At 43.0% G+C, this 60,541-nt stretch overlaps 3 protein-coding genes across 4 annotated transcripts in view; 1 reads left to right on the top strand and 2 right to left on the bottom strand.

The window, feature by feature from the left end:
* Nucleotides 1–4,595: 4,595 nt before the first annotated feature.
* LOC118774918 (intermediate filament family orphan 2-like) lies at nucleotides 4,596–29,637 on the bottom strand. The gene is made up of 9 exons (XM_036524514.1): nucleotides 28,611–29,637; nucleotides 12,334–12,394; nucleotides 11,697–11,792; nucleotides 8,811–8,981; nucleotides 7,567–7,712; nucleotides 6,535–6,694; nucleotides 5,457–5,555; nucleotides 5,083–5,207; nucleotides 4,596–4,841 (listed from the first exon to the last, which is right to left on the bottom strand). The coding sequence occupies exons 1-9, from the start codon at nucleotides 29,129–29,131 to the stop codon at nucleotides 4,736–4,738; spliced, it is 1,485 nt and encodes a 494-aa protein (XP_036380407.1). The 5' UTR covers nucleotides 29,132–29,637; the 3' UTR covers nucleotides 4,596–4,735.
* Nucleotides 29,638–36,922: 7,285 nt separating this feature from the next.
* On the bottom strand, nucleotides 36,923–44,318 carry LOC118775303 (potassium channel subfamily K member 4). 2 transcript variants are annotated; one of them, XM_036525140.1, is made up of 8 exons: nucleotides 44,241–44,318; nucleotides 41,716–41,845; nucleotides 40,892–41,150; nucleotides 40,431–40,548; nucleotides 40,059–40,219; nucleotides 39,374–39,560; nucleotides 38,704–38,846; nucleotides 36,923–38,187 (listed from the first exon to the last, which is right to left on the bottom strand). In XM_036525140.1, the coding sequence occupies exons 3-8, from the start codon at nucleotides 41,078–41,080 to the stop codon at nucleotides 37,519–37,521; spliced, it is 1,467 nt and encodes a 488-aa protein (XP_036381033.1). In that variant the 5' UTR covers nucleotides 41,081–41,150; nucleotides 41,716–41,845; nucleotides 44,241–44,318; the 3' UTR covers nucleotides 36,923–37,518. The 2 variants fall into 2 exon arrangements, with proteins under 2 accessions (XP_036381033.1, XP_036381034.1); XM_036525141.1 differs by lacking the exon at nucleotides 44,241–44,318 and adding an exon at nucleotides 44,213–44,224.
* Nucleotides 44,319–59,307: 14,989 nt separating this feature from the next.
* The window catches only part of LOC118774017 (protein RD3-like), a 1,591-nt gene continuing 357 nt past the window's right edge, over nucleotides 59,308–60,541 (top strand). The window contains exon 1 of the mRNA XM_036523101.1: nucleotides 59,308–59,603. Coding sequence (XP_036378994.1) covers nucleotides 59,308–59,603 — 296 coding nt within the window. The remainder of the gene's footprint in view (nucleotides 59,604–60,541) is intronic.

Below are 60,541 nucleotides of genomic sequence, written 5' to 3'. Positions count from 1 at the left end.
TGAATGAATAGCAAGATTAGGATGAAACCTCAACAAGTCATTTTTTATTTAAAAAACAATGGAGTGAAATGTTTTTTATGATTAAGCTTAACTTCAGGTGTCTGAGGATACTAACCTAGGAAGTTTAGCTAATATTACTCATAGCTCTCTATACGAGTTAACGTTATTACAGTTTATATATTAAATGTTTTGCACTGATTCCTCCCGCATTCATGATGTAGCAAAATGACAAGCCAGCTAGTTAGGATCCCATACAATAGTCCTCGCTTCTCTTCCTCGTTTCCTCGGTGACGCTCAAGATGCGAGGATAGAAGAACGTACCTAACCGTGAAGGCAATGCAACGTTGTTGTGCAAATGAACTTCGTATTTGGAATTGCCCTTCGCAATTTCGGATTATGTTTAGCAGGAATCCCTTCCCTCTCCAGGACAGGTGTTTATTAATGTGTGATTAATTTGACTTCAATGTCTTTTTTCTGTTATAAGATATAGCTAATTTCCATTCATCAACATCAAATACAGTATAGATACATCACTGATAAGGTGGATATATCATATTTTGCTTATACATGACCAATTTTGCAATTTCACATCCGGCACTTATTTCTATATTACTTTTAGGATGCATTGCAGCTGGTACTGGGGTTATATTGGGCATGTGCACAGAAAGTCTTCTTTGAGAGCCTTTGCAGTAATAACTAAAAAAAGGCCACAGTAAATTGACCCATGTAGTATTTAGAAAAGGTGAGACCTTACCCTTAACCAAAACTAATCAGACAATCAGAATTAGAAACAAAGAATTCACTCACAGTATTACTGATCCACCAACATTTTATTAAATTTTTATTTTCAGTCTGACACCTCTGACATTCATGATTTTTAAATAAAACTGTCTGAATAATTAAAATAATTAAAGCAACTATTTCTAAAAAACATCCGTGTATACTGTAGAATAGGAGAATCAAGAAACCATTCAAAAAACAAATCAAATAATCATTTTCTTTGGGAAACAAAAATACCAAGGGGAACAGTGGTAGACTAATGAACAATAAGGCAAATTATGTTCAGAAATATAGTCATCCAAATTATTCCAGATGCATGGCAAATAGACCTATTACACAATATGTATCTTATTGGGCTTCATTATGAAGGAAATGATCATCAAACTATATTTTAACAGAAGGTTCCTTCTCTGAGAACACATGACTTTTCATACAGGATTTGGTTCAAGACTACTGAAAATATCCTACTTACGGACACACGATACATTCAGCAGTAGTTAAAGTCAAAACATTCTGTAAGAGTCAACTCTGAACAATGAGACACCACACAGACAAGTTCAGGGTGGCCTGACTGCTGAGGGGGTCTCCAGTCCTTCTGGAGAAGTAATACCATTCCAAAATGGCAAAGAAGAAAATATGAGCAAACACTGAAATGGAAATATCTGGGCTTAGACCCTTGAATTAGGGTACATACTTCCACAGGGATTCTCAACCCTGGTCTTAGAGCATTGCAGTGGATGCAGCCTTTTGTACACTTAACCAAGTGAATGAACTACAGCTCCAACTTGGATTGGAACCATATCATTATTCCCCTTCTCAGTTCTGAGAGCAGCCATGTTTCAAAGAGTATTTGAAAACCTCCTAACCCATGGCCTTCCTGGTGTGGAGCTGCCGAGGAGCCCAGTGCTTGAATAACACTGTCTAACAGTAGAATAAGTCATTGCGTTTTCCCTGTGCACTGTTTCTAAATAGATGTCTCTGCCTACAGGGAATTTGGTTGGCACTTAGAAAATGCACTTGAAAAAAAAATTCATTTCTGTTTCCGAAGTTATGCTGCTGTAATCTCCACTAGTGGTGGAGTGGTGGAGTGTTAAAAATGTCAGTGGCTGAGGTTCCATAACTGGTTTTCAGCCACAGTCACTGCACATGACGGGTTACAAAGTAAAACACGGACCATTGGAGAGGTGCCAGCATAAATCCTGGTTAAATATTTCCCCTAAAACATTGTGACTTCATCTGAAAAAGTCAATAGAAACTGGTGGAACGTTACAACAGAAGGAGAGATGGCTCTTTCCCTCACCATCTATGAATTATGCTTGAAGAACAACCAAAAACAGTGAATATATACTGGTGAAAGATAGGCCTGTGGATGGTTCAGAGAAAACAGAATAAATTCACCCCAGCTCCTGAGTCATCCAGCAAGAGCTTCATACCTATGGAGGGGTCAAAGCGCTAGACCCATCCTTAAAGTTTTTTTCAAATGATTTTTTTTAGCAAAAAGATCACAGACAGATGTTCTTTGCTTCTTGAACACCTTTGACACATCTGGGCCTTTTGGGACCAGATCTTTGTGCATACAGTGTATAAAGAATACTTCCAGCACATATCCAACGTGCCTTGTACTCGCACCATTTTTTTTTTTTCAAAGCCATTCTCATCTTAAGCGTTTTATTCAACTTCTGTACATTGTGTTTGTCAAATAGATCTGATGGCTGCTCTTAAATTCTATAAAGATTAAAAGAAAAGATTAAAATGCCACCATCATGCAATAACCCGCCTTCAACTGTGCATTTTGTTTCACTGCAGAAACGTTCAGAGGAAGCACTGTGCAAACTATAGCCCTCATAAAGAGTATTATACCATTAAAAACTTTGAGATGCAGCACTTTTGCTTAGATCCAGTTGCACTTTGCAAATGTATATTAAAAAAACTAACTTGCAGGCAAATGCTTCCCCCTCCCTACATTAACTCTCTCCTCAATTTGGTTAAATTAGTCTAATTAAAATCTTTGAGATTAAACATATGGCTTACATAAAATGCATAAATATAATTTAAAACTATAATAAAACTATAATAAAAATTTAAAAATAAAATAAAACCCATATACAACAAGCATCAGAAATTTCACGTAACATTTTGAACAAAAGGCCACTGAGGTTTTGTCAATTACGAACACACCTCATAGATGACAGTTTCTGGAGTATAGCAGAAAGGAACGAGGACACCAGAGGGAACAGCACACTCTGTTCATCAGACCAAAGGGAAACGGTGGGGAGTAAGAGAAGGCAGAGGTGGTCAGGTATGTCAGAGAGGGCCTACAGAGTGGGTGACACATTTGAGAAATGTTTTGTCCTAAAAATACAAGCATAACAGCTAGGCAGTTGTATGTGCTCCTAAGTTTGACAGTTGGAGGTACACTGCCCGTCCAGAAAAGCACTTGTGCTGCCCTTGAATTGTGGCAATGATTCCGACAATGTTCAGACAGGCCAATATAAAATGTATGGGTTTCTTTTAAATATATTCATAAATATCAAATTGGACATAAAATGTTCTGGAGTGATGATTCTCCATTTTCACCCTAAATAAAAAACTTTAAGGCTATAGTTTATGTATTTCAGATTTTGAAAGGCAGCATACTATAGCAAAATGCAAAAATAACAGCGTTATAAGGCAATCAATATACATTCACAACATATCAATAGGCAGGCACATGGTTCTGTACTGTTTCAGACGAGGCCTTTCCCCACAGCCTTGTGGGTAATGTAGTGCAGCACAGCGGACTGTTCTCCCCTGCACTCCAATCACTATGCCACCACATGAATGCCTGTTATTTCTGCACCACATATGAAGAGCGCACTCGTTCTGCTGCTAAGGGCTGGTCTCCCCTCAGTACCGAAGGCAGGGGGCGCTGTTCCCTCTGTTCTGTTTCGAGGAAGTAAACATTGCGCACACATCGCTTTCTCTCTTCAGATGCAAAAATGCGTACAGGCATTCCTAAGGGTGCACAGCTGTCACCCAGTAAATAACGAAATATTTAATAACTAAAGTAAAGATCAGTCCAGACACAAGGGGATTGTACCTCATAGCACCTGAGCTGAGAGGACCAGGAGGCCATGCTGAGATCCGGAGGCCCTACGTCTGGGCCCCCCGCTTCACAATGGGTGAGTTGGGGGGGGGGGGGGGTGGCATTGTATGTGGGCTCTGATGTTGTGCCAGTGTTACACAGAGACTCTGCCCTCTGCTTTGAGCTCACATTTTACACCCCCCCCCTTTGCCTCAGCTCATGCCCTGTTATCCTCTAGAATAGTTTTCTTTTTGTGAGACACAAAATCTGAGACACAAAATCTGAAACTTCAGATTCAATTTTCAAACCTGTCCAGATGTTTTTGCTAATTATTTTAAGTCAGTCAAGGGCTCAACGTGTGAATGGATTGCAGCATTTGTTTGACGCAGCCTGGCTATTCCCCGTGTCACTTTGCGAAGCGGGGGGTAATGCTTAGATATGAAAGGGGCGAGGGCTGTTGGAAAAGATGATGAAACACAGTGTTTTCCTACTATGGAAAGCTGGTGTGGAGCTATAGGGAGGCACAGTGTGCAAGAAAAGAGCACACCTGCGATGCTGTGTGTTTCTGCCCACTTTACGCTCCTAAAACAGTTTTTTACAGAAGCGGTTTCCTCATGCCCATGAAGCATTTTTACACTCATGAAGCGGTATGTTCACACCCCTGAAGCAGTTTTATGCTCATGAAGCAGTTTTCGTTCTATACCCATGAATCAGTTTTTACGCTTGTAACCCCCCCGTTTCTATGGGAGGAGGGACGCTAAACGGTCCTCATGTCGTGGGAGTGGCCTGCCCCTCGGCGTCAGGGGCGTGCTCCTCCATGTTCTTCGGGATGTGAGAAGCGCTCTGTCAGGAGCTGGCGGTTGGGAGGGCGTGGCCTGGCGGGCGTGGCCATCAGCTGACTGGCCCCTCCGCGTCTCCGTCCTTGTCCAGCTCGTCTTGGATCTCGTCAGTGTTCCCTGAGTCACTGCTGGCCACCGAACTGAAGGATGGAGAGTTTCTGCAGTCAGAGGGAACGAAGGACAAGCTAATTCCACAAGGTAACCCAAGGGCAATCCAGCCATGCCATCGCACAATTCTGCTCCATACAAAGTCTCTCAGTATTGACCTGCCTATATTCAGCACTAAAGTGTGTGTTTTTGGCACTACTCTGTACGTACTCTGTCCTGCTGTGTAAAGACTCGGTATTATGCTGTTCTATACAGACTCAGAGCCGCAGTGTGGATGCAGCACTCTCCCACCTGCCTCCCTTGATCATTCTCCTGCATGTCTCCATCTGCACATCAAGGCCTCTCTTCATGCTGCATATCTCCATATACTCCTGCAGGTGTCTGTTCATGTCACTCTTTGCCGTAGCCAGCTCCATCTGAGAGAGAAGGGGAGAGCAGGAGATCAGGGGATGGAGGAGAGAGGAGAGAGGAGAGAGGAGAGAGGAGAGAGGGATTTCAGGGAGGGGAGCAGAGAGTGGGGAGAGGAACCAACACTGCTGTCTTGGCACATCTTCCTCTGACTCATTGATCATTCACAACTGCAGGAGAGGGCAAAAATCTCCCGCAGTTGTGGACACACACACACACACACACACACACACACGCACACACACACACACACACACCTCAATCAGCCCAATGGTCTCCTGGTACTCCTGCTCTCTCGTCTTGAAGAGCGACTCTGTCTCATCGATGAGGCTGCCCAGGCTGCCATCCTGGGAGCCCTTGAAGGGGAGGAGAGGAGAAGACAATTGTCACACACAAAAAATTTAATTACGTACATTACATTATTGTCATTTAGCAGATGCTCTCATCCAGAGCAACTTACACAGGTTACAGGTTTTACATGCTATCCATTTAAACAGCTGGATATTTACTGAGGCAATTCTGGGATAAGTACCTTGCCCAAGAGTACGGCAGCAGTGCCCCAGCGGGGAATTGAATCAGCAGCCTTTCGGTTACAAGCTCTGATCCTTACCACTGTGCCACACTGCTGCCACAATGCATACTACTGTAAGCACAGAGAAGTGTTGTCCGTGGGCGGAGGGTAAGCACAGTGGAAAAAGACTCAGTATTCAGCATTGCGGACATACATTCAGCATTATGAATGTACATATTCGCTGCCTAATGAAGACGTTGCTGAACAGCCTTTTATGAAGAGATATATCCCTTTATTATTTAATACAGTCTTTGCTGCAGACCTTTTGCCATTGTGAAATATTCTGAATTATTCCTTTGTAAAAAGTTTCTGTGGAGGTGTAAGCCGATGGGAAAACGACCAATAGCACTGTTTTCTTCTAGCGCAAGGTTTTAGAGAACCAGCATGCTGAAGTGAGAGGTGCTGGAATGTAGACATCCAAGTGTGTAGGTGAGTGCTGGTGTGTCATGCAGGTGTGTAAGGGGGTGGTGGTGTGTAGACGTGCAGGTGTGTAAGGGGGTGGTGGTGTGTAGACATGCAGGTGTGTAAGGGGGTGGTGCTGTGTAGACATGCAGGTGTGTAAGGGGGTGGTGGTGTGTAGACATGCAGGTGTGTAAGGGGGTGGTGCTGTGTAGACATGCAGGTGTGTAAGGGGGTGGTGCTGTGTAGACATGCATGTGTGTAGGTGAGTGCTGGTGTGTAGACATGCAGGTGTGTAAGGGGGTGGTGGTGTGTAGACATGCAGCTGTGCAGGTGAGTACTGGAGCGCTGATGTGTGGACTCACATGATCCAAGCCGTCCCCGTGGCAGTCGGCCATGCAAGAGGCCGTGCAGATGGCCGACGGGGTGTTGAAGTTGGTGAAGTCCTCCCACAGCAGCAGAGTGTCATCGTTCTCCTCCCAGCTCAGGCTGTCACAGTCATCATCGATGTCAAACGTCTCCCTCCTGGCAACAAAGCAATTATCTGAGCAAGTTCTGCGCCGGAGCAAGAAAGGAGGGAGAGAGGGAGGGAGGGAGGCAAGGAGAGAGGGAGAGGGAGGGAGAGAGCTAGAACAAATGAAGAAAGAAGGCGGAGATGGAGAGGAAGAGGGAGACAGGCACAGGAGAGATGATAGAGAGGCAGAGAAAGAAAACAAAGAAAGAAACGGGACAGACACAGAAATATGGCAGGAGAAAGCAACAACAAGCAGCCACACTTTCAACAACCCCACAAAGAGAACGATGACAACAGAAGAAAGATAGTAGACAGGGAAAAATAGCACCGGTACAAAAGGGCACAGACACAACAGGGGAAAATAGATGAACAACACCACACAGATCATCAGCAGAGTTACACTCGTGAAGTTACTGACTCACAAATTACTCATTTTATACTGATGTATGGTCAACAGCTCAAGATGAAGACTTAAAAATGGATAGGTACGTACAGAAATAACAGTATCACTGCATGTGATGCTACTTCAAAAAATGGTAGGGCCAAGGGTCCTCTTGTATTGCAATCACTTGGCGAGCATGCAAGTATGTGCTGTTTTTTTAAGAAATGAAAATGCATGCAGTTCTCGGATGCAGTTCTGCGCACTGCCGATAAGTGGCACTGCAGGACTAAACCAGTAAAACTACATTAAACCAGGCTGAAGCCAGGACCACGCACACAACACAGAGAAATGCTTCACTGTCGCTTGAGGGAGTGAACAGCTGGTGTTCATAAAAGGAGCACACAGACACGCAGCATGAACACAGCCATCACAGTGTGAGCGGTTCCTCTTTGAAACTGGGTAAAGTGACATGGACTTAAGTGTCCAGTAGGGGGCACTCACAGGTGGTTCAGCATGCGCTTCATCTCGTCTGTGATGTTGAGCGATCCCGTAACCTCTTCCTCCGAGGTGCTGGGGTCGGCGTCCATCTCCGAGCTCTCCTCGTCTGACACAACTTTACGCTCTTTCCTTCTGCAGGCCATCGCCCCCTGTAGAACAGAGACAGCCAGCATTCAGTTATCCCCTGCAGATCTCACATGCCTATCAACACCATCTATTGTCTTGTTACTGTCTATTTATTGTCTTGTGTATTTATTCAGTTGATTGAAATGTAGCACATGGGTCCCAGGGAAACGTTATTTCAACCCTACTGTGTACTGCATATGGATGGGCTGACAATAAAATCTCTCTGACTCTGACTCTGAACACCCTGTGCACAGTTACCAGCACAGTCAAAACTGTCGAGCTAAAATAAACAAGTCACAAGTAAAAGTAATGCTCCTTTGATTTTTTTTATTGTTTTTTAGGCAATGACATTATGAAGATTATTACTAAACATAATAATCTCAAGAGTACAACTGGTAACTGAGTACAAGATAACTTGTACTCAGTTACCAGCACAGTCAAAACCGTCAAGCTAAAATAAACAAGCTAGAACGAAAAGTAATACTCCCTTTAATTGTCATTGTTTTGTAGGTAACTCCATTATATCCCTTCATATTACTAAACATTATTCACATACATAACTAACATGCAGAGAAATTTCTAAACCACTCCTCTTTGATCATAAAAACAATAGTGCAGTGCAGACTGTTTTCAGTTTGCTTGAATCAGTGTCTTCAGAACGTATCAGTGTCCTCTGACTGTGGCCGACACCCGGCATCCAGCCAGCTGTGTCACTGCAATGTGATAACTCTGTGCATAGAGGGGAATATTACAGTATCAGTACGGATAGGGGAAATGGTCCACCGTGTCTTGTGGTGTGTATCTACCCTGTCTTCAACAGGATTTGGTCTGCCTGTGGTGTGTATATACCCGATCTGGGACGGAGTTAGGCTTGCCCTGTGGTGTTTGTATACCCTATCTGAGACAGGTTTCGGCCTGCCCTGCCTGTGGTGTGTATATACCCGATCTGGGACGGAGTTAGACTTGCCCTGTGGTGTGTATATACCCTATCAGGGACAGAGTTAGGCTTGCCCTGTGGTGTTTATACACCCTATCTGAGACAGGATTCGGCCTGCCCTGCGTGTGGTGTGTATATACCCCTGTGTGGGGAAAGGGTCGGGCCTGCCCCGTGGGGTACACACCCTGTCTGTGAGGGCCCTGGACGGGCTGACGTGGAACATCTTGGACATGTCCTCGGAGTTCCGCTGCTGGGCCACGTCGCACAGCCTGGCCGTGATGTCGATCCGCCGGCAGATGTCCATGTCCACCTTCATGGCCTTCTCCTGGATCTGCGTGTCCAGGTCTGACATTTGCTGCGGAGGGAGGAGTTGTTGGTGAGAGCTACGGAAACCACTCAGCAACCGAATGTCTTGCCTTTCACTGTCATGCCCAGTCATCTACCCGGCAAACTGTTCAGCTCACAGGCCCAAACTGACCACAAGGGCATGTATGTGATTGGTGCCAATTCTTAGCAAGCATCTTATCAAAAATATGGGGATTTTGCACAAGAGCTCAGGAGATTTCCCCTTTACACTGCGGCACTAAGGCAGAAATGCCCACCTTTAACATTGGAGACCTTGTTAGGATTGGGCCCATGTGGTTCTGAATGTACCGAACACTGGGTAACCAATGCAATATGTTCACAGTGGAAGAAAGGTAACCAAGGAGGTCAGCCCCTACTCAACATACACATGGACGTATATGTACAGACACACACACACACACACAATTTTGACCTAACTGCACTCCATGTTTCTAGTGAAAAAGACCAATCAATAACATCATTCCGAGGCCTAGACTAACCAGTGGTCTAAAGAAGAACTGCCTTTATCGTATCTCTGTGTGAGTGAGTTGGCCATGTCTCACTGCATGCTGTTGTTTACAGAGCACAAAGAATCGAGAAACAGCATCATGTCGCACCAGGCCCAATGTTTCACAGAGGGATATAATAACACCATGACTGGCACACACAGGTGAGGCGAGGGTCTGCTGTGTAACAGACAGGTACACTGTGCGCCAGTGTACAGATCCACTGTACGGGGCAGCACGGGGCCCTAAAAATAACAGGGCATCATTCTCCAGAGGATGCACTAGGACACAGCTAGCCTTCCCCCTGAAGCTGAAAGCACCGTGGGCCATGGCTTGGACCAGCCATTAGAACAAACTGTGGACCTCAGCGGAGCTGGCTCAAATCCCAGGATGGACATTGTTTTGCCCCTTAGCCAGAAAATTTAATTCTGCTGCTCTAACAAAAACCCAGCTGTGTGACATGCGTGAGTAATGAGTAAAAAAGAAAAAAAGAGAACTGGAATAAATATAAATATACATATTAAACCTATCAATTTATAATGAAAATAAAAATAGATTATTTAATGTAAAATATTAATATATTTAATATATTTATATTTACAATGGAATATTTAATATAAAATATAAGATAAGATTTGATGTAAAATATTTTTGGTTACTTTGAAGAATCTATACTATAAGATTTAATTTTTTTAAAATTTGTGTTATGTCATAGTTCTGATGTCTAAAATGTAAACAAAAAAAAAGTAAAAATAAAGAATACAAGTTGTGTCCAAACTTTTGACCGGTACTGTATATACAAATAAAAACTAGATAAAAAAGATAATTTGAATGTAAAGTTAAAATAAGTAATGTAAATATAATATGTGGTGTGGGCCTGGTGTAAAGTACTCAGGCTGGATCTGAGTAATGGGAGAGGCAGAGGGTGTCGTTGGGCAGTGCATGGGTGGTGGACAGGGTCTGTATCTTACTTTCAGGTTGAGGTTCCCCTTTAGGGTTTCTACCGGGTCAAAAAGGGGGCTTCTGTCAGCCCAGGCCTGTTGCCAGGCACCCTTTATCGGGAGCAGCAACAGAGCAGACCACCTCTGAGGAAATTACTGCACTGCACCATGGGAGTCAGTGAGATTAGCACTAAACTGAGTACATGACGAATGAGCGCATGCATCCCTTATAAAGATAATGAGTCAACAGTGACATGAAATCCCCTGGGAACCGAGTAACAGAGACCGGGCTGTTAAACAGAGCTATGACGCGCCAAAACGTCTCAGCGGAAGTGCGGGCTGCTCCTTGCTAATTCTGTCTATTCTTTCCAGACCAAATCTAGGGAGAGCCGGCCAGCGGCAGTCAGCTGGGTGCCTGGACTGAGTTCCCGGGGCATAACATAATGAATGCCACAGAAGTTACGTAGCACAGAAGGTCCCTGATCTATCTGTTTTACAGATCCAGTTGTAATCGCTGAGGCACTTGTGTTGATTTTGCCCTAGAATATTTTTCCACTGCAGCAAAAAAAATCCCAATAAGGAAGAGACAGCAGCTTCTGCATCTCACTGCTGGTTCTCCTCAGAGCTGACATTCACACAAAGTGAATCAGATACTAGTCTGGACAGCTGTAATAGCAGGGCTATGCACAGACTTTCTGGAGGGCAGGGGCTCATATTCTTAAAAAGAGCATGGCTTAGCAATGGTCGATCTGACAGGAAAAGGCACTTTCGATTTTAGGGCCAAAAGGGCAGAAGCTCAAGTAAAATACACTGTCACTGAGGACAGTACACTGGTCAGACTGTGAAGAAAGAATAATGTGTGGCCTCTAAAAAGAGTATAGTGGTTGATGTCTGTAGACCGCACAATGATCAAACCCTGAGGGTGAGTATAGTGGTTGGTTTCTGTAGACAGCACGGTGATCAAGGAGAGTATAGTGGTTGATTTCTGTAGACAGCACAATGATCAAACCCTGACGACAGTATAGTGGTTAGTTTCTGTAGGCAGTACAGTGACCAGACCCTAGGGAGAGTATAGTGGTTGGTTTCTGTAGACAGCATGGTGATCAAGGAGAGTATAGTGGTTGGTCTCAGTAGACAGCATGGTGATTGAACTCTGAGGTGAGTATAGTGATTGATTTATGTAGACAGCACAGTGAATAAACTGTGAGAAGAGTATAGTAGTTGGTCTCTAAGGACTATGCGGCGAGAAATAGGGCAGAAAATACAGACGACACTCACTTCACTCATAAGGCTCTTGAAGACCACCAGCTCAGCCTTCAGTCTGTCCACCTTCTCGCTCAGCTCCTCCTGAATGAGCTCAGACTCCTGGGCACTCTGAGGAAACATTACATTACATTACATTACATTACATTACGTTACAATCTTTTAGCAGATGTTCTTATCCAGAGCGACTTTCAGCATAGTAGAACATTAGTGTACCCATTCAAATTATGCATTATGCTCTGTATACCACACAAACAGACATAACACCACACACACACTCCACAAAGCACATACAGACACACTGCACACACACACACACACACACACACACACTCAACACCTTACACAGTGCAACACACACAGACTCAATATTCTAACACACAGACACTCCACACAGAACACAGTGAAAGGGTTGAGCTGGTTTAGGTGAAAGTCGCTATACATAGCAGACAGTGATGGGTGAGCTGATTTAGGTGAAGGGTGCTATACATAGCAGACAGTGATGGGTGAGCTGGCCTAGCTGAAAGGCCCTGTACATAGCGGACAGCGATAGGGTCAGCCGGTTTAAGCTGAAAGGCGCTATATGTAGCAGACAGTGATCGGGTATGGGTGAAAGGCGCTATATGGACCAGAGATGGAGTCACCCTCTCACCTCTTGGAGAGCCTGCACCATCGCCTCCATCTGCTGTCTTCTGGATAGCTCTTCCTCCCACCTGCAACAGGAAAGACGTGTTTGTGGTCAGCCAAATGAAACCCTCGTTCTGAGTCTGAGGAGGCTGATCATCCTCGATGTTACCCAGTGCAGTCATATATCCCCTCACCACCATCTCCCAGTCTTTAGGACCAAAATTAGACAAAATTTTGCAGCACAAGAACGTTTCAGTCAATATAAATAAATTAAAATGAGAGCAAAAGACATTGATCCAGTCAATGCGACTGAAATGAAATTATTAATGAAATTAGCATCATCCTGATTTTTTAAAAATTTATTAATTGCTTCTTCAAAGAAGATTTGTTGTCTTAAATTGGGACTTAATTACAGTCTATGTTCTTGAAAGATATAGTATACTTGGATTCCAAATGTACACACACAACATGAGAGAACAATAAACATAACTTGCTTAGGAAAACTAAAATGTTTACAGGACAGATTTTGGAAACCTGAGTTGTGAAGAGAATGGATTTTAAACAGCTTTGTTTGAGATGTTCCCATGAGAACTGCAACTCAGAAGCCCCGATGTATTCCAGCTAACCTCCCTAAAGCACGTAGCAGCCAGACACTCGTTATCGCACATACACAAACTGAGGAAAAAATTTTTCCATTTGGATCAGTAGTGTCAAACACAAGGAGATGGAAACCACCAAACAACCACAAAGCTTTCAATGGAATTCCTCTGGCAGGAATTCAGTGGGCAGATCACATGCAACATTCCGTCGATAGAGGACGATACACCAGGGCTACTCAAAGGAGCTAAGGAAACATAGATAACATTTACTACTAACCACAATCAATAATCAGTAAACATACCATCAGTTTTTTGATTGATGGTAATTACCTGACTTTTTTTTTTTGCTTGAGGGACTTTATGGCTGTCATAATTCTTCAACACAAATAATTTTGGTCTTGATGGGTCATTTGTAGTCACTATGGCAACCCTGAAATAATCTCTCACAGCATGTTACCACAATGCATACTTTCTGTCTCCAGCATGTTTACAGACCTCGGATAGCGTTGATGGAAAACACCTGACATGATTCTTTCTGTTAGCAACGAAAACAAAATTAGAATCATTTCCACATTTGTGTCTGTCATTTCAAAGATGCTTATCTGTGACGTTACTGAAAGGGTAAATGATATATCCCACAACATAAGACAGGTAAAATCCCCTCTGTTTAAAAGTGCAGTGCAATATATGTAACAGCTTCCTTTCTTCAGTTCATAAATATATTACGACAGAAGACACAAAAGGAAGTGCTCAATGTAACAAATGTGTTTGTGTGTGGGACCTCAGGCAGACAGTTAAACTGTTCCCCTCCAGTTCTGAACCAATCACAGAGCTCGCTGGCCGTTTATGCACATGCCTTCCTCGCCATCACCATGGCAGCGCAAGCAGACACCAAGTCATGCCAATGACATCATGAACCTGGAAAAGGACGCCGAGTTCATTCAGTCCTCTTGCCTCTTGCTTTCTTTCTTTTCTGTTAATGTTCTAAAGCTCCTAATTTGCTATACACTCTACACCGGTAAGAGTAAAGGGAACAGTGTTTTCGTGCCTGATTGCACTGGTTCTTACTGACACTTGGATTGTCACTTTGTGAGTAGCTTTGTCTCAGCCTCCCCTGGCTGGGCTTCAGTAGTTACTCAGCCACACACTGTTCCCAAAGAGCTGGCCTTCCTCTCTGCTGGAATGAAAACTCTTCACTGCAATGATAGTGAAGGCACTGGCCTCTGCAGTTAGAACATGTTATTCCCTCTGAATGTACAACATGTCACCTCCTTGGCAGGTACAACAGAGCAGCACTTCCTTCTCAGACACAGCGCATCATATCCTGCGCATCATATCCTGTGCACTTCAGCGCATCACTTCCTCCATAGGTAAAGCGCATCACTTCCTCATAAGGGATCGAGCAGTGTGACGGACAGCACCTTCCTTCCTGTCCTCAACAATCACCAAAGACCGTTTCACTCACTGCAATCAGTTTACCCAATCATCACAAACCATTCGGTGCTGCGCAGATTGGCTTATCCAAACACAACAGACGATTTCACACCCAGTGAACCCAGCAGATAAGCATAATCCCATTCCCATGACCCCTAGCCACTACCAATACCCACTGATGCCAGGGCTGTAACAATACACTGATTTGTATCAATGTATTGATGCAAAAGCAGCGGTACAGCCGTATTGATGTTGCATTTGAGAATTGATCCGTACCACTGATTATTTATTTATTTATCTAAATTCATATTAGCGCAGCAATCTGGATGAAACTGCACCACTTTCAGCAATCCTAGTTACCTTTGAACACTGAGTGTTACTTCAATGGCATATTTTGAACTAATGTTTATATTCACTACAGTTCTTCAAGAGCATGCAATAATTTTAAGGGTTATGTTGAATTATATTGTATTGAAATAGATCGTATGAAAACATATCGCATTGTATGTAAGTGAACTCTTAGATACATTCTGGTAAATCTTATCAATATCTTCGGTATTGATATTGCATCGTATTGTTGTTAAGACAGAGATTAACACCTCTACTTGATGCCCATAATGGGAGACCTCCCAAATGTGTCCCACTTTTCCCACTGGGATTCACATGACGGGGTTTTTGGGCCCTTATCCCCAGCATTAGCTGGTCTCAGCGCAGTCCGTGGCAGCAGAGACAGGCCGGGTCGTGTCCCGGTTACTATGAGTTCACAGCAGTCATGTGGCAAAGGCATGCAGCTCATTCTAAGAAGCAGGTTAATAAGCCTTGCACAGCATGGCCCGAAGTCTTGGATTATTGTTCGCAACAACAGCCAAAACACATATCCAGGCACTTACAGACGCTATTCCATCCTGCGCACTGACCCTGCCAAGAAAGGACTGCTCCTCTTTGTCTGACTTAGTCTGGGTGACAGCGAAGCAGAAGGTCACCTTACAAGGGCAGGGTAAGCCAGCCATGACCTGCCAGTTTCGTGTCTGTGTCTCCACTCTCTCCGCTAGCCAGATCTCTGCTTGGCATTCCTGGTAGAGCAGCACTACCAGGCCTGTGACTGGGCTTAAAGCGGACGCACACACGCAGACCGCGTGACCCTGATCTCACCTCCTACATCGAGCTCCTCTTTTTTTGCAGTGTCAGGGGCTACAAACAATGTCCCATGCTGTTTTAAAGGAAAGGTTTCTGTATAAGGGTTGCAAAGCACAGGCACTTCACTGTTGCTGTTACACCCCAAGTAAGAGCAGACAGAGGGACAGAAACAGATTTCAAATTTAGCTTAGAGGAAGAATGGCACTTATAAGGCCAACAGTCAAAGGCAAAACCATTCAAATGTTCTCTAATTTCCATTGATAATATTTAATATGTATGTATAATTGACCAACCACTTTTATACTTAACCATAATTGTTGCTTTAATTAGCACACTTTCGAATCCAACACTGAGAAATATCACCACACACTGAGAAAACAGTTTTAAGTCAAATGTAAATAAGACACCAAAAACAAAGAGTTGGGGGGGGGGGGGGGGGTCCTTGTAACCATGGAAACAGGTATAGTCTATTTTGAAAACTATCAGGCCCCTTGTGAAATAACACCACTCAGAGGAAGAGGTGAGACTCTGGGAATCCACAAAAATACAACCATGCACACACATACACACACACACACACACAAACACACACACACACACACACAAACACACACACTCACACACACACACACACGATGAATTCACTTTATCTGTCTCTGTTACTATCTGCAAGTTTGTCTGAGCCGAGGAATGTCTGGAGAGATTCAGTGACACTCCCTGTGGTGAGAATGGATTCCTACAGGGGCTGTCTGACGACACGCTGAAAACCGCACTGTCCCACAGCACACACAACTGCAATCTCAACTTCACATCTACAGTCACTTCGGGGCAATTGTGTTCACATTTGTCTTGAATGCATCGCATCTGAATCATGGTCTGCCCTGTACAAGATGTTCAGATGATTAATCTTTAGTATCCACAAGCAGTTTTTTCCACAATCACATGTCTCTGTGGTGGGTACCGCTTCATTGTCTTCTGTTTCTGAATGTCAGACATTCTACTAATACAGTTTGACTTGAATGTTAGACGATGTCTACCATTTCCCAAACACCATGCTTACATATGGCTGGGGAATCCTGGAGATAACAGGAACACAGACAATAACAAGAGCCACCATGCCACCCCCAAAGCTATTGATGCCACCCAGAGAAACAGGCCAAGACACAAATGACTGGCTCCTGTTCTGTAATCAAGTCTTTTAAGCTACTGCATGATTTATGACAGCATGTACATTTACTTCCTGTAAAACTGTGTGGCACTGTGTGTGTGTGTGTGTGTGTGTGTGTCTGTGTGTGTGTGTGTGCGTGTCTGTGTGTGTGTGTATGTGTGTCCTTGTCTGTGCGGCTACCAAATCATTTGTTACGATAACCTGTGACTGTGAGAAAGGGATGTTTGTACTGGTACAGATGAGCAAGCATGAGGAATTATGTCAGTGGGTTAATCACCATATGAGGGGGGGAACTGTAAAGATGGCTATTGATTTTGGTGCCTCTTGTGATCTACGATGCCCTCCCACCCACATCCGTCTCCACGCAATATTCCCTCTCCTGTGCTTCTCCTCCACGCCCCTTCTCTCTCGTCCTTCTCTCTCCCTTATTCCTCTTTTCTCTCACTGGCTGTACCTGACGCACAGCGTGAAAAAGATCTTTCAGTCCCTTTCCACCACCTGCATCACCTCCCTCTCTGCATTCCACATGTTCTGATTAAATATAGCACCTCACCCGAGACACGCCAAGGCCACAGGCAGCCCCGAAAACATTTCAGTTGCTCGGTGACCCCATGCGAATACAGTATCAAAACACATGTAATAATTCCTCGTTGACACGTGAGTGATGCATGGGTACTGCCTAAATGTGGAGCAGGTGTTACTAAGCGAGGGTGGGGGCGATGGCAATGAAATGGGAGACCACAGAGTTTCAAGGTAAAGCTCTGTTGTGACCAGCATAACAGACTCAGCCACACCCTGATGAAAAGTATAGGATCCATGTGCACATGTACTGTAAAGAAGAGGTAGCAGTTTGCCCCATTCTCCGTCAATACACGCTTACACAGACATACACACACACACACACACACACACACATACACACAAACACAGGTAGGCCATGTAAGATAACTGAAGACACAAATAATCTTCAACAGGGGGAAAAACAGTCACATTTATTTACACTAATATGCCCCTGACTGGGTTTCTAACATGGGTGCTTTTGAGACCAGCATTGTGATGATGGTGGGTGAGGGGGGACAGGATGGAGTGAATGACTCAGCAAAGTCAGAAATACGGCACTTCAAATAGACCCCTCTTAAATAACCTCAACCTCAAACCCTCTCTGGACGTGTCGCTAACGTTGAGCACTTACATGAAGAGGACAGCTGGGAGGGGTGAGGTGGACAACGCTACCACAGAAACATATGGGGAGTAGAAACCTCCATGTACTGTGCCAGCAACAGCAATGAAGTGTGGACCACATCCTCTGCAAACCAGTGACAACACTCATTCATCAGGAATAAATGACAAAATAAAATACTGTATTCGATAAAATACAGAAACGCTGAGTTAATAAAGTAAATGAACAAATATAAATATGTAAATAAAGCCACAAAGAGGAGAAACACTCAAAGTCATTGCATCCATCACACATGAAATAATGCAAAATTAAGGTTAGTTCAACACAAACTAATGACCACAATTTACTACACTACATGTTAGCATATATATTTGACAAAAATAGCTGCTATACCACTTATTAAAATGTGCAATGAAAACTTACTCCTTTTCACATGCTTTTGGAGAGTATTTCAAAATGAATACATCATGGATAAAAATGAACTTGAATTCTGGCTGCCTCCACAGTCAGGAAAAAATATCACTTAAACTACCAACATCTGTTTATTTAAAGATACAGGACATTCATCACTGAAGTGCCCAGCTTGACGGATTGCCTTGCTCTCTTTCCTTGTCCTAAATATTCCTTAAGCGATATTGGTTATCCAATTCACCTGAAAACCAAATAAAACCCAAATCTAATCCAAGACCTCGATTTTGGCGAGACACATAAAGACAAGGACTTTAGTGATTATGTTGTGTCTGTATAGCTATTGAGTGGATGGATTGCCCTATAAAATATTAATCTCATTATGACACATTTAACCACTCTATTCCTGCACTCACTGCTCTCTATATGTTCTCTAATGAAGGTTTTTTTGATCAGCTGGCACTGAACCTCTGCTCGCTGACCCTGATCTGCATTAATGCATTTTAAATGTATTTGCCATGTATTTGTCTGTTGGTCATCACAGACTCAGAACTGTGACAGCACCCCCATGGTATGATGTGTAAGACTTTTTCGGGGATTATTAGTGGTCTATTGGGAATTGGGGAGCCTAGCTGGTCTAAGCAGTAACAGTGGCTGTAGAGCACAACTCCAGGCTCTGGTGATGAGAACAGCCAAGGTCTGGAATACTGTAAATTCTACCTTTTCAGGAGAGTGCGCTCCAGTTAGGGTTTGCCAGAACAAGGCCTGACTGACAGTTTTCTGAAGGAGAAAGTCAAATGACTACATGTTAGGGGCCTTGATGCATCAACAAGGGGTCCCTCTCACTGATCAGCAGAGTCAGCTTACTGTGAGGCCTCCCAAAACACACCTTTCCAGCAGGTGCCAATTTACTGTACATTGTTTTGATACGTGAGAGGCCTTTAAAACACTCTGAAACACTGTCACGCTCTGGATCCCAGCTCTGAGAGAAGGTCTTGTAAGCCTAATCAGGAGGAGAGCTTTTTCTTCATATAAATTGCATCACGTATCCTCTAACCCAATTTGACTCAATAAGATAACATGTATGGTGGATTTTTTTTTCTCCTTACAGAGCCTTATCGAAACAGGGTGAAACAACCACTCTAAGCAAAGATGTCAAACTCAGTTCCTGAAGGTCCAGGAATACGCTGGCCTAAATATTACATGTCTTATTCCCTCGGTTTGACAACGTCAATGTTACCATGGAGACCGTCTCTGCTCCACCTCGCCTGGCAGGAAGATGTACTGCAGAGAGCTTTAATTTCCCAGTAAATGGTCATTCGTAACTATAGACGGGAAAACTGCCCACCCCCTGCCTCTCTCTCCTCTCCATTTCTGCTCCATAAAGAATACATGGAGGCCCCCTGGTATTAAAGTTAATGAGGCTGCTGGTCTTATGCTCCCCTGAGCCTTTCAGTGGATAGGTCGTTACAGCCTGATTTCCTCAGTCTCTGGAAACCCAGCAGTCAGAAAGCAAGAGAGTGGCTCAGTAGTTTGTTGCCACACGGCCTGTCAGCCATCTGGAGTGAACCTCACGCAGCAATGGGTGAGGGGGATGTGCAACACAGCTTAACACTCTGGGCGTGTCCAATCTACTGCAGCTACTGGGCTTGAGACACACCCTTGTCTGATGCCACTTCTTGTATTCACAGGTGTGCTAGTGCCTTAAGTGGAACATTAAGAGGGGCATTGTGGCCATACCAGTGATTCCACCGCTCTGATTAATGAAAATTGCACATAATTCAATGGCCTACATGATAACATCTACTATGTTGTCAACCATTGATGTTGCGCAGCTTAAAACCTGCTCCTCCTATTTACTTTCTATGAGCCTTCACCCTCCTCACTGGACTCCGAGTTCTTGCTGTAGTCCAATTAGAGGTTACCTCTAAGAAATTCTCTTCCAAGATGAGAGCTTCCGAAAGTGTCCCTTCAGGATTCTGTTCCATTGATCCACAGGGCAATGGAGCTAAATTCAGCTGCCCCTCAATAATTCATACACGGGGGGCTGTCCTGTGGATCGATGCCCCCCCGGGGGTGATGAAGGCTCTGCTCTGCCTACATCTGGGCAGGAGGCCCGGCTCCTGAGTCAGCCAGCTTCTACCAGGCTGAGAGCGGAGATCGATACCGAGACGTGTCAGTGTCATGCCTGCCGCATTTCACACGCAGACAGGGCCCGGATACGGCTCTGTCTGGGCTGTAAACCCCCCCCCCCCACCTCTCCCCCCAAATGGCGCCTGTGTACCAAGAGATCAAAGAGGAGAAAAGGAGTCATATCTATCAGATTGGTGAGATAACTGGCAGCCGGGTGGAGGACATGGCTGTGTCAAACCGACCTTGTGAGGATGAGTAATTGTGTATCCTGCCAGGCCCGCTCCCAGCCCTTCCCCCAAATGCGCATACACACACACACACACACACACACACACACACACACACACACACACACACACATACACAGTACCCTCTGTTATTTTATGTTGTTAACATACAGACCGACCCCTGTTCCCACTTAACCATTCATTCTCTCCTGCTTTTGACTAACACACACGTCTCTTTTCTGTTGGTATTTGTCATCCTCCTCTTCGTCTTAACATGGTAACCCTCACAGAACAGATATATTTAAGCAGAAAATATAAATTTTAATTTATGTAGGAATATCTGACAAAATGTTTTAATGAATAACTGATATTTAACCAGAGAGAGCAGTGAAGAATAAATTTAATATCAAAAATACATTGTGGTAAGCATATTGCTTCACAGAAGACACTGATTTAAAGCGGTGGGGAACACCAGATTCAAGACCAAATCCACAAGTTCCCTTTTCTGGGCTGGCACTAATATCTAAGCCTCACAAAACAAAACAGAACTTATTGTTATGGCTTACACAATAAATCAGTCAGAGACTTAGCTAGAGCCGATCCAATACACTGAAATGAGGAAAATGCTAAGAGTTATAGAGTATAACACTAACACAATGTCTTATTGTTTCCTCACCTCTTTCCATCATGCATCGTTTCTGTAAGAGGAACGTCTGAGAGGAAACAAAGCTAAGATGCTTCATAATCAGCAACAGACTGGTTTACAAAATGGCCACTATGAACTGATTTCAGTTATTTTAACAGCCAGCACCTGCAGATAATTTAAATTGGGAATGTCATCATCAGGTCATTGAGTAACCAGGTACAATGGATTACTCAACAGAATGCAAAAGAAAGAGAGCTCAAATTTAAACACATCTAAAGATTTATGGTAACAAAGTGTTACTGGAGGTTTCTGTAAGGTACTGTACCATAATGCGTACAGAACGTCCATAAAGCTGGGACAACCAACCATTGCCTTCATTTTCTCATACACGGGTTTGAAGAGGGGTGCTCAAACCTCAAAAAATACAATAAATGCTTTTCATGAAAGTGTGTCATGGGTAACCCATTTCACATTCATTTCCACTCCTTCAGCCTGTATCCGCTTAGAATGAAATTGTCAAGCCAGCAATGTGAATTATGACTGAATGAATGTTCTGAAGTCGTAAGTTTTGTAAAGTTACTGCCATGCGTGCATCGGGTTCATGTTAATTTGAGCATGCTGATAGTAACATTACGATTCCCTCAGGGTTACAGACATAAAACTCACTCAGAAAAGACAGAACGTCCCCACCCTTCACTGCCCTGGTGGTGACGCAGCAATTCATAATACCATCATCTATTCATCACCCAGACAGTGTCTGCACCCATAAAGGTTTAATACATCAGCACACAGAACTGTGGGCCTCAAATCCCCCTGCTGGGGCTTTTCTGATAATGAATACCAAAGGAGAGAAGGAAGAGAGTGAAACGTACAGAGAGGAAGGAAAGAGTGGAGCAGGAGAGGAGAGTAACTAGGTAGAGAGAATTGGTGCTAGGCCCTAAAGAGTTTGGGCTTTTTAACATTCCCATAATGCACTGCTACAGAGATGCTACAGACCACTGTAATAATATCAAAAGATTTACATACAAGTACATATTCCTATTTCAGTAGAAAGGAAAAACAGCACTTCAGCCTTCATCAGAGAACTGGAGTGCTCAGTGAAAACATGAGGATACGGTGGTTGTGTAGACACACAGAATATGATATCAACGCAGGGTAACAAATTCTCACTACATTACCAGGAGCTCTCCATTACACAGAGTCTGAATGGACATGCTTTTAGAATGCCATTAGTCTAACTGTTTCTATGAAGAGCATTTAATTGTGTCTGAGGTCTAGCACTAAACTAAACACAATGCCCACAGCTACTGTTCAGACTGTACTATATTTGTTATATCTCCTCTCTAAACATGTCAGCTCTGTATTTACACAGTGCAAGGATAAGGAGAACGGGGACAGCTGGTGATTACCCTTCAAATGCTGTGGTCTTTCCTGAGCTTGAAAATGACACACTATTACTGTACAGTCTAATCACAGTTTCTATATGAGTTTTGTAAGGGATGACTACATCGCTCAATTACAGACCACACAGCGAAGTTTACATGATTTAGAGTTTCTGAGAATTCATAAGTAACCCAAAGAACGTAGGATAAAGGCACTACTGGGACATCCCAATCCAATACACCACCTCTCTCTCTAAAATTAAATACCCAAACAAACAAAATATTTTTGACAGTGTCCCTTCCTATTTCAACCTCTCATAAATGCTTTTTCTCACATAATGCATCAATCCATCCTCTCAGTTTCTTATGATTCTCTTCTGAAGTTATGCTACACTATATTACCTGCATGCATAAAAGTATACTGTGCCAATAGATCTGTGGTGTAAGGTGCAAACAATGGGGGAAAGAGTGACCCCCCCCCCCCCAGAACCAGCAATTTTTGTCATTAAAAACTGTGTAAGATAATGAAACAGACATCCACTGTCCTTTTCAGTGTTTCAGAGTTACAAAGAGCATCGTACTCATCGTATCCTCATCAACCTGCAAGTAACCTTTTCAATACAACAACACAAGCTGGGCAACCAAACCCTGGGTGAATAGAACTACTTGGCTGGTGAGAAGTGACAAATGGTTGATATCTGCATCTCTCTTTTCTCTATATCTGTCTTGTAGGTATATGATCTGTACACATCAGGTTTACCATATATTACCATGCAGATATATGATACATATCTATATGTATGTGTGTGTCTGTTTGTGTATGTACAAAAGCAAACATAGGCTCAAGCTATAGAATTCAGAGTTTATGGTCGGTCTGTTCCCCGTGTGGCTTTGCGCTTGTGTTGTCCAAACAATAAATCATGCTCTATTTTTGACGGGTAACAACACCCTCAGCCCAGCCCCCCTCTAACCTCACTGGTCACATTCTTCACTGGTGCTTAGGCCCAGTTATCTATGATATCAGTATCAGTGCCTGAGTCAACAGAGAAGCAATAAAGAAGTTAAATGTATTAAATGAATTCTCTGTTGTCCCAGAGTGAATGTAGAATGGAAAGTTTACCCACAACATTTGAACAGTGAGAACGAGAAACAGTCAGTTTAAAGGTCCAAACATGTTCAGCTACAGCCTGATTTCAGCAATATGCAGCCAAGGTAAGAATAACTCATTACCATGTTAAATGAATACCGATCAACCAATTCAGAAATACAGAAATCAGTATGAGGAAAAAAAAATCAGGGTGAAGTGCAGCCAAGCAAAAACAAATCTCATGTTACCTTAAAAAATGAGAACCCTGCCCCATCCAATGGACAAGAGGACATCAGATCATGTGACACTGGGCACAGCTGTGTGTCTGTCTCTATGTCTTGCTGTTTAAAATGACATTGGAAATGACATTGAAAAGCATCTCAATTGAGTCTCTCTTCTCTGACAAGAGGAAATATGACGTTGGAGATCAATTAAGCCTTCCAAACATGGTAAAACACAGGGAAGGGAAAACCATTTCATTCATCTATGCGAACTTTATCTAGCCAAATATTTGTCCTCAGAAGTAGTGTGTCAACTAAGTTTTGATTCCTTTTTGGGAAATGTATATCTCATATTTGTGACGATTAATTATATCCTGGAAATTCAAAACAATTCTTCAATGTGTGGCGCTTAGGATTTTTGAAATGCTTTCCAAAAAGCCAGTCAGCCCTGAAATACACACCATTTCTTGTTCAGAAGACAATACAGTGTTTGTGTCTCACAGGGTCTCTAGGTCTTCCTACCTCAGTGGCAGAAATTATTTAAGAAGTTATGCCATTCTTTATGCTTACGGTGCCAGCTGAAAAACTGCTGGAGACTGTCATGGGCTTCCTTCCTGTAGAAAGCCTGTTCTACAGGAAACAACATGACTATGAGGCTCCAGTGAGACTGTTCCTGGATGTGATGCATAACAGCGCAGGAATCTAGGGTTTTGTTCCCACTCTTCCTAACCATTGCTTACAAGCTCTTTGTTATAATTACAACTGTGTTAGTCAGTGCAGCCAGCACATACACATAGGCATGCAGAGACACACAAACAAACACACACACACACACACACACACACACACACACACAGACACACACACACACACACACACACACACACACACACACACACACACACACACACAAACACACACACACACAAACAACTGCCTCTAGAGTGGTTTCCAAGAATCAGACCGAGGCATCCGCACATCTGACTCAGCTCAGCTTGAAGGCACTGCTACAGAAGTTCGTTTTAGGACATCCACGGTTTCACTGCGCGAGTGACAAATTGGAATTTGGCCTCTCGAAACAAAACCCCAGCATCACGGTCAGAGCACCCTGCCACAGAGAGACAGCATGTTCCACAGCCAAAGCTCTGAGCGTAGCGATGTGCAGCACAGGCGTAAACCCTTGCCTCCTGTGGGGCTCACACTAACTCATGCAGGGCATCTGTGAATGCAGAACTGCGTGTCCCTGAAGAGAGAGAGAGAGAGACTGAGCCTCTTTGAGGGATCCTGTTATCATCCCTTTGTAAAAACCCTACCACAGGTCAAAGCACAGAAATACAAATGGGACTACTCTGCTGCCAGTGCCAGTTCATTTTCAGAAGACAAACACCTCACTAAGAATGGACGTTTTATTCATAACTTGCTTTCCTTCACTGAAATCACCATGGCACTGCACAAAACCCAGCACTGGGTGATTGACTGATATCTAAGTGCTTTGCTCAGCCCTCTGTGATGGAGAAAGGTGTGCTGTTCTGATGACCATCTGTTCAGGAGCGACATTTTCAAGAAACACCTGAAGACACAGCTCTTCTGCACTCACCTGATTACCTGAATCACTACTACCTAAAACTATTTCTAATGTCTTAATTTTTGTTTTCCATTACTAAAAAATGGTTTAATGCACTCATATCTCCAGCAGCTAGCCTGTACCTTGCCTGACCAACTACTGAAACCCAGGCATGCAGCACTTCTAATATTGTTAACTCCTTATATGGCTTTTTGCTTGTGTTGTACTCTGCCTCACCTGCTTTGGATGAAGGGATGTGCCAAATGAATAAATGTGATGTAAGTGTACATTTTGAGTAATGCCGCACGGCAGAAAATGCTTCAGTCTGACAATACAGGCTGTTTTCTGTATCCTTCACCTACATGGCATAAAACTGGGGTGACTCCAAAGATCACATCAGCTTCACAGGAACCAGGACTGCTTTGATCACAGGCCCAATCAATACAGGAACTTTTAAAAGGCAAGTTGAAAACAAAAATAACAGGGTCCAGATTAAAGCAGGTTCTCTGAAGCAGGGGTACACAAGTTCCTCTTAAGCGTTCCTATCAGTGTGTTCTGGAGTGCTTCTGCTGAACTGAGACCACGACCCTGGTTCACTGAGGGTTGACAGAGTGTCTACTCCAGAGCTGCTGACAACACTCACTGTTACTGCATATGTTATATAACTGCAGCCTTTTATGTCCATGAATGATACATAGGTAGGAAATGCATGCTTTCAAAATTGTTGTAGACTCTTCTTTACTCTGTTGCCCCAAAACAACCCCTGGAGATGCCGCTCTGGCATCTCAGCTGAAGAGATTCTCCTTTGGGTCCTTTGTGTCAGGCTTATCTTTGGGTGGACATTTCTGAAACTGCACCACAAATCTGAATATAAGATCTGAATGTAAGATAAAGATACAAGGTAAAATCTTCCTACTGTCTCTGTTTCGTTTGATCTCACAGTGCCTGTGTGTCCGTGACAACCATCCACAACAAATAAATACTCTCAGTTCTGCATCATCAGACTGAAAAACTACATGAAACTACATATGGTACGCTCCAGTCATTTCTGCTGATACACGAAGTTTAAATCCGGAAAAAGCGAACTGCATTTGAAGGTTGCAACACTGCTGACTTTCATAATATCGTCACGCTCGCCTTGGAGATTCTATATATGCAGAAAAACATTGGGTTTCTCGGGCTATATTATAGCAAGGGCGTGCCATGTGGTCATGAGCTGGGTTGCACAGTATGTCACACAGTTGTACTTGGCAAAACACATGCGTGCAGGCTGTACATTACTTTATTGGCATTTAGCAGACACTCTTATCCAGAGTGACTTCCAACAGTTACAGTTTTTTTTACAATGTTATCTATTTATACAGCTAGGTATTTACTGAGGCATTTGTGGGTTAAGTACCTTGTCCAAGGATACAGTAGCAGTACCCCAGTGGGGAATTGAACTGGCAACCTTTTGGTTACAAATCAGGCTCCTTAACCACTATGTTACACACACCTGTAAGGGTGAGAGGTGTTTTAAAGGCACTGCAGAGCTTGTTATTTCATGCTATCTTCATCCGGCGCTATGGAGGTGCTTAGGGGTGCACTGCACCTCCAGACGGACCCCCAGTGCACCCCCAGTTGTCTCCTTATATCCCGATGTCTACATAGGATTTATGACTTTTTGTGCACCCTTCTGTATTTTCCCCTGGTGTGGAGTCTGCTACTAACACCCTTTAGGGTGGACCTAGGCCATTTCTCCTTCTCCATGTGACAATGTGAGGTTCACTCTGGACCATCCTTCCAAGCATGAATAAAGTTTCTGTCAGCTTGTAAGCAGGTTAAATCTATTTGGTTTCTGCCATTACTGGATAAATATGTACATCAACCAGTTAATTTGGGTCATTCTTTCTATGAAGGGTCCTTCAGTACCTACAAACTACACAACTTCATAGGCACAAATGTTGTGCCAAGCGACAGACTGTCTTGGTGCACTATGTCTCCACGTCATACATGACATTACTTTGAAATGCCAAATTGGGGATATGACATGCCATATTTTGAAGTGGATAGTGACGTAGCACACCCTATAACAGTCTGGTTGGCATAAGTATTTATGGCTATACAGAGCATATGAAGGCATTATATTTTTTCTTGGAGAAAGTGTTGCCTACTTGTTTCTGAGGTTAAATATCTCACTTCCTTAAAGTGAAAAGACATTTCAGTATTTAGTTTCGTGCAGTGGCATGGAAATTCTCCAACCACTGCGTGTGTAACTTTACCACTTAACGACTCTGCACTTAATATTAGTGCAAGCACTGCCATCAATTCTCGGCAACAAGAAGTCGTCAAGGAAACGATCTAGTAAAGGAAAACAAAATGAAAACATGCTCTGGTGATTTTTTTCAATAGAAACAAATGATAAAAATAGAGGAAGAGAAAGAAAGCGGGAACCTTCCAATCGCTTGTTAATACTACCTGCTCTGGCGCTAGACCAGTTTGAGCCTTCATCACAAAACAATTGGGATTAGGCATAGTTTTGGAGAAACCTACGATCACTTTTTGACATAACGTATCCAGCTCAACCAGTTTTCGAAACGTATCGCGTATCCATAAACACGTATCACCCGAATTAACTGTAGGAGGTGATAATGTTACGCTCTGTGTTAAGACATACTACATGTCTTACTGTCTTACTGTCTCCATGCATGAACTTCAATCGCGTGGAAAAATTCCACTTTGGAGGGAGACTTTTGAGAGAGGGTTTGGAATTCAAATTACCAGAAGCGATTATTAATTGCTGCATAACGTCAATAATTATACCCAATGGTTTGGATTTCAGTTTCGCTGAATTCACAAAACGTTATGGCTTAGAAAGCGCATATTGGCATGTTTTCAAAAAAAAAAGGAATTTAATTGATTAGTTAGGAATTTAGAACGCCATACTATGTCTGCAAGAATGAAATATTCCTACTGGTTTCTTTTTAGCAGCCAACATTTTTATGCAATGGATAAAAGTCCATGTTTCCCCAAAATGCTGTGTTTTTCAAGTTTGAACAGAACCACTGCTCAAAATAGTATAGAAATTTTATATCTGTATTTAATTTTACGGAACGATGACAGGATATGCCACTTACTCTTTCTTGTATTCGTCTCTTTCTCGCTTGACTTTGGCGAGTACATTGTAGAGTGCTCGTATTTCTGGGGTGATGGTATCGATTTGAACCCCAACACCGTCTGGATGTGTCCAGGTAACACCGGGACCCTGAAGAGTTTCAAACCGTTCCCCTTGTTTCCTCACATGGGTGAAACTCCAGATAGTTCCAGGTAACCGGGAATGATATCCCGGTATCCGTGGTTCAGAGGTGACATCCGTTTGGACCGCTGTCTCACGCGCATAGAGGGATCGGTAACGCGTCTGGTCCAAGGCTCGCTGCAGCTGGGTCTCTAATAACTTGTTTCTTCGCTCCAGTTCGTGGACCTTAGCCAGGAAGCAGCGGAATCGCAGGTTCAGGGTCTTCAAGACATGAATGTTGGAACCCAAATCGTTCCGCAGAGCACTGGGTACCGCACCCGAACCAGTGGGCGAGACTCTGCTAACTGGAACCAAGGCGACTCCATTCATTGGTGAAACCTCGGTAAAAAGTAACGAGCTCATAATTGTATCCAAAACAAAAACAAAATATGAAACGATTGTCAAAATTCAAACGGAAGGTTACGGCCCCGTTTACCCCTATGAATTAAGAGGTGAGGCAGTAGCTGCGATTTCCTCAAGAAAAGGCCAGTGTTCAACGGAGTTTCCTACTGTATGAATCCTTAGAGTGAGGCAGACGATGCGGCTGGACGTGGCGCAAACATCACCGTCAATATTCCATAATCACAGTTTCCCCATCAGGCTCCGCAAATTTAAAAACACCTTTATATTGTCCCCCAAAACAGCCGTCAGCTCATTTTGACACGCAAAGGGGCGGTGGCATATTCCTCCTTTCACTTCCCCTATTCAACGTGCTGTACCGTAAGGCAGGGAAAACACCGTGCGTTTGCCGTTCCTCCTTCGATAGGTGCTGATGCAGTGCAGGCTCTCCGTTACAAACCCACGTTTCTCTCTGCTGCTGTTCTCGCCTCTGTCATTTGGCTGGCGGTCACTGGGATTTTTAGCTGGAAAGCTTCATGTCTCCGCTCTGCCTCTGAGTGGCGCTGGACCGTGTTACAGGCTGCTGAATTTGTAGTTCCAGCTGCTAAAGGCGGAACATGGTACAAAATCACTCTCGTCCGCCCCCGCTCTTTCTTATATCGTACATATTAAACACAAACAGCTGTAATACAATAACACAAGGACTCAGTAAATACATGTATAGCATTTGCAATAATACAGTGATAGTAAATAATTATTTGAAATATTTAATAAAAGCTTATAAAATTTAAAAATACTAAAAAATAACGACTGATAAGGTAATAGGTAAAGCAATTTAGTATAGAATAGGTTACATTTGAGACAAGAGCTTTGAGTGGTGGAGGTTTCTCAGGTGTGTGTCTCTCAGTCTCCCTCAGGCTGTGAGACGCTTCAAAAAACTGGACAATAAAATGGACAATTTATTTATTATGTGCTGTAGGACGTGGAAGCATGGATCTCTTACTTTAAAAGAAAATGTACTATGCACTGTTAATGCAAACAGATACGCTGAATGCGCCCTTTCCTTTTTTCACTGTGGTGTACTGCTGAGATATTCTTGTAAGAAGTGTTAATGGATTTCATTTTATGTCTGACAATACCTGGGGCATGTAAAGGGCATAAAATGCTTACTTGGTCTCGTCTGACACAATTTTACATGCAAAGTCCCCCTTACGTAACAGCAGCGTGTCTGCTTTCGGGTCCTCACTCATTCTGCGCGTGAACATTTTGTACTCCACATATTTTATTTACTCAGCTGGGTAATAAATGATGAGTTTATCGCTGGTATGTGAGCTGTCAGCAGAACAGAGTCCAAGAGCACATTTCTCTGCACGTTGCTGGTAAACCAAGAATACTGTTCTTCGCTAACCAGTTATAATTGCATTATAAATTAAAGACAGCCCATAGAACAGTTTCTCTCTCTCTTTCTCTCTCTCTCACGTACACACACATGCACACACACAGACACACACACAGTAAACACAATAATAGAATGTTACTTGCTTTATTGGCAGCGTAATAAATTATCTGTCCTCAAAAGGGATACATATACACAGTTGCAACGCATGTGTCAATATTTCACACATTTAAGCGAAATCTTGCCATAATTCATTGCAGATACTTTTTCAGATTTTGCTTTTCTCCAAAATGGAGACAGCATTTAACCACTTAAGCATTCCATGAAATTCCATTCCATGAAAACAGCACTCGATGGGAAAGCTTAATGTGAGTAATTTATGAGAAAGCTTAGTGTGTTTTATTTGATTAGAAACAGGCCAGTTTAAATAAAATGTTGCCAATGTGAAATGAATATAGCCAATACACTCAACGCTGTAGAATAAGACTGCAATAAGAGATGCTTTTTTCCCTCCAACGGTCAACAAAGATGACTGTTTACCAAGGAATGCTATTGGAAATGCTTTGGCATGTAACCTTATGTAACATAGTAGGCACATTGTTCTTATTGTTTGAGCAAGTGCTGCATGCTTATATTTGTTCAGATGTTCATTTTGCTTGCCTTCATACCTTATGAAAACCCATTTTGGAATCGACAACTCGCACATTGGGAGACAAAACCCAAACAAATTCTCACAGATTCTCAGTGGGAGCCGATAAATGTCAATTCAGTCCTTCAAAGCTGGACAGAAAACCTTAAATGTTTATCACCCAATCAAATATGTGATGATGAAGAGGCATAGGCTGACCAAAGGTCATCTTTGGGTGAGATGGATTCTCACATACCCCAGCCCCTGTGGCCAAGCACTGGGCCCTCTCATTATACAGTAATGATCAATCAAATCAATTTCCCTTTCAACTCAGTATAAAATGTTACCAGTGACAGAGCAATGCACCTCAGCCAAATACCACATAATTCACAACTCGTTTCACATTTTGAATCAAGGCCTGGTGGTTGTTCTCCTTTGATGCCGATCCCTTAGCTCTCAATTAGTCCTAGATGGATTATATTTGCTGCCAAAATAATGCAGGATAGGCTATATTTTTTGACAGAAGCATTGTGTCCTGGCATGGTGGAGTTGAAATATTTTTGGGGCCTTTATTTAAAAAGTACCAAGCAGACATTCAGAACATTAAAGTATCATTAATCTCCTGAAACAACTGAATCCCAAAGCAGTGGGAGTGAGCTTTACTAAAGGAACCAGCTCAAAATTGGATAGCTGAACAGATCTATTATATTGCCGCACAGAGTCTGTTTTTGTTTGTGAAACAATCCTCCACCATATCGTTTTAAACATTTAAATGGGTATCTCATTCCTTTCTCAGACCCAGATGGGTTTTTAATTAGTGTGATGTTCCCATGAGGCTTGTGGACTAGACAGAGTGCATTATGGCTTCCTTTCATTCTCAATCAGTCTATGTTTTCGTTTAGCTGGTGGAGCGAAACACATGACAATTTGTGTGTAACTTGGCTGTTTGTTTACATTATACCCCAAAATGTTGACTGCTCGTGCCATGTTACCCAAAAGAACTACAAATTAGGCTTTGACATGAAAAACAGCAAGAAATAAACACCAAGCAACTAATGAGACAAAGTGAACTGAGTACGGTTTCCACACCAAAGCCCGAGTGCCAGGCAACAATCATCAGGCTCCGGGTTGAAAAAACAACAAGTAGTCACTCCTACACTCAAACAATGACGGAGAGGACCAGCTCACCACTGCAGCTTTCAGAGTAGAATGCACAGGATGTTTGCTCACACACAGCACTCTGCCTCTCAGGTTGGTGGTCAGACCTGCATCAATCTCCCCTGCAGCCACACAGACACGTTGATTTACCGTTCTGACTCAACAGCGTGTTTACTGGACGGGCTGAACAGAGAACAGAGAAGTCTGTCGATTTATTTTCACATCCTCCATCAAGCAAATTGAACCACGAGTGTCAGTGAAGAGGTGATCTGAGGTCTGAATATAACCCGTCTTCACCCTCATTGTTCAAAAGTGGCTCCGTTATTTTGAAGCCAGTTGTCTAAAGCGCTGATGTCCTTTTTTTTACCTCTTATATACGCATGATCTGGTCTCATTTCCTCCTTTCAATGACAAGAAAGTGTCACTCCTCAATCCATTATGAGTGCCGTCATTCAATACAACTTGAAGAACAAGGCCTCTGACCTCCACGGTCCCTGGCAAATTGCGCGGCTCTCAGATTTCAGACACCCAGGCCTCTGCACCTTTTACACCGCTGTGCTTAAGAATCTACAGCCTCTACAATGTGCCTACCTCTACTGTGACCCAGATCCTGCTGCTGTGATGTAATTTATTGGACACCCTTTGGGCTTCCAGCTTCACAGCAGGAATGCAGATTCAGATGAGGCCCACAAATAATACCGGCAAGGGAAAAAGAAACATGGTTTATGACAGAGATTCCTGAGGTATTCAGTGAAGCAAAACAGAATTAAAGATTCCTAGATTAGCTAGAGCAGAAGGAATTTAGCGATTGAGAGTATGAAGTGGGTGCAAAGAGATTCAGAATAATTAAGATGAGATGAAAATGAAATCAAATTCAAAGAAAAGGCAAAAAAACCCTCATTTATTCCAATTGATTACTGAACTACTGCTATGCAACCTTGCAGCCCTGATCAATACACCACCAGGCAGGCAGAAATTCCCCCTCTCAACATATTTCTCCAGAATGCTGGCTCTCTAACAAGGCATTCCATCAGAGCAGGGCAAGGCTGTTTGAATTTGACAGGAAATCATGAATCTAGATGCATAGCAAGACACAGACACATAAGTAAATGCACACACACAAACACACACACACACACACACACACAGAGTCACAGACATAAATGTGGATTATTTGTCATTTATAGCCCTTAAGTGTGTGTAAGTAAATAACCATTCAGGCATTGAAGTGGTTGCCTGGAGCTTGCAGCCCTCAGACTGAAACTGTTGCCCTCCCCACTGTCAGGGCTGGTTTCACATTGACTTGTGCCAAAGACTGCTATGTAACTTGGTAAATACCCTAACAGTCCTCTGTGCTGTGGTGTAATGCATTTCATAAAAACAAAAGAGGCTGACACGCTTGATGAGATGGCACGGTGTTTTGAGCTTGGCTCGACAGAGCAAGGCAGCGCCCCCTGGAGGTAGTCCAGCTATTGGTGAAAAGCAGCACCAGGTGCACTGAAATAGTGAAGAGCAATAGTTCCACCATGTGGTCTTGTGAGGAATGATACATGCCAAAAATACAGATGGTAAACAAGCCGTCTGCTGTGTCCTGTGTCTTCTGAGTCTGTGTGAATGTGTGTGTGTGTGTGTGTGTGTGTGTGTGTATGTGCGTGCGTGTGTGTGTGCGCGTGTGAATGTGTGTGTGTGTGTGTGTGTATGTGTGTGTGTGTGTGTGTGTGCGTGTGCGTGTGTGTGTGTGTGTGTGTGTGTGTGTGTGTGTGTGTGTGTGTGTGTATGTGTGTGTGTGTGTGTGTGTGTGTGTGTGTGTGTGTGTGTGTGTGTGTGTGTGTGTGTGTGTGTGTGTGTGTGTGTGTATGTGTGTGTGCGTGTGTGTGTGTGTGTGTGCGCGTGTATGTGTGTGTGTGTGTGTGTGTTAGTATCAACTAAACTAAGTATCCTCTCAATCCATATGTTTGAGTCATATGGTGTGATATTGCCTGGAGATGTTAAGTACATGTTGTTTTTTTTTAGGAAGGATGTAAATACCCACAATGTAAGTGGATAATGTGACAAGATAAAAGTATCTGACCAAAACTAGTATCCGGTGTTATCCTTCCTGTAATTCCCCCGATGAATCTTTCCCTACATCACATCGACCTACCACCTGTGCCCTGGATCCCATTCCCTCACCTCTACTGCAGACCATTGCCCCCAGCCTTCTTCCATTTATCTGAGAATTTGTCACTTTCCACGGGCTGAGTGCCTGCAACCTTCAAGGAGGTGTGTGTCACACCCCTAGCTAAGAAAAGGACTGTAGACCCGTCTGCTATTCAAAACTACCGATTGGTCACTCTCCTTCTCTTTCTGTTGAAAACACTTGAAGGAGGTGTGGCTAACTAACTATCCTTTCTCTCCCACCACCTATTTGACCCTTTTGGGCTGCTCCTCTCAGACATGATCCCAGTCTGTACTGGTCCCATGAGGTCAGTACAGTGGAATCACTAGCCATCTTCCAAGGCAGACTGAAGACCCAACTCTTCAGACTGCGTCTCGGTTCCACCTCACCCCCCACCCCCCAACACCTGCTACTTGTATTACTTGCTGTTTACTTTAAGTATAGTAAGTTAAATTGGGGTAGGACTTGAATAGTGTTGGGGAGTGTTGGGTCTGGGAGTGCTCATCCAACTTGAATGGATACACTTATATTCTATTTTGCTGAAAGTCACTCTGGATAACAGCGTCTGCTAAATGACTGTTATGTAAATGTAATGTTCCACAGGGGCAATAAAGAGACACAATAAAGAATGAAAGAAAAGATCTCCCAGAATAACTCAGCATGCTGAACAGAGAAACACATACCATCCCTGCAGTTTCAGAAATGCAGGGGGCAAAGACCAGCAGAGAGGGGCTTGAGAATTTAGACAGTGTAGTTTTAGACGCTGCAGTCACTCTGAGGAGGATGGATTTTGCTTAGGCAGGGAATGAGGTGCATATGAAAGTCACACTCACAGAAGGGGCCCTGACTCAGCTCTCCCTCTCTGCGGAGACCCAGCTCAGGCAGTTTGGATTGATCACTGCCACACAGGCCCTCACCGTGCATCTGCCCATCTTTACAGAGAGTGTTCTCTCTGTAAGGAATTTCTCATGTCTCACGGTTTCCCATTAAAATATAAAATAAAATAAAAAAACACGTAATCTAATGATTTAACGCACACGTTAGCTCTACCAGCTAGCTTGTACCTTGTCTGGCCAACCATTGAAACCTGGTCATTTTTTACTTGTGTTGCACTCTACCTCACTTGTAAGTTGCTTTGGATAAAAGTAAATACCTTGTATTTATAAACTGGATCATATTTCAGCCTTTTTGTATTATACAGTATTTTATTATCCTTTAAGCAGCGGGTTTTATAGACTGGAGATCATGCTCATATGAGGCTGAAAATAAAGAGTAAAGGCAAAGTGGGGAGGCACATCTGTGAGGAGTTTATTAAGACCTGCAGGCAAAGACCAGGGCTACAACCTGCCAGCACAACAGTACACATGTAAACACACGTACACACATACGAACACACACATACAAGCACACACTCTCACACATGCGCACACACGAGCACACACACACAGACACATGCATTCAAATACGCACACACATACACGCACACATACGCATGCGCTGACACACACGTGCATACATGTGCACACACACACAGACACATGCATTCAAATACGCACACACATACACGCACACATACGCACGCACTGTCACACACGCGCGCGCACACACACACACACTCTCTCACACATATGCATGCTCACACGCAGACACACACACGAATGCATGGCTACACGTACCTGCATGCACACACTCAAACACACACTTACGACATATGATATAGCAAAGGCAGAAATGCAATATTTTCTATTCAACAGGCCCTTAATAATGTATTACATGGTTCAATACCTTTTCCTTGTTATTATAGTCATTACGTACGTACACACCTGTAAATATACATGTACAATATAATGGATACAGTCTAACTGTTGTAAATTCACAATTGAGTTATATGTGGCATACTGAAACTGTAACATTCCGTTTGCCATTCCTGTCCCAACTTACATAATCAGTAAGCAGTAAATGAGTGATATTGACACATCTCATCAACCACAATATGAGGTGTGTATCCACTGCTTCTCACTCTTCTGTGTAAGTGTATACACCCCTATTCTTTACTTACATGATGGATAATATGCTTCTCTTTATATTATTAGCCATTTTTTGGAAGTCTGTAATGTTTTGTAACTAAACATAATTGAATGTTTTAACTTATTAGCAATGTCTGACTAGATCATCAGATACTAAAAAATGGAAACAGGAAATTTGCATTTTACAGGTTTTGTGAAAGAGAGTTTTATAAAAAGATCCTGATTTCACCTTATGACATAGTCAGTTCCAAACTGAAATAATTCATTTTGAGGAGAAATATGTACAATACATTTCAAGAAGCTAATTAAAATAAAACCATACATTTCAAAAGGGGAAGTGGAACTAGAATTATCTATAATCAATTGTAATTAAATAAAATAATATCATTCCAGCCTTTCCATAAATGCTTTGAAACCTGAGATGAAATATATTTAATGCACATCATTAGCCCATCATAGCATACAAACCACCCCCTCAAACAATTACACCTATGGCTTTTTATCTGTGCACAAAGGATCAGCCCATTTGCCATGCAAGGGGGAGGGGTAGCCCAACACAGTATAAAAGAGAAAAAACCAATCATTTTCCAGAGAAGACAGAAGCAACCTTGCTTGAACAGTATGAGCATAACTTCTGTGTCACATCTCAATAGAAGTAACAAAACACTTTCATGGATGTGCAGAAAGAGATGTGGAGGACCACATGACACATTTATTTTAGCCAGACATGCAGCCCACATTGGTAAATGGTGTGGGATCCACCAAGTTCATTGTGTCTTTGCTGTCCTTACCACTTCAGTTCCAGCAGGGGGCAGTAACAAACTGCCACTCTGCAGGGCTGTTCTGCGAAACTTTCTCTGGTAGGGATGTACCTCATGATACATTTCTCCGGACAGGAAGGCAACAGAGTTACACACGTGCACACACATACACACATTCAAACACACACTAGCATGCACACACACAAACGTGTGCACACACACAGGTCAGTGGGCAGCAGACTGTCTTTGCACCATATTTCCCATGAGCATTTGCTGTCAGTCTTCAGCCTCTGTGTGGAGGCTGGGGAGGAGGGGGTGGAGGGTTTGGCGGTGGCTGGATGTCACCATTGGGCTCGTTCCTCTCTGGCCTGCTGTTGGTTGGGATGGTTCTGTGATTTCTCTCGATGAGCGGTCGTCTGGGGTGTCTCCTCTTGGGCTTGCGTGGACGAGTATAATCCGGATGGTCTGGATCCAGGACGGATTCTGTTCTCAGTCTCCCGCTCATCGCATCTGAAGACTCATCAATGTAGGCCAGGTTCTCTCCGAAATAATCCAGGGGCTGGGAGCTGTGGGGGTCAGGGACGGACTCGGGGGACATTGGCGCTTCACCCGCATCCTTCTCCGGCCCTCCTTCGCCTACCCGCTCCGTTTCGGTCGCCTCTGAGCCAGACTCCGAATCCGACCCGTCCGAGGAGTAAGAGTAAGACGACGAGGTTTCGGACTGCTGGTTGGGCAGGCGCCCGTTCTCCATGACCTGCCCTCCCTTCCCTGCGCTCCCATTGGCCCTGCTCTGCCCCGCCCCCTGGCTGTGGCTGTGACTGTGAGGCCCACGCCGGCGCTTCCGGCGGCGGTGGTGGAAGGGGTCCTCCAGCTTGTTGGGGATGCGGAAGTCGACGGACATGTTCTGAATGTTCTGGGTCCAGTCGGTGGCGTGAGCTCTGAGCTCTTCCATCTGGAGTGAGGGGAGGGGGGAGAGAGGGAGAAGGGGGACAGTACAAAGGGGAGGGAGGACAAGCAGATGAGTAAAATCAAGAGAGGGTGAGAAACAGGCGGGAAGGCATGAGAAAAAATGGTGGAGGGGTGATAGACCAAAGGTAAAAGAGAGAGGGAGAATAGGAGGACAGTAGAAACAGGAAAAGAAAGAAGGGGAAACAAAAAAATGACAGAAAAGACAGAGAGGAGAGAAAGAAAGGGATGGGCAAAAAAGAGGAGGAAAGCAGACAAAATATCAAGGGAACTTTGATGTTACGTAATTAGTATCAACATAAGGATTTTTCTCTGGATTTTCTACTCTAAAACATTACACATTTGTCAAATTTGTATATTTGTATACAATTTTCTTTAAAACTGAACATGTACTTGTGTGCACTGTAAGCCTTTTACAGTTGAGTCAATTCAATTCAATTCAATTCGGTTCAATTCAACTCAATTCAATCAATTCCAATTCAGTTTGTTGACCCGGATGTACCTCAGCACGGGTTTTCTTGGAGAGCACCCGGAGCCAATTCCCGATCATGGTGAGGATGGAGGCAAAATACGCCAGGCCCAGAAGGATCCAGAACCACACCAGGGGTTTGTACCAGTGATCCTTACCACTGTCATCTCCATCACCTGAGAAGTGATAAATAAATGGGGGGGGGGGGGGGGGGGGAGTGGAGGAGAAGATGCAATTCCACTGGTATAGAATTAGTAGATTGGTATGTAGGTCTAGATTAACAGCAGACAGTATGATTTCCAGGGCTGTCTGGATTGATTCCAAAACTTACGGCAGTGTAATTCTACGCAATGTAATCTACTGTGATTGTAGAACCTCACTCAGGCAGGTGTTCCCTACCTGTGAGTGTGTCCAAAGAACAGAACATTAGAAGAGAGAGATAAACAGATATATCTCCATGTTACATCGCGTTATTGGTATTTAGCAGATGCTCTTATCCAGAGCGACTTATATAGGTTACAGTCTTTTTTATATGTTACCCCTTTATACAGCTGGACATTTGCTGAGGCAGTTTCTGGGTTAGGTAACTTGCCCAAGGGTATAACAGCAGTGACCCAGCAGGGAATGGAACCAGCAATCTCTTGGGTATAAGTCCAGCTCCCTATCCACCATGCTACACTGCCACCCTGTTCTAGAACGGTACCTGCCACAAAGTCCCCGAAGCCCACAGTGGTGAGGGTGATCACCACGAAGTAAGCAGACTGCAGCAGAGACCACTGCTCCACCTCCTGAAAGACCAGGATCGGCACGGCGACAAAGAGCACGCAGCCCAGCAGGATGGAGAGGACAGCCGAGATGACCCGCACTATGGTGGGACTGACCTTCCATTTCTGAGAGAGAGACAGGTGGCAGATGAGAGAAGAGAGGGGAGGCGATGGGGGTGGGAAGTGAAAGAGTGGTATTTTACCTGAACACTTGCATCTATTTATATTATTAGCTGAATAAGACAAATGACTTAACACAATATATTACCTTATTATATTTATATATCAGTCTTTTAAAAATGGAGTAATATTTATTTTTTGAGTGGGTCATTTTGTTGATATTTCACATATGCAGGACAATTCTAATGTAGGGATTATACATGTAAACATCTGGATATTGTAGCAAAACAGCCTTACTCCAGAGAGGATCTAAATATTCTGGCTACAAGCCCAGGTCCCTAAGAATGTCTACAGACTACCATTTTGCATTTATAATAAAAAATTATAAATTTGAGAGCCTGAGAGCCAGTGGGTGAGGTGTATCGAGAGAGAGGAAGCAGAGTCACAGAAAAAGACGAGGACGAAAAGAGATAAATAAATACTCGATATCATTTTGTCTCTCACCAGGAACAGGTTCTCGATCCTCAGAATTGTCTTCCTTAACCCAGTCCCCAGGTGGTCCCCCACACCGGCAAGAAGGAACCCAAACATGGGGATCCCCACTAGTGCGTAGAAGATACAGAACAGCTGGCCCCATTCCGTCTTTGGGGAAATGTTGCCATAGCCTGAAGAGTGAGGAAGAAGGGGAATGAGAGGAAGCTGTAGACACCCACTCTGATACATAAAGTGAGCATAAAGCATGTCCCTGAGCGCTGACACCAGATCATTATTTTTTTTTTCTTAATAATGGTTGGGGTACAGATTAGGGATTCATAACATGATCCTAGATCAGTTTGCGGGGAGAGAAAGAGCAGAGACCACCGAGTGGTGACGCACCAATGGTTGTGATGATGGTGCCAGAGAAGAAGAAGGCACTGGCTAGGTCCCATTTGCTGGTGAAGGTGGTGGAGTTACTGCTGGGGTCGACACCGGCTCCGACTGCATCTGCCACCTCCTACATCAGGAGAGAGAGAGTGAGAGAAAGAGAGAAAAATAAGGAGGCAGATAAAACCTCATTATAAGCATTGAAAATGGAAAACACAATAAAACAGAGATTCAATCAAAAATCGTTTAAAGACACCTGTGGTGACATATGCATTCAACACATTCAATGTTAAAATTTCAGCTATACAAAACCAAAAGAAAGTAGAAATCAAAACAGGGACTTTAAAGAAGTTCTCCTACAATGGTAAGCACTGTACACAGGGTGTTTAGATACAGTCACCAGAATGAGGGAGTGAAGTTCAGGTGGTGTAGTGCAGTGTAAATGTGTGCTTGTATGAAGGCATCCACGGTACCTCTATGAGGGTCTGTAGGGTCTCAGAGCTGACGCAGGAATAGTTCTCCAGGAAGGATATACGGTAGCTTTGCAGCTGGTTGTGCTGTCCCTCCTCTCTGGGTGCCTCCAGGGTCCGAAAAACCAGCGCCCCCAGAACCAGGTACAGCAGCACCGCTATCAGAATGGCCAGGAGGGTGGAGCAGCGCATGGTCACTCCGTGCAGGCCCAAACTCACGCGCCCCTTGCTGCTGCCGGTGCTGGTGCGCTCTGGGGCACAGCTGGGGCAGACAGAGGGCGTTCCACTGAACCCGAGCGCGTCTCTGATCCCTCCCCGACGGCATACTGAAGCACGCAGGAAACCCTGGCTGTCCTATCCACCCCTATCCTGCATTACATTACATTCATTTCTGTCCTTCCTATCCTACATTCAATCCCATCCTACCCTTGTTCCACTGCTGTCAGCTTTCACTGTCTACAAATGTCGCAACTAGTTTCGAACCTGCGCCCACGCCCAGTGCTATGGAGGTGCTTAGGGGTGCACTGCACCTCCAGACGGACCTCAGTGCACCCCCGTTGTCTCCTTATATCCCGATGTCTACATAGTATTTACGACTTTTTGTGCACCCCCGTGGGTGGGTTGCAATTGCACCTCTCTGTATTTTCTCCTGGCTCTGAGCCTGCCTGTGCAATAGGGCTCAGCCTGCACTTCAGTTAAGCAGCCTGACAACCGAGTCCCTGAGCAGCCTCTGAATTTCAAAATTTAGTGCTGTTTCTTTTTTTGGCTGCACCCAGTTCCCCCCCCCCATGCACACATTTCCACCACAGACACGAGGCGCTGCGTACCTCTCTTTCTCTCTCTCCTTCCTCTTCTTCCTTCTTTCTTCTCTGTGGCTTAGAATTGAGTCTCTGGATCCATAGCTACGGGGCGAGCGCACAGACGGGCCGTTCTCATCGCTGTCTGAAGGGGGCGACACTGAGCAGGACAGATTGGGACTGAGTGAGTGAGGTGGGGAGGTACATTACAGCATGTCAGCACTACAGGATGAAACAAACAGGGGGAAGAGAGCGATGATGACGTAATGTTGTAATGTTGGTGTCTGAATGCCTGACACATTCTTATGTGTGTAGCAGTAATCATGTGAGCACACCCCATGCAGCGCACCTTATACCAAATGAAAAAAATATGTTAAAATATGCTGAAATGTACACTTGTAACTCAATATAGTAACATATACAAACGATTACTGTTTCGTGTCATAAATGTCATTTTTAATACTTTTTTACCCCTTTGTGCTGCTCAGTTCTGGAGCTGCTAATTAGACATTAGGCTCGTTTTACCGTGACAGTCTCTACACATGGAGAAGAAAACTGAAGAGAAGCAAATACAGTCTGCCAATATTCTCCCATGGAGCCAATGGACATTTTATATACTACAAGTCCCAGTGTGCACTACGGTGAAGCACATGCCAACTGGAGGATAGGCAGTACTCCACTGATGTCATCAGAACAACTTGCAGGCACCTGGTGAATCACAGGGTGCCTGAGAGTGGTGAGAGGTTGTGGCTTCCCAGTCAATGTTGGTTCACGACATGGCTGGGATTGCACCTGTACCGTAGGCGAACATAAGGATTGCCTTGGTGATTGAGCCAGTTGGGAACCCCCAGGAGTGCCATTTTATCCTTTTATCCTAATAAATAAATACATTAAGTTGAAGCTTATATAAGTTACAGTTAATTATGTGCATATATTAACTCAATTTAATAGAAGTTGGTAGTATGTATGTAGAATGTTTTTTTTATATGAACATTTTATTGCATGCATTGTATTTATTTAATACTGGAGTGTATTGCTGTGATGACCACATAAAAAGCATTTGCATACAGATGGCTAATAAAGGCTTTCCTCGTAATTTTATATTTTGCCCGTTGGTGGACTGACGAGATGACAGAAACATCACCGCTGTAGCTGATGTAGAACTGTTGAAACATGCAACTGCCGGAGCGCAGATCGCAGCTGCGTAACAGATAAAAGGCGTTTCCCTTGATTGCACCTTTTCAGCGGGATGTCATTTCAAAATAAGGTAAGAACAAAAGAGTGTAAAATGCAGCTGAAACAGCAGGGAGCAGCCAGGAGGGAAGAAAGAGAAAATGAGCTTAAATGAACCTGCATGAGAGAACCAGTGTATCTTGTGAGATTTAGACGTGGCTTCATATACGTACACACGCGTGTGTGTGTGTATGTGTGCGTGTGTGTGTGTGAGTGTGCCCACGGTTGTACACAAGGAGCTGACCTCAAAGACAGTCACTGTACTGAACCTGCCCAGAAGTTATTTTGCTTAGTGTTATAAATCTCCACGTGTGTGACAGTTTATTGGTCTTGAGTGGGGGCCTGTGGTGCTGCTGACTTTCAGGCTTCTAACTCACAGATACAGCACAAAAAGCTGCATTTGATCTCTGCCAGGCCCTCCTGATTGTAGGAGGAGTTTTGATTCAAGATTATGCAGCAGACATTATAGCAAGGCACACATTTGCACTGGCACCATTTTGGCAATACATCCAGCAGCATCATATGTATGCACTTGTATTTCATGTTTCTGTCATTGAACAGCCTGCTAATTAGTGCATCAGCCCTTACAAGAAAGTAATGTGTTGTGGGATAAAATCCATAATGCATATGGGAAAACATACTGCCTATATTTCCAACTGAGTGCAGCGTGGACCAGCACAAATAACCATTTATTAAGTGAGACACCAATAACGGTAAGCCTCAGTACCAGCAGGATTGATGGGGTGATCATTCTGAAGAAACTGAAATGAAATGTCTGCTGCAGAGCTTATTCAGATATACGCTTTGATCAATAATATACCATTGTTACAGACAATCACACACACACACACACACACACACACACACATCCAAATATCATATATCAGTACTCAAGACAAAAATCTTTATGTATGTTATGCAGTCCAGACATAAAACACAAACACTGCCCCATAACTCATGTAGACTACACACACACACACACACACACACACACACACACACACACACACACACGGTCACAAATAGAAAATACAAAAGTCATTGACTGAAATCAGGGATGTAAACTGCAAACACTGCTCAAGCAATAAACCAACAACCCAACAACCCTGCAACACCAAGCAAGCACCGCGACTCCAATACAACGCAGCTCTTGCAGACTTTAAATTGGAACCCTCACAAGGTATATAAAACTCTCAAAGCAGCCCATACGCTCGCCCTGCTTATGCTGTGCAACGGAGCAAGATTTGTCATTCCTGCATGCAGAAACGGCCAGCAATCTCTCAGAAACGCTTACAGACCGGAGCCGTCTCCCACGCTCCTACCTCGGCGTTAATGATCCTCTGAATAGGGGGTGTCAGCTTGTGTCTGCGAGATGGACGCTGAGTGTGTGAGTGTGCCCGCGAGACACTGTAGCTGCATGCCTAAGAAATGAACAGATACTAGATCACGCTGAGAGGGTGGGGTGGGGTGGCAGTGGTAGTGTTGGGGGGGTGGGGGGGGGGGATTGTTGGAGGGAGGAGTCAGTGCAGTTAAACTGTACTTGGTCCTGCTTCTCATCTTCCCTCCATCTTCTCTCATTTTCTCTTGTTCTCTTTTTATTCTGCATGTGTTTTTTTTTTCCCCCCAGATTCCCAGTGGAGAAAAGGGAACGGAAGTAGGTGACTACGGGTGTTGGTTTCACTTGTGGACATATACGTGACTGTATCTACAGTATGTATACAGTGTGTGTGACCGCTGACGCTTCTGTGAAGTGATGTCTATCGGCGTGTGTGTATGCTCATGTGTGCCTGCTTCCACCTCTGTGTTTCTGTCTGTTTGTCTGTCTGTCTGTATGTCTACCTGTTTCTAATGTACTGTAAAATGTATTCGGTGGCAAATAATTATGATATAAATAATGACTGTTACCAGCATTGGTTCAGCACAATGTAAAAGTAAAAACAAGTACAGACAAATGAGCAGTTTTCTGAGCCAAGGCAAAATAAGGACATGTACACACAAAAAATGTTTTAATTTTGTTTCTGAAATAGCTGGTGAGGTGAGAGCAAACTTCTTCATGGCTAATGGAGACATCAAGGCTAACAGCAATGGTTTGCTCCCCAAAATGCTAAAATTAATTCAGTTGCCACAAAGTTTAGCATAAGTATATGCACAAAGCAAGCTAGGTATGACACCACAATTTTTGTCGTGTGCTTTCAGACTTGTTGGAGTTCCCCTTCAGTGCAGACACGCCCACAACAATACATTTAATTTAACTAATTTAATTTTCACAGAAAATCTATGGCAAGTGACTGACAAGAAATGTCAGTTCAAATCAATACCCAATTAAAAGCTTAGTCAGACCTGAATGACTGAGCATAACTGGAATAAAAACAATTGCATACATGGGTTGGGAAGACCAGGATGGGTTAACACTGTCATAAGTGTGACAGAAATGTTTCACCTACAGACAAACACACACACACACACACACACACAGTAGCTCAAAAATTACAGTAGATCTACACTTTTAACAACTGTGCCAGAAAATGTAATGAAAATTCATGTTGGAGCAATCTTAGATCAAAACGAGATGTAGGGAAGCATGTGCTAGTGTAACAGAGATGGAAACCCCAGCACTGAAATATGTGTTATTCTACAGACGACAATGCATTTGTATTGCAAAGGCATGGTAGTCTGTCTTCCTCTCACACAAACATACACTCTTTTTCTCCACCTCTCCGTGACTGAGTGTGTGCCTTTGTATCTGTTTACCTCAAGTGACACCATATACACTTGCTGCCAAGTTTATAGGATACACACTGATGTTTTCTTGCCAACTCTGCATTGGCTGACGCTACCAGCCCCGACCATTGCCACTGCGGCATGAGAGGGAGAGAGAGGAGGGGATGAGGTTACATTTCCTCGGAGAGACTCAGCTTCCACACATATCTGTAAAGTTTTGATAAAGTTTTTATCCATCTGTCATTGGCCCCTGCCTCTTCTCTCCTTCAGCCCCCTCCTTCTTTTTCTCTGTGCCCCCCACTCTCACGCTCTCCACCTGTCTTTCCCTCCTCCCACCCTCCCGTCCCCCATGCCTCTGTGCTGCTCCTGTCTTCACCTGTGCCACCCCCTCGATCTCTTGCCCTGAGGGATCAGGGCCAGTCTATTTCTGTCTCTTGGTCCTCCAATTAAAAACACATCACATGCTTTTGTAGCTACTGAGCGTTGTAACTTTTACCATTTTACATTTGTTCTTGGGGTTGCATTTTGGAGAGTATTGTGAATACACACGACAATAACTCCAAAACAAGTTTCTGCCAGGAAAATGGACATGCTTACCAACAAAATGTTCATGCATTGCCTTTCAGCATATATCTTTATAATTCTTTACATTTGAAACAGTGTGTATATTAACAATATCCATATTTTTGGTTCTAAAGGAGAGTTATACAGGTTTTCTCTGGTAAAATGCTCCCTCTGGAATAAGACACCATAGTGGACAAGTCAGCCAAAGGGTAAAGATGTAGAGACTTACTAATACATTTAAATATTTAATATAACATTTATAAATATACTGTTTATATCTTGATTCTGCAACCACTAGCTCTACAGCCACACAAATGTCTAAGATCAAAAACTATCAAAAGCAGTGTAACCACTACATTTGACATGATAATTGACACTGAAAATACTTGGCCCAAACATCAGTGGTAACATTACCTGTTCGGCGTTTGACAGTTGTCAAGAAATAAATTATATCAGTGACCATGTGAAAATGCTGTTTGCTTGGAGACACACTAAAAATAACCATCTCGCTCGTAACATTGTATATTTATTTAAAAATATAACACTGCAGCTGTGACTGAAACACAATACTGTACAGTCAATTCTGCGGTTGTGCTGGGGGAGTGAAGGTATTGCAAACAAGACAGCAGGTATGATCTAAATTGTTCCAGATGTATGAGGGGTCAGTCTGGGTAACCAAGAAGGTAATTATACATATCTCTCAGTTTTGACCAATCCGAAGAGAATAAGAACATAAATGGATAATTTCGATACAGATTACACATACATTATTCAATAATATGAATAAAAATCATAGCTCATATCTACCGAATGCTGTAATTCATATAACGATTTTAAAAATGGCTCTGGGTGACTAGCCTAGAGTGGGTTCCAGTATTTACCAATGTCACTATTAAATTTGCACAATTATAACATTTCAATACAATGATTACCTCCTACCGACGCAGACACCCTTTCTCCAGTCTAATTTGTTGTCATTGTCATGTGAGTACTATATGTAACACAGAAACAAACAAGGCAATTCTTGGGTAAGTGTTCCTCCCAACGATTCATTCATCAGAAGTGTTTGCCAACTCATTGCTGAGCGACAATACAGTGGCTGTTACATGGCTCTCAAGTATCAAGATCTTTAATCAGCTCCATACGCATGCCATACACATGCCGTATGAACGCGGAAAATTTCCTTAACTCTCCCATTCATTCCTCTCGCCAACCACATCTTTCAGTCCTCTCTCTCGGTCACTCCTTTTTTTTTTCCTCCCACCTTCCACTTTAAAAACAAACAAACAAACTCAGATACAGATGGAAAAAGAGCTGAATGGATCAAACACTGAAGTGCAGCATTTGAGAGACTCTGAAAGGATGGGGGATTGCATTATACAGAGTGGCCCTCTGTGTCATAGGAACTGGTGGATTAAAATGCTCCAGCCTGTAATTAACTGATGTACCTCAGAACTGTTTACGCCGGGCAGAATGCCACGGTCTGTGAGTATGAAATATAGCGGACTCTCACTCATTTTTTACAAGCCTTGGACAAGGAAACAAACCCCGCTGCAAACAACGCACTCAGCATCTGTAACTGTCTGTGAAAACCGAAGGACCTCTAGAAGCAGTGGTTCTTAACTCTTTATCGGCGACGGGCCCCGTTGAGAATCTGATGACAGCTGTGAACCCCAGCCCAGACAAAAATGCACGTAAACACATACACGCAGACACTGTAATGTGATTTGCATGGAAAGCAGGGACTAATGCACAAAAATGAAATTAATATGTTTAGGCCTGCTGTGTGTACAAAACAAGTCTGGGGCATGGGTTTCATTAAATCCGCGCACCTGCAAAATCAGCAACTGGTCACACATCAGCTGTGATTTCTTTGTATTTCGCTGTAAATGCATTTCACTATAATGCATCCTCACAACTACCTAACATTGAGCACCCACAAGTTTTACACATTAATGTTATAACTAGCCTGGAATTAAAAAAAAAACTCACTATAAACTGAGGTATGTTTTCTTTACTTCCCACAAACCATGAAACTATTTTTGACGTCATAACATGGTATGGATGATGATTGCACCTTACCTGACCATGTACAGCAGCATCCCATATTATCCCACACATGTTTGGAGAAAACAATGCCTTAACATGAAACATTGAAATAATAAATAACACTGAAATAAAGAAGGAGAATGTTTTTCTCACAAAGGATGTTTTAAGAGTAACAGGAAGGAAATAACAGAAAGAATAATTTTTTGTGCCTGGTTCACAGACCCTGTGATGGGGCCCTGGGGGGCCATGGACACACAGGTTAGGAACCCCTGCACTAGAGGGATCAGTGGAAGTCTTAAGGAAGAGCACTTAAAATGACACTTCAGGGGGAAAAATGTACTCTTTTTCTAGCAACATGCCATGTTCAACCAGGACAGATGCTCTCAATAAAACTTTTTGGGAAACAGGCAGAAGTTTTTATGGTCTCCTCCTGTTCAGCTGGCATTTTACCCCTGGATTTCCTCTTGGGAGGAATTCTTTTTCACTGAGCTCTCTTGTTCCTCTCAGAGAATACATGGCAGGGTTGATGGCACACACTCCATCATTTGGTGAAATATTCGTCTGCCTAATTGGATATCTCCTTGACTACAATAATTGATATCATTACACAGCACAAACAGAAATGAATTACACAAAATAAATGTGTTGCATAAATGTTCGAGCAGAGTGTGGTGTCTGACTTTCCGTTGTGCCCCATACAACATGCCACGCAATGAACACACCACGCATGATGTGCCATCCAGCCACAACACTCCACAGCGTTTCCTTATGTCTTGTGTCCATATCTTATGAGGCAACTCACGTGTTCTGTACATATTTCATAAAGCAATACAGGTATTTCATGCCTAGTGCACATGTACTGCTACAGCACTCAACAGCCCCACCTGACCTGGGTGCCCTGTATTTCGTTTTCAGTGTTCATATTGTGACGCCCATTAGAAGACATGGGTATTTGATATAGTTTATGCCATCTAATGAAGCTTTTTTTTATTCTCTTTGCTCCATCAATATAATTTGTGTGAGAGCCTGCAGCTCGTCTGGAAAGTCTGAACCGGATCCAACTGCTGCAAAACAGCAGTCTTATTACTCAAAGACATGATAAATCAAGCCTCTGACCTCACACAGATGTAAGTATGGCACAAACAAATTCTTAAGGTGAATATAGAGGAGTAACTGGTTGGGCGGACAGACTAGATGGAAGGGAACGTTCACGAATCACTAAACCTACATGACCAATGGAAGGTATTATTGTTGATGAAGGAGGGTGAGAAGAAAGAGAAAGTGGTTGTGGGGCGGTGGAGAGAGGGTGGAGACCAGAGAGGCAACAAGGAATAATGAAACAAAAGGTGGTATGGTAAAAAGTTACTTAAGAAAACAACCATGACATTATACAGGCTCTTCTATGTAAAGCGCATTTTGTAAACCTTACAGTGCTTGCAGTTAAGCTGAACATGTCTCCCCAGCCACTCCCTGCCCTTATCCTCTTTCATTTTTCTCTCTGATGCTTCCTTTCATTCCGGTTCCCCTGTTTTCAATCATTCCTTGACTTCCTTTTCACCGGCACATCCTGCCTTCTTCTTACTCCATTTCTCTCTGACTTCACTTTGCTATCAATCTAAACGCGTTCCCCCTTCATCTCTCCTTTCACTCTCCGTCCTCTTTTTTCATGCCTTCCCTCCTCTCCTTCTTCCACCGAACTATTCCTCGTGGCCACTGGACCAACAAATGGAGTGCCTGAATTATGAATTGGCCTTTTTATCGCAACAACAAATTCTGCTTTCAAAAAAAAAGAAAAAAAAAAAAAAGATTCTGCCATTGGCTCAGATCTTGGGAGCAATGCTGCCACTGTGTCCTCAGGAAGTTCAAGTACATACACAACTATATAAGTGCATTACAGGATATGTTAGATTAAACTGTGAACATTTTAAGGTGCCCTGGGGTACATTCATGCAATTTATCAGTAAGCCGCACCAGACATGCCACTGAAGAGACTGCAAGAGAGTATGAGCTTGAACCTGAAGGAGAGATTGAACACAAGGTGTGGTTTGAATGAGAATCTGAGTGTGTCAGCACACGGTGTCCCAGAAACTAACCGTGACATCTCTGTCACAAATTCACTAGTATAAATTTATTTGAATCTTGCTGATAGACAGTGTTGCTCAGCACATGTGATCATTCCACCAAACACAGACCAATGAGTTCTTTCCACTGAAATGTTCCTCTGACTTCAGCCCAACCTCCTGTCATCTCCAGTGAACCCACCCAGACAGTCCAACCATCTCTGCATCTGTGTTCTGCCTTTGTAAACAATGATAATCATAAAAACAACAACAAAAACACCTAAGACAGTGTCCTGATTCTTCTTAGAAAGTCCAGAAAATGCAAAGGTTTATTGTATTGCAAAATACAAGTCAGTAAGTCTGACATTTAAAACATTAATACTGCATTCATTTCAATTGTAATCTAATAAAGGTATTACAATGCTATCAAGGTACCCAACTGGAATTATGAAAAAATATAGAATTGTAACTGAAAATTAAATATCAATAATAATAGAAAATCAAGACATGCATTGCCTCTTGGAAATGTATTTTTGTAAATTTGTTTATTCAAAATGTATAATTAACAATCAATAATACATGTATTTGCAATTTCATGCAGACATGGCTACATTTAATAAGAAATTTTATTTTCCAAGTCATATTTCATGGACAGTTATGTAAATGCTTCAAAGAATAGACTACAGGAAAACAGACTTCTTACTTGTACTCCTTGTCCTTTGAGCAGATCACTTGGTGCCAGCAGAATGATCTTTAGTCCCTTTAACTTGTTGTTTTCTGTCATTTACAGATGTTTCTGTGAAGGCCAGTCTATTCAGAGTGGAGAGTCAGAGAAAGAGACCAAGAGAGAGAGAGAGAGCGTGCAAGAAGAGAGTGGAGCAAACTGAGATAAAACTTCAGGTCTGATAACACTTATGAGCGTGTTTGGCACCAGTAGAATGTAAATGAGAAAAGGAGGGATGGAAATGAACAAAGATAATGTGAAGGGGGGAGGGCAAAAAAAAAAAACAAGGAGTGGGGTGTGGTGTGTTGAAAAGGGGATAATAGCTAATCTCCAGTCAAGACTGTTTTTTCAATTAGGCCTTTTCTCCTTAAGCCCACTTTCTGACATTTCTGATGACGCATGGGCTTTTGTGGGAGGAAATGGATTTGTTAGTCAACGTCTGCAATTTTGTCCCATTTAGTTGAAGAGAGACTCGCCACCGTAACAAAACACAAAAACACAACACCGTCCGGGCAGCCAAACAGCCAGAACGCCCAAGGTAGAAGCCAAGTGTCCGTAATGGTGAATGTCGTAAGCTTTATGACTAATCACTTAAAAAAGTCAATCTACTCTTACATGTTAAGACACATTCATTAATCATTTCCTCAGCTTTAGTATGATTTAGTCAAATGAGAAAATAATCATCTGAAATGTGAAATATTGACCCACACTTGAGTATTGTAGTATGATACAGTGTTTTGGTTGAAGCAAGATCAATGGAAAAATGTAATACTATTTAGATTAAAAGTTCTAAATCTCACTAGTCAAATCTAAAGAAATGCTAACAAAATATATAACCTGTCCATGGCATATAAGAGGACTCCCAGCCATGACTGGTATTAAAATATCAACAGATTGATAGAAACAATACCATATCGGTTATTGAAATTGTATATGGGTGTTATCTCTATATACATAGTTACAACTTAGGTATACAAGAAACAAAACTGAAAATAATGCAAACAACATGGATAAAGCATACATTTCTGTATTAAAGCAGAAATTCTGGTGAATGCTTCGGACAGGACCTCATTTCCACTTCAGTGTTCTTGGTATCACTACACGGTTGCCGAGGTCCATAATTTTTCAAGCAGACACAGAGACGGAGAGTGTTTACCTTGTGGACCAGGATCCCCGGCAGACACCTGCAAACGGTCAGCACTCTCGCTGTCTGATCAATACCCAGAAAACTCCTCCATTACTCATTAATCTAATCCCACACAGCCACGGTTGGGCTTTTACGCCAGGTCTAGAGAGGAAGAAGAGGAGGTCGAGGGAGGTGGGGGGGGGGGGGGGGGGGGGTATACAGGGAGGGAAGGGGGAGACAGGATGGAGTGGGACAGAGAAGAAGAGGAGAGGGAGAGAAGGGATGGGAAAGACAAAGGATAGGAGAGGAGAAAAGAGGCAGAAGGAGTTTTGAGGAGAAATCAGGATATGAAGGGAGAAATGATGGAAATGGAAAGGTAGGAGGAGAATCATAAAGGAGTGTGGGGGTGGGGGGGGGGGGGGGGTGGGGTGGAGGAGGGAGATGAGAATAAAGGTGAAAGAGGAGTAGAAAGGGGAGAATATGCAAAAAAGGGAATTTTCTTCTCACTCCAACCTCTTCTTTAGCTTGTAAGATCAAGCTCTCTGTGTTTCCTTCCTGAATCAGCATTTAGCAGATACTTTTATCCAGAGTGACTTACATAGGTTACAATTTTTTACGTTAATCATTTACACAGTTGGATATGTTGTAATTACATACATGTAAAGTAAAGGATCTGTAAGATTCTTTCTAAACAGTGACACCTATAGTTAGAGGTTAGTCATCAGTCAGTGGGTTAACCCATTAAGACCTGAAACATAATGAAATACAGGAGCCCCTATAGCCCTCAAGGACCAAAGATATCAATCACTGGTTTATGTACAAATCATATGCATTTTATTCTGAAGATGGGAGCTTCATTAAATACGCTCATCATGGGGATTATTTTTACAGACTACACTGTATGTGAGAATACATGCTTCTTTTTCTGTTTTGGCATGCCCCTGCAATGATGATGTCGTGATTTCTTCACACAGCAGTGGTCTCCTCTTTAGCTGATTTTCATGTCACCCACCTTTCATGCTACCACTTCAAACGTGAATAAAGCAAATCCGTATTAAGCAAAACAAAATTAAACAAACAAAAAATGTTATTTCACTTGCTCATCATTTTTTTATCGTGAGTGAAGTTGGATTGTGGTCAATGGGTGAAGGCTATAAGATGAAGGTGCTTTATCATGCATTGCTGTGAAACACCACACATGGCTGTGTGGACGTGACTCCTTTTAAGAAAAGTGAAACAGAATCAGAAAAACAACTCACTCTGCGTTCAGAGTCAATTATTATTCTGAAAAGCCCTTAAATGCCTGACCCACCCATCGCTTTTCTCTGGCGATGAGGTATTTGATATTTGTCAGGACAGAAGTCTCACTCAGGCCTGCTGAGTTATCAAATCACCTGTAAGTGATATCATACATATTAACAGTCTTTCCTGAAGTGAAATAAATCAGAGTGGAGTGGAAGACTCAGGCAAGATATCCTGTATACACGAGAGTGTTGTCTTAAGATGCTAGGAATTGCATTGTCTGCACAATCATGAGGATAGTTGTTGTAACTGTCGACACTGGGGCGGATATGAAGAAAAACATATCTTCTTCTCCCGAGTCTGATAAAGAACAGAGAGTGCAAATAGAGTGGAGAGAAGAGGGATTTATACTAATGAGAGGGATAAAAATAAAATAATATTATTACAGATGATAGAATAAAGTATTATAGATGATAGGATATATTCTACATGGAACATGCGGTGAGAATTAGATGTCAAATAATCAATCAATTTTTTTAATGAAATTCAGAATGCTGCTCCTCGGCTGGTTCTCCCATGTCTCACCCCTCGTGACCTGCTTCCACTGTTTCGAAATGCTTACGCTGGCCTGCCAGACGACGTGAGGAATGGCACTTAGTTCCCAGACTGCTCCATTCTGTAACTTCAGGACGCCTGGCTGTCTCCCCACCTTCGTAGTCGCGTGTCCTGGTTACATCCTCCGTCTGCTGTGGCCGCAGTGTGGTGGAACGAGCTTCTAGCAGTGGTCTGAGCAGCGGATGTCACTGGCCATCCTGCATTACCTCTTCAGACTGCATCTCAGTCCCCCTGCCCAAGCCTGAGCTCTCATTTGCCTTTCGTGTAGTTTCATTTCATTACGTTACATTACATGTATTCAGCAGATGTTCTTATCCAGCACAATACAACCTAAGTGTAAGTTATGAGCAACAGTGTTATACCAGGCTAACAACACTTACAGACCAGTAGGAGTGAGCACAACACCATTCAAGCCCTACCACAACTTAACTTGCACAACCTGAGTAGGCAATGGAAGCCACTGCACTTTTTTATTGAAGCATGTATTCACCAGTTATCTCTGCCCTGTTTTGGGGCTCCTGAATGTTCCAATGTGGTGAGTAGTGTCCTGTATGTGGTCGTCGTTCATACATACTTTTCACTCACACTTTGTAAATCACTTGGGGTGACAAAGTGTAATGTAAATGTAAACATTATTAGGTACAGACAGCATGGGTCAATTTCACCAGACCTCTTGGTAGGTGATGTTGTCAGGGCACAGGCAAGGACTCAGGCGCGGACCACGAGAACTCCAGAATCCAGGCGTTTATTAACAGAATCGTAGAACAAACAGGCAGTCCAAAACAGGCAGGGTCAAAATACCAGGAAGGCAGTACAAACACAGTCAGGAATCAAAGCCGGGGACAGGCAGGGTCAAACCAGGTAGTCAGGAAGATCAGGTGAACAAGGCAGGACAGCAGGCAGGAGCAAGGTCGAAGAGCAGGCAGGGTCGATTCGGGGAACAGCGATCAGGCAGAAAACACGGCGGGAACGAGACAGGTAAAAACACACTGCAACAAACTGGCCACAAGACAGAGACAAGCAGGGTAGATATAGGGCTGGGCTGATGAGGAGATGGGAAGCAGGTGTGTAAGCAGGCAGGAGGGGATGATCGGGTGGGCGGAGACAGGGCGGAGAGTGGGACAGGGCTAGAACACAAGGAAAACAAAAGCACATGGACAGGGAAAAACAAAACACAATAGCTAGGGGGCGGGAGCACTGACAGATGTATTGATCATGGCTTCTCCTTTCTCTGCTATCAGCTGGATGAGAGCAGGACCGAATGAGGGTCCCTCTGTGTGTTTTTTGCATATTGTTCCTCTCTGATATGTAAACCTATTTGTGTAACATTTCACAGTATCACATTTGTTTTGTTACATTATTATTTGGCATTCCATTTGATGTGGTATGAGAGTCATATCTTTAGGTGCATTAGCTGATATTTACATTTGTTTGGCATACATTTTTTAAACAGACCTACTCTTTTCCATAATTTCCATAGTTTGTTTGAATAACTTAAATTTTGTTTAAGTACCTTGCCCAATGACACAACAGAAGTGAACCGACAGCTTTTTTGGTAACTGTTTGGGCTCTCCTTAACCACAACATCACACTGCCACCCTACATAAATAAGTATGCTTTTAGCACAAACATAACAAGAAGACTGTATTTCCATCTTGCAACACCTCATCTCACCTCACTCTCCCTTGGCTATCTCTAATGGCTGGCATCTGGTTCTGTTGCCAGCCATTTTCTGTGGCAGACAGAAGGCCCACCTCAGACTGCATCTTGGCTCCTCTCCCTAACCATAATTCAAATACATAATTTCCATATGCATTTTTGCACATGCTGAAATGTATTGTAGCACTGCTGCACTGACAGTGACACTAGTTATTACAACACTGTGAGGAGGGTGAACACCTGGTCAGATGTGGTCTGCAGTGTGGTCTGTATGCACTACTGTTCTTGCGGCTTTATATGCTGCAGTTTTTATGCCCTTACTTGTTCTTACTGAGCAACCCCCAGCTGCTCTGAGAGCCTGCTAACTGACAAAATGATAATGTAACGGTAGTACTGTAATATGATTGTGTTGTGGCCCTGATGTTAAGTGCAAGTCCTTATCAATCACTGGTGTGAATAGGCTAGTTGTACGTACTGACATGTAAATTAGATTTGAACACACACACTTATCTTTGTGGTTTGTGCTTCCATTCCACCAAAAATGCAGTCCGGCCATCGGCAAGCTGGCAATGTCTTGTCACTGCTGCGTTAATTATACTTGAGCTATGGTACTTGGGTGGAGGGTAACATGTCCATTTAAAGTACTGCAAATGAGAGTTTTCATTTTAACACAGGAGTGGCTTACATGGTTGGGAATATGTATCTGTCTGTATGTATGAATGCAGAAAGAGGAACCGGGTGCACATAAAATAGTACTGTAATGCCAGCATCAACATTAAATATCTCCTCAAAGATTCAGCCCATTTCATGCTGTGAGCTGAAGTTATCGGCGGAATGCTAAAGTCATCTACCTGAACCAGAAAATAAAGCGTGAATCTAAGATAGCCACCTAGTGGTTCAATGGGGGAAGCAGAATGGAAATTGTGTTGCATAATTGCAGCTAATGCCGTTGGTGTGTGATTTCTGCAAAAAGAAAAATTCAATCTACATCTTACACATAATGTAGTAGCTCAGTTTTTTATCAGTACACCAAATTACCCAATCACAATAGGTGATATATCACAAAACCTCTCTGTAAAAGTCTTTAAAAGCAGTATTTATAATAGGTAATTCTGATTCTCATGCAGGTAAACTGCTAGAAAAACTACATAATTCTGCACTTGCAGATGCAAACAAAGTATAACCCTTATCCCAAAAAACCAAAAGTCTTATAGTTAATTGACTTTTCCTGTCGTAAATCGACCTACCCTATTGGACAATTCTGTAACTGCTTATTACGTAACACTACTTGTTTATTCTTTTTACGACTTTATGTCTAGCACAGGTTCATACACGGCAATGTACCAATGAGATTTTATACAAGCAATACGTGCAATTCTCAGAACTCCATGATTCAGAAATGAGATGTGTCATGTTATTTGAAGCTGCAAATATGGCATAATCTCCCCGTCATCATTTGCTGACAACAGCATAACTCCCCCCATGTACCCCTTTACCAGGTATTGCTCTTCCAATAAGTGTATTGGATTGCACGGATAATACGCAGTAAAAAGGTCAGAGGTTCAATTTATTTGTAGACAGAAGTTATTCTTTTGTATGGGGAAGTGCTGCATGGAGTAGGCTTCCTCAGTATCTAATCCCGGCTTATGACATGCCTATGCGCTGCAGTATAGAGCTCTAATCTTGCTGAGTGTGTCGGAATTCAGACCGAGCACTGTCTCCTGTTCGAGAGCCACGCATCTCTGTGGCTCCTCTCGATTATGGGGGAGGATTGGATTCAGACATGGCAACCAGGGGTGTACTACATGGGTGTACTACATGCGTGTACGTCCGTGTGTGTGTGTGTGTGTGTGTGTGGGGGGTGTCCTGAAGCTGACCTTTGCCCCTACTTGATGGTAATTAAGAACACTGTACTTGCACATATACACACTATTCTTAACATATACCCAGTTTATTTGCTTTTATGTGGGTTTCTATCAATGAACTTGTTTGTTGTCTTCAAAATAATTTTATTCATTATTTTTCTGGCAAATCACCAAAAACACTGAATCACACATAAAGACCTTCTCTTCCCTTTTTGTCAAAAATAACTATTTGGGGATGAAATCAATATAACTAGTAAGTGCAGTACCAGTCAAAGGTTTGGACACACCTAATCATAGATGGGTTTTTCTTTATTTTTACTATCTTCCACATTTTAGAATAATAGTAAAGACATCAAAACTATGAAATAACACAAACATAGCCAAAAAATATATATATTTTTTTAAATATTTTTTTGCAAAGAAATTCAAACATAGGCATCATCTTCACTATTCGTATTTGTCTGAGAGAGACAAATTTCAAGCATTTAAGCATAAGACTTTAGATTAAAATGTCTTTGAACACATCTCTCTCCCACTATCTTAATCAGGCGTGTCCAAACTTTTGACTAGTACTGTGGAAGAAATAAATCTTGCATGTGCGATGGCACTGACGTCCAGCCAAAACACACGTTGAGCGGCTGGTTGTGTGAGGAAGTGCTGATCATGTAAGTAGTGGACTACTGTGGTGCACTGTAGTATTAATAGGAGATTACAATTCCTCCTCACAGTCTCCACACTGCACAGCTAGGCATCTCATGCTGTGAGAGTCTGGGACACCTCAGTACTTACAATATACATTTCCCTGCCAAAAGGAATTAGCACAATTGGCTACTGTCAAGTCACAGTCAATGAAGAAAATTGGATGACCCTTTTTAATCTCATATCAAACTAAATTTTGCTAATTCACAGTTGTCATCCATTGGACACCATGGCCAAGGTAAGAATCAGCAGTTGAATATCTTTCCAATCAATTGTGAACTGTATGCATGCATATGCTTGTGTCTGTATATATATATATGCATGTGTATATATACACACATATATATATTGTACATATACATTGTACCTATACATATATATGTACATGTATATATACAATGTACATATATAATATATATGTATATTATACACACACATATCTATCTATAGATCTATCTATCGATATGTATATACAATCCTGATTTCAGTTAATGAATTTTGCATTCTATGTGACTGTGTGAGTGTGTAAATAACTTATATATATTAGATATTACATCTTGATGTGTATGCAGTATTGTTCAATATGTGTGTGTGTGTAATAATTTACATATTTGAGGGATCATTAATTATTGTTCATTTATCGATGTACATAAGTCTGTTTGTGTGTATGTGTCTATGTATGCATCACCCTGATATACATAGAATTCTCTGGGAGCAGGTCTGTCCTCCTCAATGTGTGTATATCTATGCACTGTCTGTTCCAATTTTCAAATATTGTGCCTATCACTTTGCTATATCAGTTGTCTATCTCTGCTGTTTCCTGTGGCAACCTGTGCCTAAAGCTCCTATTCCTGGAACACAGCATTATTATTGTAATTATTTTTAGCCAAAGCTGTATTAATCCCCCCCCCCCCCCCCCCCCCCCCGTCACTGCACAAAGCTCAGTCAACTCTTAGCGCTACACCGGCAGTGTTTACTCAAATCCCACGTGTAATTCGTCTCGTCTGCTTTGTTCACCGTCTCTGTCTGTCTGTCTGTCTGTCTCTCTCTCTCTCTCGTCGCTAGATGTTCCCCTGGTCGGCCATTTTCTCCTCAGAGCCCCAGGTCCCTGGCCAGCGGTCCCCAGAGGAGCTGGTGACCAATAACCTGATGCTGGAGCTGGGCGCCCTGCTGAAGCGCACCGAGCGACTCCGCCAGGAGAGGGCGTCGGAGGTGCGCAAGCGGAGATCCAGCGTGGACTACAGTTGGCTGGCTGCGCCGCCCCCGAAACAACCCTTCGAGCTCACCCCTGGGGAGGTGCTGGAGTTGCAGGACCTGTGTGCCAAGATCCGCCCGTCCCAGTGCGGCCCTGTCATACTGAGGTGGGAGTTTCGGGGCGAACGGGGTACATGCTGGGAGCAGGCAGAAGCGCAAGAATTTTAAGGTCCCAGAATATTACAAGTGACAAGTGACAACATTTAATATAACAAGTTGTGGCAAATACATTCCATTACATTACACGCATTTGGCAGATGGTCTTATCCAGGGCGACTTCCATTACAATAGAACATTAACATAATTACAAAGTAGCTCAGCCTGATTGTATTAACCCATGCATGATTGAATGAACAATATGGATAATATTTTGTACTGATTAGAGTAGCATTTCTGCTTTAATAATTATGACTCCAAACCAGTTTGGCTGTGCTGCTGGTGGTGTAAAATATTACTTGTATTTCATTGTATTTCATTTTGTTTAACATTTATAAAGACTTTCTGTATTGAAAAAAAAAATTACAAGTGGTTAAAAACACTGCAAGGCAGTAATATTTGGGCCCATAAGTGGTGACATCAACATCAAATGTTGTGTGGTAATAGAATGTAGTTTAATATCTATCTATATCTATTTTTGTGTGAAGCTAAAAGGAAATACAAAACAACACGGGAAATGATATATACCATAGATACAGAAGACATCACACTGATATTTCTGCTGCAAAATTCCTATCTGTGTTGTGACTTCTCTCTGCTCCAGCTCTCCTCTGTCTATGGAAGATGTACCCTATAGTCCAGGAATCCAGAACATCAGACAGTTCACATGCCTTTCTCACATATTCCCTTGCACAGTCTATTCTGACAGCCGATTGGCACTTTCTGTCGTAGATATAGAATTCCATTCCATTTACCATAATTCTGATGCAGCCCTTTACTGTTGTACACAAGGTGCACTGATGCGACTGTTACTCTAAGCGGATGTAGCCAATGTAGGGATTCTGCAAAATAAGCACCCCCTTCTGTCCCTCGCTTACTCTTCAAACTT

Source organism: Megalops cyprinoides, chromosome 3 (assembly GCF_013368585.1).
Source record: "Megalops cyprinoides isolate fMegCyp1 chromosome 3, fMegCyp1.pri, whole genome shotgun sequence".
Classification (NCBI taxonomy): Eukaryota; Metazoa; Chordata; class Actinopteri; order Elopiformes; family Megalopidae; genus Megalops; species Megalops cyprinoides.
The sequence above is the reverse complement of the archived record's forward strand: the minus strand, read 5'-3'. Positions and strand labels throughout refer to the sequence as shown.

What these genes read in the sequence shown, in the direction of transcription:
- LOC118774918 (XM_036524514.1), bottom strand. Translation starts at nt 29,131, where the DNA reads ATGAGCTCGTTACTTTTTACCGAGGTTTCACCAATGAATGGAGTCGCC. An exon ending in TGGTGCAGGCTCTCCAAGAG is followed by an intron (nt 11,793 to 12,333) that starts GTGAGAGGGTGA and finishes ATGTTTCCTCAG; the next exon opens with AGTGCCCAGGAGTCTGAGCT. An exon ending in AAGCGCATGCTGAACCACCT is followed by an intron (nt 6,695 to 7,566) that starts GTGAGTGCCCCC and finishes CTTTGTTGCCAG; the next exon opens with GAGGGAGACGTTTGACATCG.
- LOC118775303 (XM_036525140.1), bottom strand. Translation starts at nt 41,080, where the DNA reads ATGCGCTGCTCCACCCTCCTGGCCATTCTGATAGCGGTGCTGCTGTAC. An exon ending in GGATCGAGAACCTGTTCCTG is followed by an intron (nt 39,561 to 40,058) that starts GTGAGAGACAAA and finishes TCTCTCTCTCAG; the next exon opens with AAATGGAAGGTCAGTCCCAC. An exon ending in CCAAGAAAACCCGTGCTGAG is followed by an intron (nt 38,188 to 38,703) that starts GTACATCCGGGT and finishes CCCTCACTCCAG; the next exon opens with ATGGAAGAGCTCAGAGCTCA.